Source organism: Aquarana catesbeiana, linkage group LG13, assembly GCF_042186555.1.
Source record: "Aquarana catesbeiana isolate 2022-GZ linkage group LG13, ASM4218655v1, whole genome shotgun sequence".
NCBI lineage: Eukaryota > Metazoa > Chordata > Amphibia > Anura > Ranidae > Aquarana > Aquarana catesbeiana.
This window is the reverse complement of record NC_133336.1, coordinates 88,247,698-88,319,786: the sequence shown is the minus strand read 5'-3', so window position 1 is coordinate 88,319,786 and position 72,089 is coordinate 88,247,698. Positions and strand designations below refer to the sequence as shown.

General features: G+C 44.5%; 1 protein-coding gene across 2 annotated transcripts; it reads right to left on the bottom strand.

Annotated features, from left to right (window-relative positions):
- Nucleotides 1-35,635: 35,635 nt before the first annotated feature.
- LOC141117592 (carbohydrate sulfotransferase 9-like) lies at nt 35,636-57,547 on the bottom strand. Of its 2 annotated transcripts, XM_073610515.1 has the most exons (3): nt 57,427-57,540; nt 43,259-43,394; nt 35,636-36,467 (listed from the first exon to the last, which is right to left on the bottom strand). In XM_073610515.1, exons 2-3 carry the CDS (start codon nt 43,377-43,379, stop codon nt 35,665-35,667), a joined length of 924 nt encoding a protein of 307 aa, XP_073466616.1. In that variant the 5' UTR covers nt 43,380-43,394; nt 57,427-57,540; the 3' UTR covers nt 35,636-35,664. The 2 variants fall into 2 exon arrangements, with proteins under 2 accessions (XP_073466616.1, XP_073466617.1); XM_073610516.1 differs by lacking the exon at nt 43,259-43,394 and having other exon boundaries at nt 57,427-57,547.
- Nucleotides 57,548-72,089: the final 14,542 nt, after the last annotated feature.

Genomic DNA, 72,089 nt, shown 5'->3' with positions numbered 1-72,089 from the left:
AGACAAATAGGCATTTTAACCCGGTTAACTTTAAAAAGAAACTGACAACAATAGGTAAAACTATTACATCAACTGATAATGCTATTTAGGTGTAGCACTTAACCCCGAAGAAGCCACTGATGTATGAGTCCCCTGAATTCACATGACAATGATCCTTCCAACAATGTCACGCCCTCTACCATACCATGGCTGGAAAAGGAGGATTTATTTGGACTACACACCAAACAAGGGAACAATAAGGAAACAGCAACAGCGGTACACGAATCTGTACAATGCAACAAATATTGAGAAGCATATCAGAGCCCTAAATTTTGGAGGGAGTCCTAACTCACTGTGGTACCAGAAGTTAAAAGTTCCTTGTGTCTTTCCAGAACCACCGTCACTGGCCAGTGTGGTATTAAACATTGGGGCCCAGAGTCCCAGCTGCCTCTCACCACCATGCAGTCTTAAAGCGGAGTTCCACCCAAAAATTGAACTTCTGCTTTAAGTGATGGTGACCCCCTGATATGCCACATTTGGCATGTCATTTTTTTTGGGGGGGGGGGCGGATATCCAGTTTTTATGGGCACCCAGCTCCCACTTCCTTCCTGGGCTCCGCAGCGCTGGAAGGAAGTTCACCTCTCCCCCCTCCCTCCCTGCAATCTTTTGGAACACGTCACAGGTCACAAAAGATTGCCCGACCATTCACAGTGTGCAGTGCAGTTCGGTTCACAGCCGGGTGCCCACAGTTAGAATGTCAGCGCCTTGCAGAGGAGGGGGAGAGGAGCGGGGCTTTGTGAGCCCGCATCACTGGGCCGTGGGACAGGTGAGTGTCTGATGTAGAGGCTGACTTTTAAATGGGTGGAACCCTGCTTTAAGAAGCTTCCTCCTGTCCTGCTTTCTGATGACCTCTTGGCCATTGGCGGCAATTCTGGATTCTGTAGCAGTGATCCCTCATGAAACCAGTGACATCCCTCTTCTTCACCTTACTAGATCTCTCTGACAAGTGTGGCCTCTGTGCTAATGTAGCAACATTCCCGCTCTGATACCACAGCATGCTTTGGCAACAGCTGTGTCTCTGACTCAGGGGCACCCTCCAACAGTCACCCCTCACACCCAACATTAGAGTACCACAAGCCCTAGTTTCTCCTTTCTTTTCCTGCTCTCTGCAGCACACCGTCCTCCTGGAACTTGTATTCCCATACAATTCTCCACTTAAAGTGGTTCTGAAGGTGAAAGTTTTTTTTACCTTAATGCATTCTATCCATAAAGCTATCAAACCTTCTGTGTGCAGCTCCCCCCCCCCCCCAGCCCTGCTTTATACTTACCTGAGCCCGATCTTGATCTAGCACTGTGCACGAGAGCACGACTTTCTCCGCTCTCTCTCTCCTCACAGGGCAGTTTGATAGCAGTGGGAGCCATTATCTGTCAATCAAATTCTGTAATGAGGGAGTGGGGGACGGGCCCGAGCTTCACTGTCTGTGTCAATAGACGCAGACAGCATGGCTCGGGGTCAAGCCCACAGGTGGCACACTAAAAAGATGAGGAGCGCCGGCAGGGGACCCGAGAAAAGGAGAATCGGAGCTGCTCTGTGCAAAACCATTGCACAAAGCAGGTAAGTATAACATGTTTGTTAAAAAAGTAAATAAAAGGTAGGTTTAAAATCTTTTTAATAGAGGCTGTCTCCTGGGGACTACATCCCCCACAGTTCCAAGAGGCTCTCAGCAGTCTTTTACAGTTCTCAGACTGCCCTGCAGCCAATCACAACTTCCTCTGTATACTGGGGAGTGGGCGGTGGATATGACTGCAATTGCAGCTCTATCACAGTGCCTGTGTTCTCTGGCCATATCTCTCTTGTTTTTCTCTCTGTCACTCTCACATCTTTTTCATTTTAATAACTCATGCATGAAGATATCCTTGTGCAGCTGCCAGGCTTAAGTCTACCTCTCCCCTCTCTCCTCTCCCCAAATGGCCGATTCCCTCTTCGCTTGCAGCTGGGTAGAGTTGACAGCTGCAGTGTGAAGTGTAACAGCCCGGTCCAGGTGGCTGTGGTTGGAGAATGCTGTGGATCAGGGCTCCATGTTCCCCCCAGCAAAAGTCTTTGGTCCTCAAAGCAGCAAAAGGACACAGCAAATATGACATAACATTAATTTAAATATAAAGTTATACAATCCTTTAGCAACCAACTAAACTGGCCTACCTGGAAATGAACTTATGACACATTTTCTCTAAAACATTTCAGCCAAAGGAACCTCTCACCAAGGTGTGTCAGAAGGCAGACCATAGTCTCTGTCCACAATAGCCATAGTAGACAGTACTGGAATCCCTGTAGACCTTTGGGCTGTAGACACAGGCTCTTCCTACATCTCCTCTCTCCCCTCTCCCAGAATGACTGCTCCTTCCTTCATTTGCAGCCAGGAGAGGTGACAGATGAGCTTATCAGGGCATACACACAATGCAGATGACAATATTTACTGCACAGACTAGTGTATGTGTGAGGTTTGGCAGGGGGCAGCACAATAGGTGTGATTTACTAAAACTGGTGCACTCAGAATCTGGTGCAGCTGGGCGTGGTAGTCAATTAGCTTCTAACTTCAGCTTGTTCAACTAAGCTTTGCCAATAAATCCAGTAAGCTATATTTGGAAGGCTAGGGTCTACTCCTATTATCCCTCCGCAAGGGAGAGAATGGACTATCTCGGTACCCAGGAAGCAACAAAAAATGTTATAAAAGAATTTACATTTTATGTATACAAATTTTGTTAAAAATGGACATGAAAAAAACAATAATTGCAAAGACATATATTTTTGAAGTTGGTGTTGCTGGTAATATAATATCCTCAGGTAATACCGAGGGCACAAGATTAATTCATTCTCAATGTTGGCAAGTTGTCAGATGTTTATACTGAAATATTAAAACAGTATTATATTTATGGAATTATGCAAAAATCTGTGGTTTAGGGAATTTTCACAATTTTCCACAAATCAAACAATTCAAGGTCGTTTATCGAGGCTAGTTTGAAGACAAGAGTAAATATAGCGATGGGCTAAAATATATATATTTATTAACTAAAAATTCAGTGTAAAATAATATCAATTATAATTGGTGATATACAAAAAGATATAAATTCAAATACCAAATATATGGGTGATACAGATGATGAAAAATTTTACCACAAGCTCTTGTTACAAATTACAGACTTTGTCAACAAACTAGGTGTTGACTTTAACACATTTGACTTTTTTCTCAAAACAAAAACCTTCAAACTTAAACTTCTTTTACAGTATATGGACAATTTTGTTAACCAAATACAAACTTGGTAATTTAACCAAGACTCATTTTTAAATAAAAATAAATTTAGAATTAATTTATTTTTAAATACATATCACGACAAAACCATTGTACAGACTTAGCTTTGTAGAGACAGACAAAAATGTGCATTTCTCTTAATATTTGGAATATAATTATATCATGCTGCAGGTAGAAATAACACTACTCCAAATTGCTATGCCATAATATTAAATGGTTTTGTTTTGTATATGTTAAAACAATTCAATTACCAAAAGGTAAAAATAAAAGATGAATAATAAATAAATAATAAATAAATGAAAAAATAAATAAATGAAAAATAAATTTAGAATTAATTTATTTTTAAATACATATCACGACAAAACCATTGTACAGACTTAGCTTTGTAGAGACAGACAAAAATGTGCATTTCTCTTAATATTTGGAATATAATTATATCATGCTGCAGGTAGAAATAACACTACTCCAAATTGCTATGCCATAATATTAAATGGTTTTGTTTTGTATATGTTAAAACAATTCAATTACCAAAAGGTAAAAATAAAAGATGAATAATTTACCAGGGATTAAAAATTATTTTGTTTTGAGAAGTATCAACTGGGTGTCCAAAGGACTTCTCCCCCCACTCCTACATTCTTCCGTACTCTTTTTCTCCTCTTTCAACCTCCGTCTCAAGATCTCAAGATCTTCTCCCCTTTACAAGATTCTTTAAGCCCCCCACTGTCATGTGTAACTCTCTATATCCCCTTAGAATGTGGGTGTAGAAATGCCTTTCACATCATGAATGACATTAAACACATGTCATTCCCTGCCCAAAACTTATAGGGAAATTGTAGTTTCCTTTATTCACAGTGGCCAAAGGGGCGGCATTGTATAGAAAATTGACTTTATTTAATTCCTGAATAACCTTTTGATTTAGGCTTAAAGAAAAACTATGAATTAGACTGAAATGTCACTTATGTGTCAAATCACCCCAGACCTATCGGCGACTCATGAGATCTAATAATTTAACCACTTCAGCCCCGGAAGATTTTACCCCCTTCCTGACCAGAGAACTTTTTACAATTTGGCACTGCGTCGCTTTAACTGACAATTGCACGGTCATGCGACGCTGTACCCAAACAAAATTTGCATCCTTTTTTTCCTACAAATAGAGCTTTCTTTTGGTGGTATTTGATCACCTCTGCAGTTTTTATTTTTTGCGACAATTTTGAAAAAAAACAATATTTTTTACTTTTTGCTATAATAAATACCCCCAAATTTAAAAAAAACAACAACAGTCAGTTTAGGCCGATATGTATTCTTCCACATATTTTTGGACTGAAGTTGAAGACCTAATGCACACTGGACGTTTTTACAGCTGCTGTTTTTAGCTTCAGGCGTGTTATTCTGCAGCCAGAAAAACTCACTGTTGCTCTACAGTTATGGATATCAAAAATACTGAAAGAAAAAAGAAAGGATAAATAAATAAACAGTCCAGAAAAATGGACCTCAAATGGACCATAATGGTCAAATGGCAAACTCCATTATTCAACTGTGGATAAGGTTATCCAATCCCTTCACCAAGTGAACACGCCACCACCATAATAGGTTGGGCTCCTACCAGAGAGCCTGGACCCTTTATTAAAAAGGCTTGATGAATATGTCCCGGTAGGGGTCATCAGCAGGGGATGTACAAAGGAACCACGTCAGGAACAGCTCCAGAGCCTCCAGGAGACTCCACCCAAACGACGATTGTGTAGTCAGATCCAAATAAAACATAAAATGCTGGATAGTGTGAAACCTCTTAAGCAGGGGTCTCAAACTGGTGGCCCTCCAGCTGTTGCGAAACTTCAAGTCCCGTCATGCCTCTGCCTGTGGGAGTCATGCTTGTAACTGTCAGCCTTGCAATGCCTTTTTTCAGACTTGTAGTTTCGCAACAGCTGGAGGGCTGCTAGATTGAGACTCCTGCTCTTAAGGGTTGTATTTAATAATAAGTATTGTACTTACACGTATCCATAGTAAAAACAGCATTGCATGGTAAAAAAGGAAGATGGCCGCCACAGAACACCCAAACATGTAAATTGCGCAATAACAGGAACATACAGCTCAGCCCGACCGGTTTTGTCAACAAAAGGACTTCTTCCGGGGCATCAATGTTATCCTATGTGTTGATGCACATAGGCTGTCATCAGCTTTTTTTGACAGGGGTGTTTTCTGGCTCGAAAACCCCCCCCAGAACTAGAGGGTTTTAAGAGGAGAGTGTAAAAAATGCTCTAACTCTGATAAAAGCTTAAAAATGCAGAACAACGCAGCTACATGCGTTTATCAGGTTTTTTTAGCCATAAATTTTTGTGGGAGTATAGTTTTGCTAAAAAAAAAAAAACGCAACAGCTAAAAAACGCTGAAAAATGCTGCTACAAAAGAAACGCTGCAAAACTCATTCTAGTCTACAACTTTCTACAGCTACTGGCATTTTTATAACGTGAGGCCTAACAATTAAAAATTGCAAACTGGCAGGTCTTTATTGCAGAAGAGACGTGCAATGTCTCTTCTGCTATAAAATTCACTTATCTGTCTGTTTGCAAACTTCTGTAGAATATACACTGAGCTGCACAGATGCAGCTCAGTTTGCATCCAAGCACACTGTGTTTGACTACACTCCTGTGTATGTATAAAAGTGACGTCATTCTACACCGGCCAATCAAGATGGCCTAAGACCAATACCCAAAAAGCATTTGGGGACAAGATGTCAGCGCTGGCAAGGGACCATATTTTTACCTTTAGTTCCGCATTAATTTGAGTCTTGTGACATCCATTCCAGGAATAGTCAGTTGACGTCTCCAAAGTGCTAGGTTGCATGGAGCCAAGCAACCAGTGTGACATAAGTTCTAATGGCAGCGTACAAAGCGCAGTAACCAGTAACGAGTAAACAGAAATCCTTGGGTCTCCGTTCTGACTATAGCAAAGTAAAAAAACCTAGGTGGTTACTATAGTTACTATGTTTTATGCAGCAACAATGCTCTTTGCCCTGCCTAACTGAGGGCTTTATAATTCACAAAGCCTATCTGAAGGGTAATTCACAATGTTATGAAATTATAATATCTGAAATTCTAACTTTTCTTACATGCACATATTTTAAGCTGTCATATTAATTAAAACTGCAATTAATAAAACGTCAAGCTTTACAAGACTTCAAAGAAATTCACACTGTAAAGCGCATACTTTGTAGTTGGTTGATAGATAGGTTGTGTTGTATTGTTCAGCCTAACTATAACCAGCACTTCTAGTTATTACATCATGGGGAACAAATACAGAACTGAGAATACCGAACCATGAATGAATAAGATAAAATGAATAGTTATTTATTATTGAATTTAATCTTTGCCGCATATGCTTGACAAATATTTAAACACACATCAAATAATACTGTATATTTGTAAGTAAAAATGTATGTAAAGAAGAAAGGGATGTGCTGATATGGGCAGTAATATGAGATTGGTGGGATAGGATATTAAACTACCAACTTCGATTGCCAATACATGAGCTAGTTATCAACGCAAATGCTGCATAGAGAGATGATGACCCAAAAGGTTAATTTACACCAGATACAGTGGGACTGCATTGGGTGGATATTCCAGCGTTGTCCCACTGCATGACGAGGCAAAATGCCTTGTCATCTGTGTGCATGAATTCCTCCACTGTGTTGCGGTGGTGTGCAGGCAGTGTGCGCTAAAAGAAAGTACTGCATGCAGTACTTTTTTCAGTGCAATGCAGTGCAAGGCAATCCATGGCCAACTGAACTTAATTAAACGTCTGTGTGACATTTCAATAAAGTTCCTAAAAAAAAAAAGGAGCAGTTCAATGCGCCAAGATCAGCGCATTGGCACTGGAGCAATCCTGCCAGACAGTGCCGCCTATTAGTGCACATTAGTGCCGCCCACCAGTGCCCATCAGTACCGCTTATCAGTGTCCATCAGTGACCATCATTGCATCTATCAGTGCCGTATATTAGCGCAGCTTCATCAGTGCCGCCTCATCCTCTGCTTTGCTGACCCCATCCTATGTCCCGCTAACCCCATCCACTGCACTTGGATGAATCATGTCTCAGGGTCTGATGAGGAAGCCGCAGCTGTTCACTATGAATGGCTGCGGCTTCCTCATCAGAGCCTGAGACATGAATGGTATACTGCAGATGGTTTGGAACAAATTTAGATGGGGGAGCCATGATTTTAGTCTTGCCTAGGGAAGCAAAAAACAAAATACACCACTGTGTCTACCACTGGGAACTAGAATGTCAGTTTTGTGACCTCAGAAGATGGGATACAGTCCAGTGTCAACAGGACAAAAAGTGATGGAAAAATCCCAAATTAATTGTTTAAGAGGTGAAGGGAAATGGGACACCTGTTCCATTGACAAATCACTAATGCCGTGACACACGAGCGGACTTTCGACAGACGGAACTCCGAAGGACTTTTTGACGGACTTTCGACGGACTTGCCTACACACGATCACACCAAATTCCGACTGATTCGAATGTGATGACGTACGACTGGACTAGAATAAGGAAGTTCATAGCCAGTAGCCAATAGCTGCCCTTGCGTCCCTTTTTGTCCATCGGACTAGCATACAGACGAACGGATTTTTCGACCGGACTCGAGTCCGACGAAAAGATTTGAAACATCTTCTATTTCTAAAGTCCGTCTGATTTTTCGACAGCAAAGGTCCAATGAAGCCCACACATGATCGAATATTCCGGCGGATTCGTTCCATTGGACCTTTGCTGTCGAAAAGTCCGCTCATGTGTACACGGCATAAGAGTGAATTTCTCCTTTATATGGTGAGATTTCTTATTGTTACATCTGTAGGAGAAGACGTAAAGGGAAATTTCCCTAATTGGACACAGTCAGTAAAAAATACAGACGCTCACAGGCCACAAAAGGTGATCAAGCAGGCTCTGTGTCTACAGTCCACAGTGCTGGTCATGGACATGGTGCATCTTCAGCAGGTGGCCGTGGGGCAGGCTTGTCCTTTTTTTCTGCTGCTGGGACAGGGGCAGAAAAACTGGGCCTTTGGTGGTGGTGGTGCCACAACACTGTAACCCCTCACAGATACTCTTGTTGGGCGCAGGAATGGGCCCCGCTATGAAATATTAGATCAGAAATTGTAATTACATGCCCCTGTTAAACAGGGACAGACAAATTGGGCCTTAGGCAGTGGTGGTGGTGCCCTAAACCAAAAATATTGTTGGAAGCTAGCATCATCAAGATTGAGGAGAAATAGGATAGTCACTCAGCATAGGCAGTCTTCAAGGGATCCCACATCCATAGAAAAATTAATCAGTTACATCAGCATCAGGTGTTTGATAGCTGCTGCTGATCCAAGACTGCTTCATTTTTATGAATGTGAGCCTATCAAGGGAGTCTGTGGACAGGCACACTCTATGATCCATTACAAACCCTCCAGCAGCACTGAATGTGCGTTGAGAAAGAATGCTGGATGCAGGACAGGCCAGTAGATCAATTGCATATTGAGTTAGTTCTGGCCAGTGGTCCATCCTCAAGACCCAGTAACCCAGTGGATGCTCTGTTGGAAAGGTCTCCAAGTCTGCTCTTGCCTCTAGATATTCCTGCACCATGTGATGCAGACGCCGGCGATGGTTGCTTGAACCGATCAGACCTTGGTGCTGAGGACTGAAAAATTGTCTAAAGGTATCGGTCAGCCGGCCATTTTCCCCTTTGCTTTTCCTCTGACTGAATGAAGCTGTCATGGTTATACAGTAATCTTTGTCTGTCAGCTTACCCTCTCCTCCATGTGTTCACCTTAAGAGGCCAGCCACTCTGACAGGCTACTTAAATAATCTCTCCTCAAAGCATGGCTCCACCCCAGCCCCTATCAGGGAACTCTATATTAACCTGTGCACTGCAAGCCTGCCTTGCTGATCAACTCTTGTGTGTTTAGCTTCTGTGTGCATCTTGCTGTGTCTTCTACGTCTGATTCCAGTTACCGATCTTGGCTTGTTCTCGACTATCCCTGCCTCCTTGTGACCCTGACCTTTGGCGTGTTCTATGTTTATCCGTGTCTGCTAGTCTCCCTGACCTTTGGCTTATTCCCTTACTATCTCTGTCCTCCTGTAGCCTACTGTGGGCGTGAGCTGGGAGACCCTGGGGGTCACGATCTGGAGCCAGTTGCAGCCCAGTCTATCCTCACCGCTAGAGGCTCTGGTGAACACCTGCTGGCTCTTAGACTCCACGCCCTGGGGAATCTTACGCTCTAGCCCCTGTGGGATCCGTGTTGGTGTTCCAGCGGACCTGCCTTCCTTAACCACCTAGACTCCCATCCGCAGCAGTCAGCCGTAGGGTCCACTACCTTTGCAGTGACCCCAACGGTGTGCATCTGTCACCTGGCCTCAGGTGTCCTGACAGAAGCAAGCAAGCAACACGTTGTCCAGCACCAGGAAATTTTAACCTCACAGGGTCTGCAAATGCATTGCACAAACCTTTCTTCAAGGGCTCCTGAAGATGTTTCATCCTCTGCTCCCTCTGCAAAGGAAGGATGAGTTCTGCAACCTTACCCTTGTAACATGGATCAAGAAAGGCTGTCAGCCAGTAATGATGCCTTCTCTTTGATACCACGAATCCTAGGGTCCTTACACTGCATGGCCTTCCTGATTCTGCAAAGCCTGCGAAAGTTTGCAGAGGCATTAATATCTGAGTCCTCTGGGTCACTAAGGATCACATGATCTGTAACAACCTTCTCCCAGCCACGTACAACTCATTGGGTTTCTGGGGACTGAAAACCATACCTTGAAGACTGCTGCTGAGTGTTATCCTCCACGTCCATGCTGATACAATCCTCCTCCTCCTCCTCTTCTTCCTGTGTGTTTGGCAGGCCTGCAGGAATAATATCTGGATAAAGGGGGCCTCAAGCGCCCTGTCCATTATTCCATGAAGCGTGTGCTCCAATAGGAAGACAAGAGGGACAGTATCACTGATGCATGTATTGTCGCTGCTCACCATCCTCGTGGCCTCATTAAATGGTGACAGGACAGTGCATGCATCCTTGATCAGTAGCCACTGGTGTGGCGAAAAGAAGCCAAGTTCCCCTGACCCTGTCCTGGTGCCATACTCACACAGGTACTCATTGATGGCCCTCTGTTGCATGTACAGCCACTGCAGCATTGCCAATGTTGACTTCCACTTGGTGGACATGTCACAAATGAGGTGGTTGTAAACCTGGGTACCTGCTCAAGAACCGCTGCACCACCAAATTCAGGATGTGTGCCAAACATGGAACATGGGTCAAGTGTCCCTTGAGAGAAGGTTGGTGCCATTGTCACATACAACCATTCCTGGCTGAAGCTGGCGTGGCATCAACCACCTCTGAGCCTGCCCCTGCAGAGCTGACAGAATCTCTGCCCCAGTGTGGCTCCTGTCCCCTAAGCAGTGGTTTAACCTTAAACTACATAGATGGTTCTTTACTGTAAGAGTGGCAAGGATGTGGAATTCCCTTCCACAGGCGGTGGTCTCAGCGGAGGGCATCGATAGTTTCAAGAAACTATTAGATAAGCACCTGAACGACCGCAACATATATACAATGTAATACTGACATATAATCACACACATAGGTTGGACTTGATGGACTTGTGTCTTTTTCAACCTCACCTACTATGTAACTATGTAACTCATGCACCGCATGGCATCTTTTTGCCTGAGTGCTTGCGTAGCCCCTTGAATGCTTACGGAGCACCGCTTGTTCAGAGAACAAATCTCCAGAAGAGGCCATAGAGGAAGAAGAAGAGGAGGGGGTGGAGGAGAGAGCTGTGGCAGAATCACCGCTAGCTTTTTGGAGGCGTGGTGGCGGAACAAGCTCCAACAATACTGAATCCTGTCCTGCATCCTTCCCAGCTGCCAGCAGAGTTACTCAGTGCACCATGAAGGAAAGGTAACATCCCTGCCCATGCCTTCTACACCATGAGTCTGCGGTAATATACACCTTACTGCTGACGCCCTGTCCAACAAGACAAAACATTGCCTTACACATGCCGGTAGAGAGCTGGAATGGCCTTCCATGAAAAGAAATGTCGTTTTGTACCTGCAACTGAGGTACAGCACATTCCACAAATTCACGAAAGGCGGCAGAGTCTCCCAGCTGAAAAGGCAGTAGTTGCAGTGCTAGCAATTTGGCCAAGCTAGCATTTAGACTGTGAGCATGTGGATGGCTGGGACCGAATTTCTTTTTACGGTTTAGCAACTGGGGTAGGGAAATTTGCCTGCTAAAATCAGATGGTGGTGTACTGCTAGCAGATTGGCTGCAAGTACTTGGGACACCTATTCCTATACCTTCATTCCTCTCAGTGCAGGTTTTCGAGATGACTGGAGTAGGGTTGGAGATCACAGATGAGGAGCAAGGAGAAGTCCGCCTTTTTCTTTGATGTGGGTCTTTCAAGTGCTGTTGCCAACGGATATTGTAATTATGAATATATTTAATTTATATTTAATTTATTTATATTTCATGAATATATTTAATTTAGCTTTTAGCTATGTAGGGCGGAACATATTATCTTCACAGAAATCTCTGGTAGACCAGACAAGTTGGTGCCTAGGCTTGTGTATACAAACAATGGGATCCAAACCTCATTGTTTTACACATACTCACTTTAAAGAATCCCATGCTGGGTTATGCAATGAAAGGAGGCCAACCCGTAATCAATACTTAACTTTTCCCGGGAAAATTCAAGTTAAGCTCCTGCTCTAAATAGTCAGAAGGATTTGCATTAAAGGGGGCTGACTTATGCAAAGTATAGGGATTGGAGATGTAGCCACTCCTTAACCAGGAATAGGGAAGCTCACCAATCAGAGCCACGCTATACCAACCAATGAGGCATCAGCATGTAATGATATACACAGACTACATGGGAGGGAAACACACACTTTTATGGGAGAGAAACCATCAGAATGGAACCTTAGTGCAAAGGGAAATTATGGGAAAGGTCTGCATTTTACTTGTAACTAAATATGTTTGCAGATTAATGTTTTCAGGAATATACTCTGTATTCCTTCATGTAATTCTCTTATTTTGACCTAATATTTTCTTCCTTGGTGTAGACTATAGATAGATGGTTGTGTATTAGATAGACTTTCAACTACTCACCAAGAAATGTTGTTATTGTGTTAAAGCTTTCACTCATGGTCAAAGAACTCTAATTTAACTAAAATCATATCTTAGAGATATTAAATCTCAAATATAGTATATGGGAAAAAGACTGCATGGGAGGTCGTCATATGTCTGGTCAAGCATGTGGTGCCCAAGCGGCTGCTGTTGTGGCCACGCTTGATCCGCTTCAGACATAGGTTGCAAACAGCAACGGTGCGATCTGCTGTACACGTGTCCAAAAAGGCCCACACCAAGGAACTTTTCAAAATCAGTGGGGAGTCTGCAGCACCCTGCACCTGCAGAGCTCTGTAGTGTGATGCAGTAGGGTGGCTGCCCTTAAGATGCCCCCTAGAGGACATCCTGCCTCGTTGGAGTTGTGCCTCCTCCTCCTCTTCTCTTCTATCAGGCACCCAAGTAGTGTCAGTGACCTCATCATCCCCTCCCTCCTCATCACTAGAGCAAACTTGGCACTATGCTGCAGCTGGGGGAACATGACTGCCAGTTTCTTGTCCTTCTTGGGCACCCCCTCTCTCTATTCTCACATTACTCCCTTCCTCCACCTGGGAACCAATATCGGAGCCTTCAAATCGCTGCGCATCCTCCAGCAGCATGTCACTGTGGTCGAATAGATCGGGGGACTCCTCCGTGCATGATGGTTGGGCTACGGAAGGAGTGACTGTGGACAAGGAGCCGGTGGAATAGGCCACTTTGGCAGCTGCATAGGAAGGAAAACTACTCTGAGCCTGGGTGACAGAGGATGAGGAGGATGAGGATGGCTTTGTTATCCACTCCACCAACTCTTCTGCATGTTCTGGCTCAATAACACGGCCAGCAGCAGAAAAAAGGACAAGTGTGCCCCACGGCCACCAGCAGAGGATACACCATGTCCATGACCAGCACTGTTGACTGTAGACACAGAGCCTGCTTGCCCTCTTTTAGAGAAAAAAGCAGACAAGTAGTAGCAACTGCACTACGGCTGCACTGTACTGTAATTACAATTTTTGATCTAATATTTCACAGCTGGGCCCGTTTCTGCGCTCAACAAGAGTATCTGTGAGGGCTTACAGTGTTCTGGTACCGCCAACACCTATGGCCCAATTTTCCGCAGAATGTATAGGGCAGACCATATAGTATATACAGGTGGTCCCCTATTTTCAAACATCCGACTTACAAATGACTCCTACTTACAAACTGAGGGAGACAACAGGAAGTGAGAGGAAATCTACCCCTAGGAAGGGAAATTCTCTCCTGTAAGAGTTAATATGGGAAAAAGGTGTCTCCACTGATGCTTTATCACCAATCCTTGTTTCCCTAATAACCCAAAATTTTCAAAATCCAATTGTCATTGGGACAGAAAGTGAGCTGAAATCTTCTGAACAGGGACACAGACAGCAAAAAAAAAAATCTTACAGTGGTGATATATTATCCAAAAAGCTTAAAAATAGATTTTTGGGCTGGAGCTACACTTAAAAAATGTACCTGTTCCAAATTACAAACAGATTCAACTTAACAACAAACCTACAGTCCCGATCTTGTTTGTAACCCGGGGACCGCCTGTATACTGCTGTTCAGAGTATATAGGGCCTGGGGGCCCCACGCCTTTTTTTTTATTTGGGTGCGGGGTTCCCCTTAATATCCATACCAGATCCAAAGGGCCCGGTAATGGGCTGGGGGGGGGCAACATTACATTACAGCCGCAAGCAATTTTAAATGACTTTTTTCTTTGGAAATGTCATTTTGTGCAGGGACTGTTGTAAACATGGGAAAAATGCACCACTTTACAGGCATACTGTAGACACCCCCCAGGCACGATATTTAAAGGAATATTTCACTTTTACGGTTTCACTTTAAGCATTATTAAAATCACTGCTCCCGAAAAAACTTCCGTTTTTAAAACTTTTTTTTGCATTGATACATGTCCCTTGAGGCAGGACTCGGGTCCCAAAACACTTTTTACGACAATAACTTGCATATTAGCTTTTAAAATTAGCACTTTTGATTTTTCACGTTCGAGTCCCATAGACTTTCACACTAATTTTTGGTCTGTCCGCATGTTCTGCCGCAAACTGAACCGGGGGGTGTTCGGCTCATGCCTAGCTGTCATCTGACTTCTGGTAGATGGTGGCTGACTATGTTTGTTCTTATGGTCCCAAGGTAGGTAGGAACGTAGCCACCCTCTACTGCTTTTCCTGATGTGCACATGATTGCAACTAACATGTACTACTCGTTCCAAATTAATGAAAATGAGGGAGAATGGAGGAGAGGTTTGGGAGCTCAGAGAGGACATTACAAGGAGGCAGAATAACAAAGTACGATAGAATTTCATGAAAAATAGATTACAGGGCCAATAAAGTTGGTGTAAACCCGATTCTTCAAATTTGAGCTGGGCACATATATCTGCAGTGTTTTCTTATCTCTCTCCAAAGCCCCAAGTCCCTTGGCTTTCTCCTGCTCAGTTCTTCTGTTATCAGCATGATAACTTCTGACAATTTCTCTGACACATGTTATAAAACCAGCCTGAAATTTGTGTCAGGGCGGATGTTATAAATAGATTAGCAGAGATCTGGTCAATTCACAGCACAGCTCTGCAAGTCTCTGCCTATGTGGAGGGGGGTGGAGGGGGGTGTATGCCTTTCCTCCAATCAGCTGTCTCACAGGGCATGGCAAGACTCCCCTTCCCCTGCTGGAACAGGAAGAGAAAATTCTAACAGAACGTGCACTTTCTAAACAGTATATAAAGATGAAGACAGCAGATATACATGTAAAACTTATGTAGGGAGATTTGTTTAATCTCTGCGTATCATCTGAGGCTGTTCACTTTGCTGGGTATATGTGAGGGTTTACATCCACTTTAAGTAATAAATGTGTATGGATTGTATTTGGGAATAAGCATGTCATTTTAAACTCACTGATACTACTGATAGGGTCAATTTAGGATCACTTGTAGTTGACCATAAGTTTGCAAATCAAATGTAGAATCTGGAAAAGAAAAAATGAATAAGGAAAAACATTAACAGTAAGGTCTCTCTACAAACAGCTCATTGTAGAATGAGCTGATTGTAGAAGAAATTTGGGAGATCAAAGGGATGAACTTCGGTCTGTAAATGAGGAGGAGCTTTTGCACGTAAATGGAACCATGACTGGTCCAACTTTAATACACTGCACCTGAGAATTCGAGGAGATGGACGGCCTTGGATGGTGAATATACAGTCTGAAACCTATTTTTCACTTCAGTGGGATGATTTATATCATTATTTCCTCTACACACGTGGAGGTCCATACTGGCAGGATGTTAAGATTCCTTTGTCAAAGTTCTTCATGAGCAGCCGTGGCAGAGTTCAGGATGGCCAGTATCCTCTATGGCCAGACAAGGAGCCTTAATCCTTGGTGAATCCCCCGGAGTGGTGCTGGTAGCAGTGTCTGATTAAGAGAATTTTTTCTCTTGGAGGCTTATTTGCTTTTCAGCTCTGGTGAGTGGAAACCCCTTAAGGGGAGTGTGTTGTCACAGGGTGGAATTCAACTGACCGGTGGAAGGTGCACATTGAGATTCTGCTTGATTATCACTTATGAACACTCTCTGAAACATTTTTTCTACTCCGCACTACTCTCAAAGGACTTTTGTGTGAAGTTAGCCACATGATTTTATATCTCTTGCTCAACATTAGCGCTGTTTGTAGTGTGTTTTTACAATATATTGTTTTATATATACTGCTTTTTTAAATTTTGATTTTTTAAACGGCTGCTTTTTTAATTAGATTTGAGTTTTCAGCCATTTTGGGTGTACAAATTGGGTGATACCTGTGTATTTATCTAGCTTTGAACCTGCTCTCGAACAGTAATTATTCCTTTGGCGCTGAGTGGTGTACTGCAGGCCTGAGTGAACACCTCTATTGTCCTATATATATATATGTTACATATCTCAGTGCGGATCTCCCTTACATCAGACTCCGCAGAGAGCCCCTTCCTTACATCAGGGTCTACAGAGAGCCCCTTCCTTACACCAGGGTCCCCAGAGAGCCTCCCCTTTAAATCAGGGTCCCAAGAGGGCTTCCCCCTTACATCAGGGTCCCCAGAGAGCCCCTTCCTTACATCAGGGTCCCCAGAAAGCCTCCCCATACATCAGGGTCCCCAGAGAGCCTCCCCATACATCAGGGTCCCTAGAGAGCCTACCCATTACATCAGGGTCCCCAGAGAGCCTTCCCCTTACATCAGGGTCCCCAGAGAGCCTCCCCCTTACATTAGGGTCCCCAGAGAGCCTCCCCCTTACATCATGGTCCCCAGAGAGCCTCCCCCTTACATCAGGGCCCCCCCAGAGATCCTCCCCTTTCATCAGGGTCCCCAAAGAGCCTCCCCCTTACATCAGGGTCCCCAGAGAGCCTCCCCATACATCAGGGTCCCCAGAGAGCCTCCCCCTTACATCTGGGTCTCCAGAGAGCCTCCCTATACATCAGGGTCCCCAGAGAGCCTCCCCCTTACATCAAGGTCCCCAGAGAGCCTCCCCATACATCAGGGTCCCCAGAGAGCCTCCCCCTTACATCAGGGTCCCCAGAGAGCCCCCCTTACAACAGGGTGAGACAGAGAGGGGGGTGGATGAAAAGGGGTGAAAGAGAGAGATGGGGTGGCTGAGAGGGGGATGGGTGAGGGTGAGAGAGAAGGGGTGGATAAGAGGGGGGTGAGGGAGGGTGAGAGAGAGGGGGGTGGATGAGAGACCCCCTAGCTCTGCCTGCAGTCCCTACTGTCCCAGCCCCTGTCTGTGTGGGTAGGTATGTGTGATCCACCTCGGTCAGCCTGTTTTCTTCCTGTTGCAGTCACAGCCAGCTGGGAGAGGAGGTTGGAGAAGGAATGCAGGCTCTGGGAGGCGCCGGGGATGCTGCTCAGAGTGGCGGTGAGGCCTCATCTTCTCTCTCTCACTCCCTCCTGGACTCTTCCCGGCTGCCCAGGCCTCCTCCTCCCTGTTTGATGCCACTGCTCTGCACCCCACGCTGCCACCGGATCAGCAGTGGGACACTCCATTCCAGGAGTCCCAGGACCATGACTCTTTAGGCCCCACGAGCACTAGCGCAGAGAAGGAGGAAGTGGAATCCTCCTCTGCTTTGAATGCTGGGCAGAAAGCGAGTTGCGGCCGTGATGTCACTGGTTGCTAGATGCTAGGTGGCTCTAGCAACCAGTGACCATGAGTAGAGTCAGGTGGAGGCGGGGGTGGAGCTGGAGCCAGCACTACCATGGACACTACCTGTCCCCTGCATTCTGGACTGGGACATACTGCATCCACATGGTAAGAGACTCTGGGCTATGGACCCCAGACTCAGGGCTATAGCCCCAATAGCCACCCCCTAGTGACGCCGATAAGTACGGGTGGTGACTTGGCCCTAAACTGCATCACCTGTTAAAGTAAGATCAAGAAAATGAATGGCCAATGATACAAAAGTGACACAGACCATTAGAGAGCTGTCCCATACTTTAAGCAGGTCGTCTATAAAGCGACTCTAGCTTATAATGGAACCTGCACATGGGTTGTGTTGGGAGAACAGAAAACTCTCCTCCCACCAACCCATGTACAGGTTCACTAGGGATGGTGAAAAATGGGCCCCCTTCGAGGCCCCCCTGCATTGCAAATAAAAAACTCGATCAAGCATAAAATAGTTACGACTAAGAAGAAATTCAACTGCCAAAACTATAAACTATCTAAGACTTTTGTCATAAGTACTATAACATGTAAGATGATGTACGAGGGCTTTTATTGCAGAGTCTTGTGGAATACAAGAATACAGTGACTTCACATCCATGGTGAGCGACTGATATTCCTCCTTCCACACCACTTCTTGTATGGATGTTAGTACTGAGGTGGTATCTATGTATGGTTGCCACCTCATCTCTTTAAACCCGAACACATAATAATTACACAGGTTCTGAGGCTGATTAAGGTGGTACTTAAACTCCCTTGGTGCCTTATCTGCATTTAATTAGCCTCAGAACCTGTGTAATTCAAAGTGGTTTGGGTTTAAAGGGACGAGGTGGCAACTCTATATCTATGATATAGCCAGGTAACCTTACAACCAATGGTTGGAGATACTGGTCGATCCACTGACCCAGCTTTTTAAAAAGGGAACCGATACCTGTCACTATCAGTCTACCTTGAACTGGAATAATGTTTTTGTGAAGTTTGGTCATGTGGTCAAAGATGGGGACTATAGGTGAATTAACCATAAGATGCTCTGCTATTTTTCTATCAAAAACCCCCATCTCCACCCCTGTGTTACCAGAAGATCAATCATCTGTTGTCTGAAAATGGGAGTGGGATGCCTATCTAGAATCCGATATGTAGAAATATCCTGCAACTGACGCAAAGCCTCTTTCTTATAATCATTTGCATTCTTCTTCACGTTATTGGAACTGTGAGTGTTCCCAGCTGGGTAGCTGTCACACCAGGTTTGCTGTGAACTGTTGCTGTATTACTTCAATACAAGTTTTCCATTGCATCAGACTGTGTGAATTATTGCTGGCACACCCCAATTACAGGCGAGTGAGCCACCACGGTTTTACTGCCCCCTGACTGCCCACCCAAGGTCCACAATACAGTCAGAGACAGCTGTTCACATGCCCCAATTGTGGAAAATTTAAAGTAGCATATTGAGTTGACAGTCGGCACTGCCTGTCAAACTCAGCTATTCGAGCAAATGGGGCTGTGCTGTAACCCCTGGCTAGCAGTTACTGCACATTAGTCCTATTGCAAATTGCTGTTTGGCATAGAAGAAAACTGGAAAGCTCTGGAAATCTAAAATGCTTTCTTTCTCGTACCTCATGGGACACAGAGCAGCTATATACATTACTACCTGGGTTATGCGCCACCTATGGGTGAATGGACACTGGTAGAATAACCAAAAACAGGAAGTGATCCCCTATATAACCCCTCACATACAGGGAGTACTCCAGTTTTTTCGTCAGTGTCTAAAAAAGGTGGATGGTCATTTTTTCAGCTTTTTGTGAGCTTCCATGCTGTAATCCCACACAGGTTCTTAAGAATCAAGGGACAGCATTTCTAGATTGGATCCATTTCAAAAAGCTACTATGCTAAGATAAATGGTACCCAAGCCTTGTAAAGAAGATTAAAGGATCAACAACAAGGTTTTGCATGTAATGCAACCTTTGGGTGCTGGACCCTGTGTAGTGGAATCCTGGACACCACAGCGCTAAGACATTCCTGCAGGGTACTGTCCAAGGGAGTGGACCCTCATTCTAAAAGGGTACCCAGCCTTTAAAGGTCTGTGTGACAGAACCCGCTGTGATGGGTGAAGGCTGGACCTCTGGCTTAGGCTACTGTCCTGCGGCGGGAGTGGTAAGTGGCCCTGTGAAAAACCAGGGTCCAATTATTATATATTCCCTTGAAAAAATGTATGTCTAGGCTGACATGTTTTGAACATTTCAAAAACCTGTGAAAAACCAGGGTCCAATTATTATATATTCCCTTGAAAAAATGTATGTCTAGGCTGACATGTTTTGAAAAAAATGATTTGCTTGCAATGCTGCTCTGTGTGTTCTCCTCCACGGGGGCAAGTATGGGCTCGTGCACGTGGTGCTGTCGGCCGAGGGAAGCTTTTTTAAAGTCTAAAAGCACAGTTGGTTGCTGGCCGGCGGAAAGGACATAGAGCAGTCTGTCCTGGGTGACACGTGATTCTTATGGGTGATGACAGACAAAGCCTAATTATGTTGCAGTAGCTGGAAGAACAGTTCATTGTATAAGATTCTTCCAAGGGGGAATTGTGGCACTGAGGAACTTGTACCTCATATCTGAGTTACCAATGCTTCAGCAAGCCATGTCTTCCAAGAAGTGTTCTGGGGGAGCACTGCAGCAAAGGGCGCATGTGTTCCATCAGTGGCCCCTGTAGAGGCCAAACGGAACTCTCCTGAAAGACCGGATGTCACCGGGCAATCTGAGCCACTGCGTCTATCCGGCATTGTGGCTACTACCAGTACTGCTACTTCAGAGTTTATTACTAAAGAGTACCTGGCATCCGCTTTGGCTGGTTTAGAGGGCAAGATTGCTGGAATGATCGCTACTTTCACACAAGGTGGCAGGCCCCCCTCCCCTATTCCACCTATAATGGAGCAAGACTGGGTTGACGAGGTAGAAGAGGTAATGGCCGGTCAGGCAATTGATATCCAGACAGACGAATCTCCCTCAAGTGATTCAGAGCCTGCGGAGGCTCAGGTTATATCAGCCTCTCAATCAGAAAAGCTTCTTATCCATTCTCTTATACAGATGGCCCATACAGCTTTTAAGTAACCTCCAGTGGAGGTCCCTGGGTTCTTTGAAGCCACAGCAGGGTACACAGGTGTTTCCCTTTCACCCACTCTTGAAGCAGGTGGTATATTCCGACTGGGAGCACCCAGACAGGATATTTATGCCTCCAAGGAGGTTTTGTCTGTTATATCTTATGAAGGAAAGCTTTACCAAGAAGTGGAGCATACCGGTTGTGGATGCAGCGGTTTCCTCCCTGAGAAAGACCTTAACTTGTCCATTGGATAATGCATAGGTCTTTAGGGATCCTGCGGATAAGAAGCTGGAAGCCTTGTTAAAGGCATCCTTCTCCCTGGCAGGTTCCGCTATTCAGTCCACAGTGGCAGCAATTGGGGTCTGTCAAGCCTTGAAGGATCAGGCTAGACGGCCCAATAGACCGGAAGATTCTGTCAGGATAGAGCAGATCTGCCTCAGGCTCTTTGCTTTGCTATAGATGCCCTTAAAGACTCCATGCAGCAGATCTACCGCATGGCTCTTTTTTATGTGCACATGCACAGAATTTTATGGCTAAAAAAATGATCAGCAGAGCTCCCTTGTAAGAGGATGCTAGTAGGGATGGACCAAACCCCTGTTTGGTTCGCACCAGAGCTTTCGAACACTGCGAAAGTTCAGACCCGAATAACGAACCCCATTAAAGTCAATGGGACCTGAACATCAAAAATCAAAAGTGCCCATTTTGAAGGCTTATATGCAAGTAATTGGGCATACAATGGTTATAGGGGCCTGGGTCCTGCCCTGGGGGACATGTATCAATAAAAAAAAAAAGTTTGTGAAAAACATCATTTTTAAATGAGCAGTGATTTTCTGATTTTTAAAGTGACAGCCAAAAAAGGAAAAAATCCTTCCAATATAGTGCCTGGGGGGTCCCCTTAGTCTACCTGTAAAGTGGCAGATCTGTACCATGTCTAGAATCTACTGCAACAATAATTAAATTTAAAAAGCCCCCAAAAAAATGACATTTTCCCTGCAAGCTGCCTTTATTTTGCTCAGCAACAGCTGGGGAGCCAGTGTGTATGATGAGGCCACAATGTAGTGCACTGGGAACAAGATTAGAGATTTTTTGGATACATTCTGGTGTCACTTTGACTTTGTATAGAAGTAATGGGTGCAGAAAAATTGGTCTTTGGGTGTCGGTGGCGCCTTCCCACCGTAACCCTATAGAGGTACTCTTGATGAAAGCAAGAATTGGCCTTGCTGTAAAAAATTGCAATGATATGCACCTGTCAAACAGGTGCAGAAAAATTACTCTTTGGGTGTCGGGGGCACCTTCCCACCGTAACCCTATAAAGGTGCTCTTGATGAAGGCAAAAAGAATTGCAATGATATGCATATGGTTGGTGTTTTTGCCACGTTTGATGTGCCTGAGACACAGTTTGCAGATAGCAACAGTGCGATCTGCTTCAGATGTGCTGAAAAAGGCCCAGACAGCTGAGCTTTGGGGAGTGGGCCGGGACAGCTGCAGAATGTGATGGAATAGGGTGGTTGCTCTCTACTTTTCTTGATGTCGGCCTCCTTGGGGTTGTGCCACCTCACCTTCAGTTTCCTCCTCTGCTCTATCTGGCACCCAAGTTACATCAGTGACCTCATCATCATCATCATCATCATCTCCATCTCCTCCATCTTCATCATTACCACCGGAGACAACTTGACAATACGTTGCGGCTTGGGGAACATGAATGCCAATTTGTCTACCAGTGTTCCTCCCTCTCTCTAGGCTCATGTTCCTGTCATCCTCAATCTCAGAACCAACATCGGAATCCAGTAATGGCTGGGCATCATCAAGGAGCAAGTGGCTGACGCTGTGGTCAAATAACTCAGCTGACTCCTCAATGGCTGATGTTGGGGCTATGGTAGGAATAGATGTGGACAAGGAGGCAGGTTTATCCACTCTGGCAACTGCAGGGGACTGCACACTTGTCCCTGCTTGCGTGACAGAGGATGAGGAGGATGAGGAAGGTTTAGTAAGCCAGTCCACCACCTCCTCTGCATGCTGTGACTGGATAGCATGGGCAAACTCACTAAACACAGGAAATGATGCCCTGCCTGAGGACTGACCAGCACATCCACCTTTGCCTGTGGACACATTTGTTGCTGGCCCCCTTACAGTGCCAAGGGAACATCTGCCTCTCCGTGTTGTCCTCCCTGTCAGGGCTGGGCCAAGCCCTTCCTTCTCTGAGCTGGCCGCTCAGCTGTCGGCTAATTGCCAGCTCCCATCTCTCTCCACAGTTACCCAGCTGTTGTTGATTCTGCTCATCAGTCCTGCCTATTTAAAGCTGTCCAGCTCACTTGATCTCTGCCTTTGCCTTTGTCAATGTCACAGAGACTTTCTCCTGCGTTCCTGTTGAAGACTGCTCGGCTGACGTTACTTCTGGCTCCTGATCCTGCTTGCTGTACTACTCTGTTCATCTCTGGCTCTCTGACATACCCGATCCGGTTACTGAACTCTGGCTTGTTTTGACCACACTTATGCTGTTTACCTTTTTATTATTATTATTAAACAAGTGTGATTTACCTATACTTCTGTCTCGGTCTGATTCATGGTTCCTGATACTCCCAGATGTTATTGGGAGGAGGGGGCGGTGCTTATAAGCAAATGTAGATGAAGTTGAAATCTGTACGTAGATGCACTTTAATCAATGTAAAGAGGTAATTGGTGCACTTTAATTTGAATACTCACACTGCACAGACACACTCCACGGATACGCTATAATATGCTGCAATATATTGTGCCAAACGTACAGTGATGCACAGAACTAGATGGCGTTAAACTGGCACTAACGCACAAAAAAGTATATGGCGTTATACTGGCAGTAACGCACAAAACTATATGGCGTTAAATTGGCAGTAATACACACAGAACTATATGGCGTTAAACTGGGAGTAACGGACACAGAACTATAGGGCATTAAACTGGCAGTAACGCACACAGAAGTAAATTACATTAAACTGGCAGTAACGCAAAAATTATATGGCGTTAAATTGGCAGTAACGCACACAGACCTATATGACGTTAAACTGGCAGTAACGCACACAAAACTATGAGGCATTAAACTGGCGGTAACGCACACAGAAGTAAATGGCGTTAAACTGGCAGTAAAGCAATTCTACCATCACTACACTGACACTATCTGAACTGTCCCTACTTTAGCTATACGCTACTGTAAACATTTCTGACACGGTCTCACTACACTACACTGAAACTATCTGAGCTGTCCCTACTCTAGCTGCACACTATGCAAAGCTGAATAATGGTCCTCCTCACTACACTCACACTATCCCTAGACTGACACTAAACTAATATTCTACACTAACAATTGAAGCAAAATAGCACAGTATAGCGCGCTAACTAACTAATAGCACTGAACAGAGCCCTGTTCTATCTCTCTCCACGCCAAAATCACACTGAAAATGGCTGCCATTGAAAGAATACTTTTATACTGTGGGGCGGGAATGAGCCATGATTGGATAAAGTCATGATGACAGTGTCCAGTCATGACTCTGACAGTGCTCTGTGCCCTGATTGGCTGAAGCTTTCACTGCTTCAGCTAATCAGGGCTTGCAATGCACTGTTCAGTGCCACAATGCATTGTGGTCAGTTCGGGGACCTAACAAATGGTCGAACGACCTGTTTGTTCAGCTACTCGACAAACGTCCGAACAGCGAAAGTTGGGCCTGAACTTATGCTCAGGACAAACCGCTCACCCGTCCCTAGGTGCTAGCTGATTTTCCTTTTCATGGAGAACATTTGTTTGGGGATGATCTTGATAAGTACATCCAAAAGATATCTGGAGGAAAGAGTTCCCTCCTTCCTGTAAAAAAGGTAGCTACGCGGCCCTCTTTTAAGGTGTCACATGCTAATTCCTCAGGTTTTTCAGGCCCTGGGCAGTTCCGACAGCACCAGGGATCTGTTGCCTAAGGTAAACAGCAGGGCCAGGCCCAAAAGAGGCCGTGGGTTCAAAAGTCCGCTAACACTGGTACCAAATATTCCTTGTGAAGGGGTGCCCCCACTCCTGCGGATGGGGGGAAGGTTGCTGCAGTTTGCGGGATTGTGGGGAATGCTAATTCAGGACAGGTGGGTCATCTCCACAGTGTCTCAGTGGTACAGGCTGGAATTACATTCATACCCGCCTCAAAGATTTGTGAGGTCCAGCGTTCCCACTGACCTTTCAAGAAAGGGCTTATTACTAGAAGTACTAGACCATTTAAGGCGGCAGGGGGATGATCATGGAGGTCCTAGTTCCCGAAAGTGGGAACAGGGTTTTATTCTAATCTGTTCATGGTTCCAAAGCCAAATGGTGACATAAAACCAATTCTGGATCTAAGAGCACTGAACCATTATCTCTCAGTGCGGACATGTCGAATGGAATCAGTCCACTCTGTCGTGACCTCTCTCCAAGAAGGAGATTTGCTGGCATCCATAGATATCGGGGATGCATACCTTCACGTACCAATTTTTCAACCTCATCAAAGGCTTTTGCGCTTTGTCATAGAGGAACAAAATTTTCCGTTTGTGGCTCTGCCCTTTGGGCTCGCAATCGCCCCCCGGGTCTTCACAAAGATCCTAGCACCCATACTGGGTCTTCTAAGATCTCGAGGGATCTTGATTGTAGGCTACTTAGATGATCTCCTACTCAGGGATCAATCACTGCAGGTTTTGATAAGGAATGTGACTTTTACAGTCCAATTCCTGGAACATCTCGGATGGATCATAAATTCTGAGAAATTGGCCCTAAAACTGATTCAAAGTCTGGAATACTTAGGCCTTGTTATGGACACAGTCCAGGCAAGAATGTTCTTGCCTCCAAGAAGGGTGGAGGCCCTAAAGGATCAGGTTCAGCAGGTAAGCTAATAGAGACGCCCGTCTGTCCGACTCTGTATGAGTCTTCTGGGAAGGATGGTTTCCTCATATGAGGCAATTCCGCATGCCCAGTTCCATTCCAGGGCATTGCAGCAGAACATTCTGTTTGAATGGAGCAGGAAGATGCAGGCTTTGGATTCCTGCATGATCATAACCCCCAAGCCTCGAGGAAGTCTCACCTGGTGGTTAGTAGACCAGAATCTGGTACAGGGAAGGTCTTTTCTTCCACTGTCGTGGAAGGTAGTAACCACACATGCCAGTCTTTCCGGCTGGGGCGCAGTCATGGAAAGTTCCACAGTCCAGGGGAAATGGACTCTGAAGGAACAGGGATTGTCCATCAATGTGCTAGAACTGCGGGCAATATGCCTCGCACTGAATTTTTGGACATCAAAGTTACAGGGTTACCCGGTAAGGGTGCAAATCGACAATGCCATGGCTGTGGCCTATGTCAATCATCAGGGTGGCACCAAGAGTTGTCTGACCCACATGGAGGTCAGTCATATCCTGGGCAGAAAAGCATGTGCCAGTGCTGTCTGCCATCCACATTCCGGAGATAGAGAACTGGAAGGCAGACTATCTCAGCCGCCAACAGATACATCCAGGAGAATGGTCTCTCTACCCACAGATGTTTATGCAGATTGCCAGTGGTGGGGTACACAGGATGTAGACCTGCTGACATCCAGGTTCAACTGCAAGATTCATCAGTTTGTATCCAGAGCAAGAGATCCACTTGTGTTTGAGATAGATGCTCTGGTAGTTCCCTGGATTCAGTTCTCTTTGACCTATGCATTCCCCCAATTCCTCTTCTGCCACATCTTTTGCGCAGGATCCGAGAGGAGTTGACATCAGTCATTCTGGTAGCTCTGGCCTGGACCAAGAGGGCCTGGTTCCTGGAGGTAGTGAGATTAGCAGTAGACAAGCCTTGGACGCTTCCGTTCTGTCTCGATCTACTGTCACAGGATCCTATATTCCACCCGAAATTATGCTTGTTGAATTTGACAGCGTGGCTATTGAAGCCAGGGTGCTAGGAGATCATGGTATCTCAGGACCAGTGGTAACTACATTGGTGAATGCCAAAAATGCGGTCACCAGGAAGGTTTATCACAGGGTTTGGAAGGCTTACATTGTGTGCTGTGAGGCCAGAAGTTGGCATCCTCACAGATATTTGGTAGAGAGAATTCTCTCTTTTCGTTAGTCAAGCTTAGATAAAAGATTAGCCTTGACAACAATTAAAGGCCAGGTTTCAGCTTTATCAGTGTACTTCCAGAAGCCGTTGGCTTCACATTCCCTGGTCCGGACCTTTCTTCAGGGAGTAACTCACTTATTGCCTCTGGTTAAATCACCTGTTTGCCCTTGGGATTTGAATTTGGTTTTGTTGGTGCTACAGGAGCAGCCTTTTGAACCAATCAGCGAAGTTCTGTTCTTTTGACACGGAAGTTGGCTTTACTTTTTGCAAATACTTCGGCTAGAAGGGTCTCCGAATAGGCAGCCCTTTCCTGTAAGGAGCCGTATTTGATTTTGCTCCATGATAAAGTGGTGCTACGTCCTGTTCCGTCCTTTTTGCCTAAGGTAGTTTCTGAATTTCATTTAAATCAGGACATTGTTCTACCTCCTTTTTTCTCTCAGCCTGGCTCACCAGAAGAGAAGCAGTAGTTGCACCTTTTGGATGTGGTGCGGGCAGTCAGAGTCTACCTGGAAAGGTCTGCAAGCATCAGAAGTTCTGATGCATTTTTTGTTTTGCCGGAAGGCCCCAAGAAGGGTCAGGCGTCCATTTCACTTTGGATTTGCCAGTTAAACACTCAGGCCTATGGCCTGAAAGGTAAAGTTGCTCCCTTTGGGGTTAGAGTTCATTCTACCAGGGGTGTTGCAACCTCCTGGGCTTTTCGCCATCAGGCGTCAGTGGCGCAGATTTGCAAGGCCGCCACTTGGTCTTCGGTACATACGTTCACAAGATTTTATCAGGTGGATGTTAAGGCAGCAGGGGACTTGGATTTTGGCCATAGTGTCTTGCGGGCTGCTGTATAAATCTTATGGTGTTTTCATACAGTGTATCTCCCTCCCCTCAAGGCTATTGCTCTGGGACGTCCCAGGTAGTAATGTATATGGCTGCTCTGTGTCTCGTGATGTAGGAGAAAGAAAATCGGATTTTTTCTTCATACTTACCTGTAAAATCCATTTCTTTGAGTACATCATGGGACACAGAAGTCCCTCCCCTCTCTTTTTGGGAGTTCATTGCTTGCTACAAAAAGAGAGTACATCCTGCATGTGAGGGGTTATACAGGGGATCACTTCCTGTTTTTGGTTTTTCGACCAGTGTCCATTCACCTATAGGTGGCACATAACCCAGACAGTAATGTATATGGCTGCTTTGTGTCCCATGATGTACTAAAAAGAATGGAATTTTCAGGTAAGTATGAAGAAAAAAATCAAATTTTCTCCAACAATGGGACTGTGAATTAAAAATCAGGTATTTTCTGTTGTGTGTGAGCTGTGTTTCATGCAGCTGTAACTGATTAATATTTATTGAATTATTCTTATCAAGTCGACCTAATGTTCTTTGCCAACATTTTGTTAAAGAAAGCTGCCAACAATAAGTTTAAAGGCAAATAGGAAATGCAAAGTATATACTAACCACAATGACACTTAATTACAGACACTGTGAGAAGAGAGTATACTCTGTGCTGAAACATGTGAGGATTACCTATCCCATGCAGCTGAAGTATATAGTAGTTCTTTATCTGAAATATCATGTAATTACTATTAGGACTCATGTTGACAGGTGTTGTTTTAATGCATTTGATGCGTGATTTGAATATATCTCAAACACAGGCCAGCAAAATCTAATGAAACTGTGCAAATGGCATTTCAGAGACATTTGTTGAGCTCCCCCAGACCTTCAACCTCCCTATCAACATTTCTACCTTCTTCCCCCTCCCCTCACAGAATTGGGGGTGGGGTGGGGGGGGGGATTACCTTTCTTGAGGCTTCTTCCCTGTTCCTCCTGTTTCTCGCCTAGTTAAGAATGGCATTTTCAGTGTGCACTGTCTCCTGGTATAGCTGTGTCATGGGGGCAGTGCTGGCTGGCACTTTATCATTTTTGGCACTGGGCTGGATGTCTTGTGGCAGATCGTCATGTGAGTATGTGCACAACCCAACTATAGAGGTAAGAGTGGGGAGGAAAAAATGGGAGGGAAGGGAAGGAATGACGTTACACTTAAAATATTTTTTAATGAGAAGAACAGAAAAAGTGTAAGAAAATAGTTACAGAAAAATGTTACAAAACAGACAGAAGCCGTGCAAAATAAATGAGATTAAAGGATAAAAATACCGAAGTAGAGTTCACCTGGTCTTTGGTTGCTTGCAGAGTAAGTCAAATCTGATGTATAAGAATCACTCAATCTGGAGATTTGTGTATTGAGTAAGCTGAATCAGCCTTTGGTGTTAACCTTGTCCTAGCTTTAAGGGGGACATGCTCTGAATGACCTTTTGATTCAAAGGTCTATTTAAGAAGGTGAGAGTGTACCCACTGGGCAAGGTGAATGTCACAATCGTTTTGGCATACTGTATATTTATTACTTGCTTGCAACATATCGAGTTTCATTTTTGTATTTTCTATGTTCGCATTTGATGATTTGTTATTGTGTTTTGATTTTTATATTAATGTGATACACAAATTGTTTTTCATTTTTTTGAATGCAATGTAGCTACCCTGCCCTAAAGCAGGGGCATCTAAATAAATAAATAAATTCAATGGTGCTGCTAAGCTGCAGTTAGTTTGGCTGAATTGATAATTCTGCCCTTAAGTTTCTCCTGGCCCTGGTTACTGCATGTGTCCTTCTGTTGCCACTAAGTGGCACTGCTGCCTCTGGTATTTCTTCCTTGGCCAACCAGTAGGAGTTCCCTTGCCACTGGTACATGCTGGGAGTGGGTATAAATGTTCGGGAGTGACCCTGGAAAGGGAGTTTGTTCTCCCCTGGGCTTCCTGCCTGGGGGAGGGGTGTGTTGTACTGCTGAAACCTCTTAGGCCTGCTGCCTGAGAGGGTGACCCCGTGGCTGGTAAGAAACCCATAGTTGCCAACTGTCCCGGATTTCCTGGGACATTCCTGGGATTTAGACTCCATTCCCGAATTTGTGGTGTCCTGGTAAATGTCCCGAGAAATCCGGTTCTTCACGGATTAATTTTGGCCGCCGCCACTAGAGGTCCGCGGCCGGCGGAGACATTGTCTCCGCCGGCCGCCATTTTAAAGAAGATCAGGAAGACGGCTGGGAGGGCTAGACAGAGCTCCTGTGTCGCCACCCACCCTCCGCCCCGCTCCACCTCGCCCCGCCTACCCCACGCCCCGCTGCCAGTCTGTTATGGAAAGGGGCGGGGGTTATAGCCATGCGGCCAGCGGACACTGTCTACTACACTAGGACACCTCTGAGGTAGGGGGGGTGCACCGCTCTGGGAATCTGATGTAAGGGGGGCTCAACTGGGGACACCTGATGTGAGGGGGGCTCGACTGGGGACACCTGATGTGAGGGGGGCTGGACTGGGGACACCTGATGCGAGGGGGGCTTGACTGGGGACACCTGATGTGAGGGGGGGCTCCACTGGGGACACCTGATGTGAGGGGGGCTCTGCCGGGGACACCTGATGTGAGGGGGAGCTCCGCTGGGGACACCTGATGTGAGGGGGGCTCCGCTGGGGACTCCTGATGTGAAGGGGGCTCCACTGGGGACACCTGATGTAAGGGGGCTCCACTGGGGACACCTGATGTGAGGGGGGCTCCACCGGGGACACCTGATGTGAGGGGGGCTCCACCGGGGACACCTGATGTGAGGGGGGCTCCACCGGGGACACCTGATGTGAGGGGGGCTCCGCCGGGGACTCCTGATTAGAGGGGGGGCTCCGCCGGGGACACCTGATGTGAGGGGGGCTCCGCCGGGGACTTCTGATGTGGGGGGGCTCCGCCGGGGACTTCTGATGTGGGGGGGGCTCCGCCGGGGACACCTGATGTGAGGGGGGTTCCGCCGGGGACACCTGATGTGAGGGGGGGCTCCGACGGGGACACCTGATGTGAGGGGGGGCTCCGACGGGGACTCCTGGTGTGAGGGGGGGCTCCGCCGGGGACTCCTGATGTGAGGGGGGGCTCCGCCGGGGACTCCTGATGTGAGGGGGGGCTCCGCTGGGGACTCCTGGTGTGAGGGGGGCTCCGCTGGGGACATCTGATGTAAGGGGGGCTCCGCTAGGGACATCTGATGTAAGGGGGGCTCCGCTGGGGGCACCTGATGCAAGGACGGACTCTGCTGGGACACCTGATGCAAGGACGGACTCTGCTGGGACACCTGATGCAAGGACGGGCTCTGCTGGGACACCTGATGCAAGGACGGGCTCTGCTGGGACATCTGACGCAAGGATGGATGGCTGGTGGCAGGCGACGTGGCTAGTGACACGCTCAGGGATCCCACTGATTCTGCATTATGGTGAGTTGAATGCTTTCATTTTATATTACAATGTAATAATAGAAATAATGCACTTCAATCATCCTGACACCATAACAACCATGGTGCCGGGATGATTGAAGTGCTAACACCAGGTGCTTGGAGTATCTTTATCTGCTGATTGTTAAACTTTCTAGAATACACATATTTTTATTGTGTAGGATCTGGGGCTGCTGTCCCGTCATTTCCCTCTCCCCCTTTCCCCCTTTCCCCCTCTCCCCCTTTCCCCCTCTCCCCTTTCCCCCTCTCCCCCTTTCCCTCCTCATCCCTCATTCATCTCAGACTCTAACCACACCCTCTTGAGCCACGCCCATTTAGGCCATGCCCACTATTTCGCGTAAACCACGCCCATTTTCCGCCGCGCGTGTATATTTTCCCTAAACCACGCCTACAAATGAATGCCCCGCCCCCTAATTATTGTACAGCACCGCCTACAGCCACAAAAGTGTCACACTTTTTTTTTTTACAATGTTGGCAACTATGGAAACCTGAATTTAGGGGCTGACCTGTGGAGCCTGGGAATTGAGGAGTCTTGGAGGACCTCCAGATGTCTTGAGAGGCCAGAAGAAGCTTGAATGTGAAGCTTGGACCTCAGTGGAGGCCTTCTCAGTCTTCTACCCAGGGTACTGGCACCTGATCTCACAAGTACTTTACAGTCAGGAGCTACAATCACATTCCATTTGGTAATCCTAATAATGAGCAACCTGTCTTAGTTTTAGCATTTTTGCTAAACCTCAATCGCTAACCCATTTCACATTCACAATCACATTCCATTTGGTAATCATAATAATGAGCAACCTGTCTTAGTTTTAGCACTTTTGTTAACCTCATTCGCTAACCCATTTCTACTGAGTCATGTCTACTTTGGATAAGCCATGCCTCTCCTTTTACCAAAGTGTGATACAACCTCTACCACCCCCTGTTCTGTTTTTCATTGATCCAAAGACGGCAACCCTATTGTACATTATGCATATAGAAAAATCTCAGAGGCCTGTACAGTGCCGACAATATTTTTAAAGCGGGGGTCCACCTATCTATTGTTTTTTTTTTTTTTTTAGTTCATTCACAAACTTTTCTTCTCAGCATTACATACTCACATATTGTGTGTAATATGTCCGCCTGTGTCAGATTTCATCGGAAAGAATAACTTATGTTATTCACTGCAGGCGGTTTCCATCTTCATTGTGGGCATTTGAAGCCCACAAGCATTTATTTCCTGGATGTGGTGAATGCTGTGCTCCCAGCATTCACCGCTCATTCCCGCACATGCTCAGTGGCATCCTGGGAAGCCTGAGACTAGCTCCCAGGAGTCTGGGAGAGGCTAGAAACACGCCTACTCCCATGGGAGGAGAACCAGGAAGTGCAAAGAAGAATAGAAAAATAAAAGGTAATTACGGCGATTTAAATTTTTTTAAACGGCATGCCAGCATCTAGGCAAGGAAGAGAATACATACAGATATTGTTCAAAATTTTGGTGGAACCCCGCTTTAATGACATGAGTAAACATAAAAAGGGCATGGAATGATCTAGATTTTTCTGTTCTGAACATGTTATATTTAGAAGAACACCAGGCTACTGAAACAGTTATTTTCACATAAATGGGAATATCATTGGCAATTTAGGTGTGAAGCTGCCTAATTTCCAATGACAATTTGCTTGCTTAAATTAAATTCACTGCAGACTCTATAACTAATTAATTATCCGCTGCTGAAAACACATTTTATACACTTTTAGCAAAAATAAATAACGAATGCAAGGAGCAGTGCCAATCTATGGTACAGTAGCTAAGTGTCCAATATATTACTATTGGAAAGTGCCTTGTGAATAAACAGTGCCCTCTTCTGCCTGAACAAGTGTATGACCTGCAACATACAGTATGTAGTGCTTTTGCTGTAAAGTGCCTTATTTCTGTGGTCATTAAATTTCTATGATCTAAACAAAATTCAAGTATCCATGTGTGTTTACTCAATTCTCATGTACACTGGTTAGGCCCCGCCTACAAGAGCAGTAATAAGGAAATTCAGATTAGTCCATCTGGGTTATTGCACTTGCACAAGGAGGTTTATTTATGAAGAATCTGGAAGTTGCATCAGATTTGAAAGGTATTGGTTTGCTGATGATCTGAGTGAGTCCAGAAAAGCTGAACTGTAAAATGCAGTACCCATCAGATTTTTGTTTACTGAAGTCAGATGATTGAAAGAAGAATGCTGAGTGGTTGGCATAGGCTATACTCTTCACCTTTATGAATATAGAATTGATTGTTTTACACCCCTTTCACACTGGAGCACCTGTGCCGTTAGCGCTAAAGCGCCGCTCGTTTTTGCAGTGCTGTTTTACTGGAGCTTTCGGACGGTTTTGTACCTTAAAAACAAGGTAAAAAGTCCAGTTTTGTGGCACTTTCAAATTGCTTTTAAGTCGCTTCGGAAGCGCTGCTCATTCATTGCAATGGGAAGGGGCATTTTGGGAGTGCAAATTTACAGCGCTCCCAACTCGCCCCAAAGATGCTGCTTGAAGGACTTTTCGGAACGTCCCACGAGCGCACCGCCCCAGTGTGAAAAGACCCACTGCAATGAATAGGAGGCACTTTTCAGAGGCTATTTCTACAGTTAAAGCACCTAAAAACCACCTCAGTGAGAAAGGGTCTTACTGTATCTTGAGAAAAGCTTTTTTTTAAAATGCTAGTAAGTAACAGAAGAAATATGTTTGTGTTACACCGTGTATGGCTGGGAAATAAGCGTTCACATATAAAGAAAGGAATTTAGGACATTAGACCTACTACATGATGATGAGTGATGTGAGGAATATATATTTTGATCAATCTCTTGATTGTCGCCATATCCATTTTTTCTTTGATTATAAGTAAAAGTATGGTTTGAACTCCCCCTAATGGTGCTTCAGAGAAAATACATGTTATATTAGAAAGGTATTGAGCTTCTAATTTGTTTTATTGAGTAGACTTGCGGTTTTATATAGTCAAATGGCTTTTGATGTGGTTTTATATTGGTGGCTGTACTAGCTGGGAATAACTAACTAACATATTTCTTGGATGGTTTAAAGGTGCATTTCATGTCATCAAAAAGTTAATTTATTTCAGTAATTCAATTCAAAAAGTGAAACCTATATATTTTATATAGATATAGATGTGTTGTCGGACTTTCTGCCAACAAATGCTGGCTAGCAGGTTCTCAAATTTTCCGCCAACAAATGTTTGTTGTCGGATTTTCCGATCGTGTGTACACAAGTCCGTCGGACAAATGTCCACGCATGCTCGGAATCAAGTACGAGCCGGAGATATAATTATCGTTCCTAATGTTGATAACATGTACGTCTTGTACGTCACTATGTTCGTAATTGTTGCCCAACATTTGTGTGATCGTGTGTATGCAAGACAAGTTGGAGCCAACATCCTTCAAACAAAAATCCACGGTTTTGTTGTGGGAAAGTCTGATCGTGTGTACGGGGCATAAGACTTTAAAGTGGTTGTAAAGCCTTATGGGTTTTCACCTTAATGCATTCTATGCATTAAGGTGAAAAACCTTCTGTGCCGTTGGCTCCCGCTGCTGTCAAATCCTGTGACACGGGAGTGGGAGGCAGGGCGAGTCCCGCTATCTGTGTCAAATTCGGGAGCAAGCCTGAGCGGGTGCCCCTATGGAAAGCGGATTGGGGCTGCTCTGTGCAAAAGCATTGCACAGAGCAGGTAAGTACAGACATGTTTGTTATTTTCATAACAACCACTTTAAAGGCAAAGTTTCCCATTTTTTTCCTAAATTCTACCTTCGGTATGTACCGATATACCATTCATGTACCTCTGTTACAGATAAGAAAAAGCTTTCTCTGCCTTTTAGGACAGGCCTTACCTCAGCCTCCAGTCTCCTGTAAAGAAAAAAAAACTCCTCCATTAGATTGCTCCCAGCCGCATCTGTACTCACATACAATCAATGAACACCATTCCCACTGAATACATAGTCAGAGGGTCTTTCTCCTCTAGCACTACCCCTAAAGTGGCTGCTGGTAACTGGCTCCTCTATTCCTGCACAGCCACCTGAAAAGGTGAACTTAGCTTTTAAAGACACAGTGGGGTTAATTTACTAAAAACTGCAAAGTGCAGCCCTGCATAAAAACAAATCACTTTCCCTTTTTTTGTCAGAGCTTAATTGAATAAATGAATGAGCTGAAGTAAGAAGCTGATTGGCTACCATGCACAGCTGCACCAATTTCTGCACTCTCCAGTTTAGTAAATCAACCTCAGCGTCTTTGTAAAGAGTCCCCTGATCCCTTGATACTCATCTTGCTAGCACTCCCTTGAAGCTCCTACCTCCATCATAGCAGACAATACCCAGTATTTTTGTGACAATGCTCAGGGTAGCAGCAAATCACTAGTTCTAAGCGCTGTCACATGACCAAGGAAGTGATGTCACCTCTCCTTTTAGCATAAAGCACAAGCGCACACTAGATAATTTAGTGCCAGCTGCAACAGAGGCAGAATCGGTGGGAAGTGTTGGCAATGTGAGTGTATCAGGGGTTTCAGAAGACCCTTCATTGTGTCCAAGAAATAATCAATGTGACAGTGTCTCTTCAACAAATATTTTTTTTGCAGCTATTTATGAATATCCAAATAGAATAAAATCCAGTTTATATAGTTCCAAGAGTTGTTGTAATAAGTTTAGAGGTAGCTGTGAAAAATATTCAGCACTTAATTTGGCATCTGTCCTTGATTCAATGTACTTCTTAATTTCTGGGTATCTGAGGTTGGATGGGGCACCAACAATTTGCAGAACATGGTCTGAGTCCTGTTTGAGTGTTTCAAATTTGCCCAGTACATTGTAGTCTATATTACATGGATCACACAAATAGTGCATAGGTCTCCAGTGTTTATCAAGGCCTTCAGGTTTCTGTTCAACAATGAAATTAACAAACTCTTGAAAGGATACAGATTCTGTTGAATTGGTGTGACCTCTGAACTTTGACTTGATTATATTAGCAATTTTGGTTCCATAATAAAAACCAGTATAATGAAGAAATTTGTCTCTGTACGCTGAGACAATTCTTTGCAGTGGATCTCGAGTAAACATCACTTTGGTGTATGTATTGAGAATTGTTCTTTGCTGGTCAGGAGGATAGTCTGAAAGCTTCTTAAAAAAGGTGTCTTTGTGAACAGCCTCATGTTCAATGTATTCCGCATTGATGGTCAGGTTCAGTTTTAGCAGGAACAGTATCCTCTTCCAGTTGGAACAGCCCACTTTGGGCACCTCACAATAAATTAACTTATGATTTTCTTCAATGAAGAGCTGTTTAGCAACAATGAGGTCTGCTGTGGTGGATGGATGGGTCAGATTATTCTGAAGACATACAGATTTTAAAGTGATTTTTCGGTTCCTTTGAGTGATCCACATTTCAGTGTTATCTGAAGATGAAAAAGAAAAGACAATGGGGCTAATTTACTAAATGCAAATAGACTGTTTACTTTACAAGGGGATTTTCCCCAAAGCTAAGTGAATAAGATGAAACTCTGCTGACTTCCATGATCCAATCATGTTCACAGAAAAAACGCTGTTTTTTATTTTCCTTGATAAAAATAGTTTTGATATCCACTAAATGTGATTGGCATGTATAGTACAAACCCATTCTTGGATGTTTTCACATAGCTCTAGATGAGTAATGGTTTCAACATGTTTCACAATCAGCTTCATTAGGAAGACACACCATCCAAGCAAACACTTCCACCTGCAGTGGGATCTTGGAAACCTCACCAGGTCCCCACAAGGGGGGAATCCCCTAACCACCCAAATCCACCCCAGGAGGGGTAAAATGTGGACTGCAGGAGGAGAAAGAAAAAGGTGTAATGATACAAGAATTTCCTGCATGAACCCCAACTGCGCTTCTGCCTGTGTTTTCGTACTTGATCTGATTGCAAGTTGCTGACCTGGCTTGGATGACTTTGCACCAGTCCTAAGTTTCTGTGCCATGGTCTTCTCCAGCCTGCAGTCAAGACAGTCAGACAACACTCCTGCCTACGCATCTGCGCTAGGTTACAGCCTATGTGACAGTCTACAAACTGTAGGACCGCCATCAGGGGGGTACAGCAGTCACAACTGTAAGGAGCCCTGGGGCCCGCCCGGGCCAGAAGAAGGCAGGATGAATGAAGGGGAGCCCATGGGCATCTGCAAATAGGGGCAAGGGGGGGAAATTGCCCCCCCCCCCGGAATCATCAGGTGTTGGCTTGCAGTTGCACTGTGTCTGTGTGTTGTGTTGAACTATCCGCCGCGGCCGCCGCAGACGTTTTTTTTCTAGGTCTGCAGCTGCTTCTACGTTGCTCTCTGCTCTGTCCTGACACTGTCCTGTGTCCTCCGCTTGGCAGCTCGGCCTTTCCGCGCTCCTCCTCACTGATTGTCTGCCTGTGTAGTGTGTAGGTGTGTTGTTGTAGATGGATCCGCCCACTCAAGTGCGAGCCGCCAAGCCGAGTCATATGCTGGCAGTCTGCCACTATGTAGAGCCGGGCTGACACGGCCACCGCCCACTCAAGTGTGAGCCTCCCAGTGATATGCTACCTGTGCCTAGGCAACATAAGAACCACGAGGAACCACAGGTAACAGCAGTTAGTAGCCGCCAGGACTCCCAGGAGGAAGAGCATTTTGATTTATTTATTGCTAATTTGCTGGAAAGATATGTCTCTTTAGTGTATTATGTTGTTATTATCATGACTAAAATACAGAGACAATTCATGTTTTCATCACTTTGTATTAGAAGTTACTACTCAGGCCAGGCGTACCAGACCAGTCCATGCCCATATAATTTATATAGCCTAGAGAATGCAATGTACATCTTTTTGTATTGCAATACATCTGTTGTGGCCATATTTAAAATTGGTGAAAACAGCTATACAGACTGTATATTTTCATCAAGATCAAAATATGGCCAAGAACACAATGGCGGCCCGTGCATTAAGGGCGCCCGGGCGCTGCCCCCTCTCTCCTGCCATCACTCTATCACCTATAGATAGATTCATGCATTGCATGAATCTATTTAAGGCCGCCGCTGCCACCCCCTATTCAAGCGCCCGGACCCTTTTTGGGCGCAGGGTGCCTGAATTACAGCGGCGGGGTGTGTTTTTGAAGCACCCTTCATATCACCCCCACCTGCCCCCCCCCGAAAAAAGTTCTGTGGACGCCCATGGGGGAGCCATGTTGTGCATTACAGAAATGATTTCACAGCTTCTGCTGTTCTCGTGTCACTGATTTCAGATATCGAGCTCTTTACTGCCATCTCTGGCTACTATGTGTATGTGCACCCCTCGTGTGATTTGTATTGTGCTTCTCAGCAACATGTCAGCTTTGTGAAAATGGACTGGGACTGGGTAGGAAGACCTTCTTTACAAGTAGGGGCTGTGAGGGAAAGGGAGGGGGGCTGTTTGTGTACAAGGAGGGGCCAGAGCCTTGTGTGTTTACAGGTTTGTGTATGTGAGGGGCTGCCATATATACAGGTTTGTGTATGTGAGGGGCTGCCATATATACAGGTTTGTGTATGTGAGGGGATGGCAGATATACAGGTGTGTGGGGGGGCTGGCATATATATACAGGTGTGTGGGGGGGCGCTGACATATATACAGGTGTGTGGGGGGGCTGGCATATATACGGATGTGGGGGGTGCTGACATATATATGCAGGTGTGTGGGGGGGGCTGACATATATGCAAGCGTGTGGGGGGGGCTGACATATATACAGGTGTGTGGGGGCTGACATATATACAGGTGTGTGGGAGGGGGGCGTTGACATATAAACAGGTGTGTGGGGGGGTGGGACGCTGACATGTATACAGGTGCGTGGGGGGGCTGACATATATACAGGTGTGTGGGGGCATGGGAGCGCTGACATATATACAGGTGTGAGGGGGGCTGACATATATACAGGATTGCAGGGGGGGCTGAGTGCGTACAGGTGAGGTGGCCAGTGTGTGTATTCAGTAGGATGGCCGTGGGCAAGCCCTGGGGAATGTTGGTGGTAAGGCTCGGGGGGGGGGGCAGGCCTAAAGCTGTGTAAGGGGCCCAAAAATTTCTGATGGCTTCCCTGTGTGAGGGGCTGCCATAAATACAGGTTTGTGTATGTGAGGGGCTGGCATATATACAGGTGTTTGGGGGGGGGCACTGACATATATACAGGTGTGTGGGGGCTGGCATATATACAGGTGTTTGGGGGGGGCACTGACATATATACAGGTGTGTGGGGGCTGGCATATATACAGGTGTGTGGGGGGGCGCTGACATATATACAGGTATGAGGGGAGCTGACATATATACAGGTGTGTGGGGGGCTGACATATATACAGGTGTGTGGGGGGGTGCTGACATATATACAGATGTGTGGGGGGCTGACATATATACAGGTGTGTGGGGGGCTGACATATATACAGGTGTGTGGGGGGCTGACATATATACAGGTGTGAGGGGGGCTGACATTTATACAGGATTGCGCAGGGGGCTGAGTGCGTAAAGGTGAGGTGGACGGTGTGCGAATTCAGTAGGATGGCCCGTGGGCAAGCCCTGGGGAATGTTGGTGGTAAGGCTGGGGGGGGGGGTCTTTGGCCAGGCCTAAAGCTGTGTAAGGGGCCCAAACATTTCTGATGGCTGCCCTGACAACCTGTCTTCTGTTCCTGTAGTTGTTATTCAGTGCTGCAGAATTACTGGCTGGTATCACTGTGTCCAGTCTCCTGTCCAGCATCTCAAGTGGGTAAACTACTCAGCATTGACCATTTTAGATACACCTGCCTATCTGTACCTCCTGCTAGCAAGAACTACGAGGCACTCCAGCCACTCCATGCCCTAGCACTACCTGTTCGCTTTACCAGGGGCTCCGAGCTGCAGGAGTAAGAGAGGCCATCTTCTTCTCTTCAGACTCCTCTACCAGGTTTCTGACAGTTGGCTTCACACTCCTGTGTTGTGGTAACACATTGATATGAAGTGTTGTGTGTGTTGGGTGGGTATGCATGTGATAAAATGACACAGGCATATATTTTATCTCAACGCAGTGCATTATAATTTGCAGAAAGGTGTCACAGAATAAATCAAACACTGAGGTGCATCGTAACAAGGCACCAGAGCACATGTGATCGTGATGCTATTCACAGAGTCGTGGGCAAAGAAACAGGGGGCAGAATGCATTAAGTTGTTCCTTCAGAGCTAAGCACTACATGCATTTACAAAATAATCAGACCAAAAATGCTCATGTACTGTATGTCTCCATATATGAGATAAGCAAATGCTGCATAAAACTGCATGAAATCGCTAAACATGTGAACAACACCAATTATTGAAGCAAAGCTATTAGACATTTTTAACCACTTGCCTACCGAGCACTTACACCCCCTTCCTGCCCAGGCCATTTTTCAGCTTTCAGCGCTGTCGCACTTTAAATGACAATTGCGCGGTTGTGCTACACTCTACCCCAAAATTTTTTTTATCATTTTCTTCACACAAATAGAGTTTTTTTTGGTGGTATTTAATCACTGCTGGATTTTTTATTTTTTACAAAGACCAAAAATTTTGAAAAAAAAAAAGTTTTTCACCTTTTTCTGTCAGTAAATTTTGTAACGAAGTAATTTTTCGTCTTCACTGATGTAGGCTGATGAGGTGGCACTGATAGGCTGAACTGATGGGCATTGATGAGGGGGCACTTATGGGCAATGATGAGGCGGCACTTATGGGCACTGATTAGGTGGCACTGATGAGGAGGCACTAATATGCCGCACTGATAGGTGGCACTGTTATGTGGCACTGATGAAGACTATTAAGCGGCACTGATGGGCACTGTTAGGCGGCACTGATAGGCACTGGTGGGCACTGATAGGCAGCATGTGTGGGCACTGATAGGCGGCACTGATGGGCATTGATGGGTGGCACTGATGGGTGACACTGATGGGCATTGATTGACAGCATTGATGGGCAGCACTGATAGGCGGCACTGATTGCCAGCACTGACTGGCATCGCTAATGGGCACTGATTGGTGGCACTTGGGGGCAGTGGTGGGTACTGATTGCTGCCACTGGTGGGCACTGATAGCTGGCATTGGTGGGCAATAGTGGGCACTGATTTGTGACACTGTTTTTCAATATTGTAATCAGGGCACTGATGATCAGTGCCCTGATTACATTCCTAAATGTCCACCTGCGTGGAGATGCCGCTGATCGGCTCTCCTCGCCACACACTCTGTCAGTGTGAGGCGAGGAGCGCCGATTACCGGCACTTTCTTATTTACATGTGACCGGCTGTGATTGGACACAGCCGATCACATGGATAAAGACCTGCGGACGCGGCTCTTTCCACAGATCGGGGTCGCACCATGTCCTAGCAACACAGCGCGGCCACCGCGCTGCGCACCCCGCAGGCGCGAGAGCGGCTGTTCTGGGACACCGTCATATGACATCGTCCCAGAATGAGAACCACACAACCCCGCCGTCATTTGACCGTGGGCAGGTGGCAACCAGTTAAAGTGGGCCTAAGCTCAAAATGATTTAATATGCTATAGGGGACCTCTAGAAATGTTAATTGCACCTCAGCAGTACCCTGACAAATCTCCCTTTTGTCTTGAATTTCTCCTTGAAATAGCAGTGCACTTCCTGTACATACAGCCTCTTATCTGTATACATGCAGTGCCTCAAAGGTGCTGCTGCCTCTGACTGGCTCAGGAGGTTTGAAGGGATATTTGGACACATGCATGGTAAATTAATCTTGGGGAAAAAAAATCAGCTCCACCAATACCACAGGCAATATTGGTGACTAGTCATTTACCCTCTGCCTGCTATTTTTAAGTGCACAACCTCCACAAATTAGGTCATCTGTCATAACTATTTTATTTTTTGGATATGATAAGGAAAATATAAAATTTCTGTAATATATTTTTTCCATTTGGGGTCCCACATTGGGAACATTTTCCTGTACTTTCTTTGACACCAATTCAAAATATAGGGTGCTTTTTTTACTGGGACGGGAAGGCATGGACACGCTATAAAAACATTGTTATGCTGCGTACACACGATCGCACATTCCGACAACAAATTCCATGTTTTTTTTCCGACGGATGTTGGCTCAAACTTGTCTTGCATACACACGGTCACACAAATCTTGTCGGAAATTCCGAACGTCAAGAACGTGGTGACGTACAACACGTATGATGAGCCGAGAAAAATGAAGTTCAATAGCCAGTACGGCTCTTCTGCTTGATTCCGAGCATGCGCGGAACTTTGTGCATCAGAATTGTGTACACACAATCGGAATTTACGACAATGGATTTTGTTGTCGGAAAATTTGAGATCCAGATCTCAAATTTTGTGTCACGGACATGACATCACACCCGTGCTTGTGCAGGAGTGCAGTTATCCCGGCACACAGACAGTGCCCTGGAATGTAAACTGAGCTGTGCATGCAATCCGTGTATGGCCATTTTTAGTGTTGCTCAATTCCCACTTCTAAGGCAGCCAATAGATTAGTCCATTTTTTTCATTCAACCATTTGAGGTGGATGGGGAAATCCTCTTCACTGTGTCATTGTATTCTGGTTGTAGAGAAGTCTTTTGGTAAATCGACTTCTGCACAACCACAGTGCCCATACATGGATTGAAATTCTTCTGGTCCCTGTTGAACTGGCTGAGTTTCGATCCATGATGGTCAGCTTAATAAAAACAAACTTTTTAGCCCTGAGGCACACTCATCAAATAGGTGGCAGGTAGCAGGACTTAAGCTGGCCATAGACCAATCGAAATTTGGCCGGTCAGCAGGAACTGGACAAATTTTTATTGGTCTATGGGCAAGCTGGTTGTACTGAAATTGATTTATCGATCGACTTCAGTACAACCAGTCTGTTGGGCTGGGCATAATGTATGGCCTGCTTTAGCCGTAAAGTCATTGTATTCTGATGACTGAGAAATCTTCTGCTGTCAGAATACAGCAGTGCAGAAGAAGGGATTTCCCCATCAACACTGACTGTGCTGATCGGGAAATCGAGCAATCTTCTTTCCTTCAATTCGTGGTTGAAGGAAAAAAAAAAGCATAATGTATGGCCTGCCGTAGCTGTAAAGTTAGAGAAGTTAGGCAGGAATTTCATGCTTTCAGTTAGTGACAGGAAAGCATTTACATGCCCTGCCTACGGTGCCCTTCAGCCCATACTCTGCAAAGCTTTGGTGGAACTTTATTTATATAGTACTTACATTGGTGTCCTGAAACAGTTAGCAAGGAAGTGAATGTCATCAAATAAGTGATAAATAGTCCCAAAAGCAAAATAGAAAACAATGCAATGAACCAAAGCATTTTTGATGTTCTTCGCAACATCTTATGTTACAGGATCTAAAAGGAAGAAAATAAATAAATGTTTAAGATTTTGAAATATTTATTTAAGGGAAGTTATCATTTCTTTTAGTGTGTAACCCAGGGGTGTCAAACTTAATTTCATTGTGGGCCGCATCAGCATTATGGTCGCCCTCAAAGGGCTGATTGTATCCTATCTGTAAGGCTAGACGTCCACAGCACCCCACCCCTCCTTACATCAGATGTCAACCCCCCATCAGTAGTCAAGAGTCACCCACCCTCCCTTATATTATAGTCCACTCCCTTACCTTGTGCTGCTGCCAGAAAGAATCTGGGGGTGGAACTGGGAAGCAGAAAGTGCAGGGTCTGGAGGAGGACCAAAGGAGGGTTGGAGTCTGCTGAGTGGTGAGACCAGGGGAGGCAGAGAAGACGGGGTACTGCGGCTGCACTAGGAGGCACAGGATCTGTAGGAGGAGTTCTGTCCTCCTCTTTGCTGTTGATTGCTAAGACGGGGAGGGGGTGGCAGAGAATAGCCTCTCTGCGGCTAAACGGAGAAGCGCAGGATCAGGTGGAGGAGTTCTGTCCTCCTCTCTGCTGCCGACTGCTGAGACAAGGTGGGGGCAGAAACAAGGGGGTTGCTGCATGTGTGAGGGCCACATGAAATTGCCTGGATGGCCAGATTCGGCCCACGGGCCTTGTGTTTGACACATGTGCTGTACCCCATTTATGTTAAAATTATTCAGCTTTGATGATAATATTTTCTCCTGTTTACACTTAGCCTCCTTGCCGCTGAGATAAAAGCATTTGTAAGATAAGCCAGTAAGACACTTCATTTGTTTTAATCCATCTCAACAGATTGAAAGAGTTGGGCTGACTTTTTGAAAACTTATTGGAGATTCAATGAGTGAAAGAATTTTTTTTATCAAAATGATCATAAGTGAACAAACTTTAATTTTACATTTCAGCCTGACTGGTTGCTGTTTCAGACTATTAGAAAGCATGTTGATGATTATATCTAGTAATTGATCATTTTCTACCTGGAATTATCTTATAATTTACTGAACATTTCTTAAACGTTCATTGAACCTTTGGCGGATTTTTGAAAAGTGATCCTGTCTATTGTCCATCATGCTTGGTAATAAAAAAGAACAATTATACAACATAGCAGACCTCATCATGAAAATGCTATTTGCCTGTATGGCTCTAGCTGTAACCTTTTTGCTCAACACAGACAATTTTTTTCAAAAATCGTTCACATGAAGCAAAATCATGCCGCTGTGTGGGATCGCTTCAGGACAGAGAAAGGGGAAAGGGGCTGGTAATTATGTCATTTACCAGCCCTCTCCTTTTCTAAATGAACACAGGCAGTGATAGGTACTGATCACTCCTTGTATTCATTCATAATTAAAGCATAGTAAACTGTGTTCACTATGCTTCACTTTATGAATGAACAGGAAGACTGTGCAGAGCGTTTTCTGTTCATTCATTCTGTGCAGCTGAGATTGGAGTCCTCCCAGGAGTCCATGGGAAGTGTGGCCTGCTGCTTTCCCCTACTGCACTTGCCTATCCGGGTTCTTGTTTGATTGACAGGTTGCCATAACAACGGGGCGAGAACTTCCACCAATGCCGCCATTGCTATGATAACCTGTAATCAAACTGCACCACGCAGTGTCATTACTGGGCAGGCGTGAGATTGGGAGGTGCATGTTGGGTTGCCAGCTGCGGGCTTCAGATACCCACATCCAAGATGGCCCCTGCCTGCTTCCAAGATCATGTAAGATATTACTAATATAAAAGTAACTAGCATGAAGACAGTTAGGACAGTATACAAATAGTCATGTGTAAGTAATGACAATCACGGGGAGTTTTTAAAAAAAAATTGATTAGGGTGAATAAAGCTCCAATTTATGGACTGTGTCCTAAATCACTTTCTGACCCCTGATATTTCACCAAAGCCCCCCAACAGAGCTGTTAAATAAAATTGTAAAAAATGATAAAAAAAAAAAAAAAATTACAATAATAAAAATAAAAACGACTAAAACTGTCCACTGTCCTATTGACACCAACTTCTGCCTTACTGACACCATCCACTGCTGTACTGACACCGTCCACTGCCCTACTGACCCCAACCTCAGCCCTACTGACACTGTCCACTGCCCTACTGAAACCGTCCACTGCCCTACTGAAACCGTCCACTGCCCTACTGACACTGTCTTCTGCCCTACTGACACTGTCTTCTGCCCTACTGACACTGTCCACACACCAGCCACTGTCCTACTGGCAATGTCCACTGCTCTACTGACTCCACTTTTAACCACTTCAGATCCGGGCCATTGCCAAATGACGGCAACAGCGCGGATCTACATTGCCGGGACTACGTCTATGGACCTCATCCCGTGCACGAGCGGCCTGCGCGCCCCCTGCAGGTCGCGTGCGGCACGCTCGGTGATCAGCGAGTCTATGGAACTCGCCTGATCACAGATCAGAGTAAGGGGTCGATCCCGACCTCTTACCACATGATCAGCTGTCAGCCAATGACAGCTGATCATGTGACATCAACAGAGCCGGTAATCGGCTATTTTTCCTCCTCGCACTGACAGCGTGAGGAGGAAAAAAAAAAAGCGATCACCGGTGGCCGTGATCGGGACATTAGTCCCGATCACGGCGATCATCTGCCCCTGCCAGTGACACAGCAATAGGCAGCAGTGCTGCCTACCAGTGCCCACCAGCGTCACCCATCAGTGCCCACAGTGCCACCCATCAGTGCCCACAGTGCCACCCATTAGTGCCCACAGTGCCACCCATCAGTGCCACCCATCAGAGCCCACATCAGTGCAACAACAGTGCTGCACATCAGTGCCACCTATCAGTGCCCATCAGTGTCACCTACCAGTGCCCATAAGTGCCCATCAGTGCCGCCCATCACTGCCCATCAGTGCCACCCATCAGTGCCGCCCATCAGTGCCCCCATTAGTGGTACCTATCAGTGCACATCAGTGCCACCCATCCGTGCCACCCATCCGTGCCACCCATCAGTGGCCATCAGTGCCGCCTTATCTGTGCCCATCAGTACCGCCTTATCTGTCCCCATCAGTGCTGCCTTAACTGTGCCTATCAGTGCCGCCATAACTGTGCCTATCAGTGCTGCCATAACTGTGCCCATTAGTGCCGCCTTATCTGTGCCTATCCATGCCCATCAGTGCAGCCTATCAGTGTCCACCAGTGCCGCCTCATCAGCGCATATCAATGAAGGAGAAAAATTACCTGTTTGCAAAATTTTATAACAAACTATTAAACATGATTTTTTTTTTTCAAAAATTTCCATCTTTTTTTGTTTAGCAAAAAATAAAAACCCCAGCTGTGATTAAATACCACCAAAAGAAAGCTCTATTTGTGGGAAAAAATGATAAATATTTCATTTGGGTACAGTGTTGCATGACCGCGCAATTCTCATTCAAAGTGCGTCAGTGCTGAAAGCTGAAAATTGGTCTGGGCAGGAGGGGGGTTTAGGTGCCCAGTAAGCAAATGGTTAAGGTAGGCTTTGTTTATATTACAGTGACATTTGTTTTATAACAAATGACTATTATTTGTTATTATATTTTCTAAGTAGTTCTTACTATTTAGGCCTTGCTAATAAATTTTCTATTTTTTTTTTTTTTTAAAGGGCACCGAACCCCAGTGATCTTTGATCTCTTTCATGATGTTCAGGTAGATCTCCACCTCTCAAAGGTTGCCTACCCCTGCCCTTTTGTTTCATTCAGGGGTGGCCTGCTTACTAAACCTATTTCCTATTTATTTATTATATTTTATTTAAAAGAAAAATTCACTTAAAGTGGTTCTAAAGGTACAAGGTTTTTTAACTACTAAGGTATAAAACCTTTTGCATTTGGGTCCCCTCCCCAGTACCCCCTAAGTACTAATCTGAGCCTGATCTTGATCCAGCGATGTACATGAGAGCATCTGCTCTCTTGACTCTTTCTCTCCTCATTGGAAAGAGAGGAAGCAGGGGGAGCCATTGGCTCCTGCTGCTTTTAATCATAGCCAGTAAGGTAAGAATGGGGGCGGGGCCGAGCTTCTCTCTATGTGTCAATGGGTACACAAAGCTGGCTCAGCTATGGGGGCACTCGGCAAGTGGCTTGCTATGGGGGCACTTGGCGAGGGGGTGAGCCTAGAAGGCTTGCAGGGGATCCCAGAGGAGGAGGAGGATCAGGTCTTGTGCAAAACAATTGCAAAGAGCAGATAAGTATGTCTGTTGTTTTTTTAATTGGGGTCTCTTGTGGCTTTTCTATTTCGACTAAACTGATCGAGTGAAAACTATCCTAGATCTGCTGTTTTCCTGGCCACACAAGAAGTGCTGAGTGCTTCAAGGTTTGTGCCTCACAGGTGAAATTGAGAAATGTAAGTCTCTTGTTACCCTGGCATTCTCTATCCTGTAGCTGGATTTAAATGCCCCTGGCTCCCATAGGACACACATACCCACTTCTAATAAAGAGCCCAATGCTCAGTTTATGCTCATTTCATGTGCGGCAAGAGACACCTAATGTCTGTAGAGAACCTGCCACCAAAAAATGACTATCACATAAAGTGTATATAATGCTACTGGGTTGATAGACCCTCACAGAACATAACTGTTAGTAAATCTTATCTGAAAGAGGATCCTGCGACTTACCTGACTGACATGATTAACATTAAGAACATAAAAACATACAGTGGGGATGGAAAGTACTCAGACCCCCTTAAATTTTTCACTCTTTGTTATATTGCAGCCATTTGCTAAAATCATTTAAGTTCATTTTTTTCCTCATTAATGTACACAGCACCCCATATTGACAGAAAAACACAGAATTGTTGACATTTTTGCAGATATATTTAAAAAGAAAAACTGAAATATCAAATAGTCCTAAGTATTCAGACCCTTTGCTCAGTATTTAGTAGAAGCACCCTTTTGATCTAATACAGACATGAGTCTTTTTGGGAAAGATGCAACTAGTTTTTCACAAATGGATTTGGGGATCCTCTACCATTCCTCCTTGCAGATCCTCTCCAGTTCTGTCAGGTTGGATGGTAAACGTTGGTGGACAGCCATTTTTAGGTCTCTCCATAGATGCTCAATTGGGTTTAAGTCAGGGCTCTGGCTGGGCCATTCAAGAACAGTCACGGAGTTGTTGTGAAGCCACTCCTTCATTATTTTAGCTGTGTACTTAGGGTCATTGTCTTGTTGGAAGGGAAACCTTCGGCCCAACCTGAGGTCCTGAGCACTCTGGAGAAGGTTTTGTCCAGGATACCACTGTACTTGGCTGCATTCATCTTTCCCTCGATTGCAACCAGTCGTCCTGTCCCTGCAGCTGAAAAACACCCCCACAGCATGATGCTGCCACCACCATGCTTCACTGTTGGGACTGTATTGGACAGGTGATGAGCAGTGCCTGGTTTCTCCACACATATCGCTTAGAATTAAGGCCAAAAAGTTCTATCTTGGTCTCATCAGACCAGAGAATCTTATTTCTCACCATCTTGGAGTCCTTCGGGTGTTTTTTAGCAAACTCCATGCAGGCCTTCATGTGTCTTGCATTGAGGAGAGGCTTCCGTCCGGCCACTCTGCCATAAAGTCCCGACTGGTGGAGGGCTGCAGTAATGGTTGATTTTCTACAACTTTCTCCCATCTCCCGACTGCATCTCTGGAGCTCAGCCACAGTGATCTTTGGGTTCTTCTTTACCTCTCTCACCAAGGCTCTTCTCTCCCGATAGCTCAGTTTGGCCTGACGGCCAGCTCTAGGAAGGGTTCTGGTTGTCCCAAACGTCTTCCATTTAAGGATTATGGAGGCCACTGTGCTCTTAGGAATCTTAAGTGCAGCAGAATTTTTTTGTAATCTTGGCCAGATCTGTGCCTTGCCACAGTTCTGTCTCTGAGCTCTTCAGGCAGTTCCTTTGACCTCATAATTCTCATTTGCTCTGACATGCACTGTGAGCTGTAAGGTCTTATATAGACAGGTGTGTGGCTTTCCTAATCAAGTCCAATCAGTATAATCAAACACAGCTGGACTCAAATGAAGGTGTAGAACCATCTAATATGGCTAATATATATATCCCCCCTCCCTTTAACTTGGACACACTGTTTAAATTACATAAATTTCTGTTGGATAAAAAGGAATGCCCGATAGTAGTCGTCGGGGACTTTAATGAGGTCCTAGATAGAAAACTGGATAGATTCCCGATACGACAACTCTCAGAGGAATCAGGGAAGACCCGATTAAGCCTATTTCTGGAAGAAGCAGGGTTAGTAGATTTATGGAGGGTGCGAAATCCAGGTGCGCTGCAATACACCTGCTGCTCTATGTCACACTCCACGCTTTCAAGGATAGACCTAGCCCTGGGAAATGCCAGGGCACTACAGCTGCTAGAAAAAATTGCATATTGGCCAAGAGGTATCTCAGACCATTCTCTTATGGCAGTTACACTAAATGTAGGAGAGTCTAAGTCTAGGAAGTGCTGGAGCGTGAGCCCACACTGGTTCGAAGTAATTAAGAAATCGGATGGGATTCTCCCTGCCTTAAGGGAATTTGTGGAGTTTAATCAGGGCTCGGCGGCCCCCCCTGTGCTATGGGACACCCTCAAGGCATTTCTTAGAGGGGTTCTAATACAGCAGATGGCTAAATTTAATAAAGAGGTCAGGAGTGAGGAAGAGGGTACTCTGAGGGAAGCTCTCGAGGCCGAAAATAACTTCATTAGAAACCCAACCCCGGAGCTGGAAAACACCTGGCAAGAGAAACAACAAAAGTATAAATTAGTGGTCATGCAGAAGGCGGAGACTAGGCGCCTTCTCCAGAGACAGGAATTTATGGTGGAGGGGGAAAGAGTTGGAAGAACACTGGCTATGCTTGTAAAATCAAATGCGGCTCCATCCACGGTCCTCGCTATTAGATCACAGAGTGGAGACATAACTTCAAGTACCCCAGAAATCGTACAGGCCTTCAGGGGGTATTATAAAAAACTGTACTCCTCGCAGAAAAGGGGAAAGGAGGCGCTTATGGAGGACTTTTTGGAGGGGCTAACGACTCCTACCATATCACAGGAAGAAAGCGCCATATTAGACTCCCCAATAACGGTAGCAGAACTGCAACAAGCAGTAGCGGGCATGGCAAGTCTTAAGTCACCCGGGCCCGATGGCCTTCCAAGCGAGACATATAAGCAGTATGGTGAAGTGCTGATCCCGGAATTACTAAAAACTTTGGAGGGATCACTTGAGGGGGGCCAGTTGCCTGCTTCAATGTTGGAAGCAACAATCACTGTACTACAAAAGGAAGGGAAAGACCCACTGGATGTAGCTGCTTACAGGCCAATTTCTCTACTGTGTACTGACGTAAAAATTCTTGCCAAGGTGCTAGCAGTAAGATTGAACGGAGTTATTCATAAACTGGTACACGAAGACCAGGCGGGCTTTATAGCCAATAGATCTACGAGCCTGAACATTAGAAGAGCATTTCTGAATTTACAGTCACCATCGGAAAATGTAGGCTCGAGAGCGTTAATGACCCTCGATGTATCTAAGGCTTTTGATAGTGTGGAGTGGGGCTATATATGGCGCGTATTAGAGAAATTCGGTTTTGGCACGGCTTTTATAAGGTGGATTAGAATGTTATATTCCCGCCCTAAGGCTAGACTAAAAATTAACAACGAATTTTCAGATTGGTTTGAGCTGGAGAGGGGGACTAGGCAGGGGTGTCCCCTCTCTCCTTTGCTGTTCGCATTGGCGATGGAACCCCTGGCCATTGCTATAAGGGAAAGCAGAGCGGTAACTGGCCTTCTGCGAAAATCGGGAGAAGAAAAAATCGCGCTATATGCGGATGACATCTTGTTATTTCTGGGGGACTCGAGAAACTCTCTACTGAGTGCGATGAGGATAGTGAAGGACTTCGGTAGCTTCTCTGGCTTAGAGATAAACTGGGAGAAGTCCGAATTTATGCCGATTGATCCCAACAGCGAGTCAACAACATGCAATATACCCCAGATGGTAAGGGTAGATGCCTTGAAGTACCTGGGAATAGTTCTCACGAAGGACCCAACCCAATATATCAGTACAAATCTTGTCCCTCTTTTAACAAAATTGAAACAAAAAATAGGAATTTGGAGGCGTCTCCCCCTGTCCACCGCAGGAAGATGTAGCTTAATAAAAATGGTCTGGATGCCACAATTGCTATATATCCTGCACAACTCGCCAGTCTGGATAGGCAAGAAGTGGTTTAAAAGAATTGACGCCCTCTTTAGGGAGCTGATTTGGAAGGGGAAGCAAGCCAGGATTCGACTTCGAGTGCTTCAGCTACCCACACGAGAGGGGGGTTTTGCCCTCCCACACCCCGAGCGCTACTTCTTAGCAACTCAGCTACAACAGCTGCTAGGATGTGGGATATCGAAAGGTGGCACCCCCAATGGCAAACTGCTACTGCTTAGCACTCCACACAATACCCTAGTTGAAACCCTAGAGGCGGATATGTTCCATGATAACTATCCAACTATCAAGCTGCTAACTAAACTCTGGAAAACGGTCAAGAAAATGATGGGATATGACGACCCAACAGTATACTCTCCTATTTGGAATAACCGTAACTTACAGGAAGTTCTTAAAATAGGTACTTTTGGGGAATGGGTGAATCTTGGCATCAGAAGGCTAATTCAGCTTTATAACGACACCAAGCTAAAGAGTTTCCCGGAACTAGTAGGGGAATTCAAGCTACCTCAGAGCTCTTTTTTCCTATACCTCCAGCTAGAACACGCTCTTAAAGCACAATTTAAAGCCCAGACTTTGCGCTGGGAAGAAATGCCTCTACTTCAATGCATAATGCAGGTAAACCCTACTAGAGGTCTAATTTCAAGAATTTACGACCAATTAAGTAAACCAGACAACAGCGGGGGGTTACTCCTTGGATTAAAAGCCAAATGGGAAGAGGACATAGGGGGAATGACCCAGGAACAATGGGCGAAAACCCTGGAACTGGGTGTACAGGTCTCGGTGTCCCCTTCACAGCGGCTCTCTCATCTACTTTTGTTGAATAGATCCTACTATACACCTAAAAGACTTTTTAAATTTGGGGGAAGGCCTAATGACAACTGCCCCAGATGTCAGAGGTCGGGAGACCTCATCCACATGTTGTGGAGGTGTCCCAAGCTATTTAGATACTGGGAAGAAGTGACCGGAAACCTGGGAAGTACTTTTGGCACTTTAGTAGTAAAAGAGGCCATAACCTGCATCCTGGGGTATAGAAGAGTCCTGGGGGAGAGACTGAGCACTACACTGGCCATCACGCGGGCCTTGTTTCAGGCTAGGAAGATGATAATGCTAAGATGGCAATCAAAAGATCCCCCTTCCGTGAAAGACTGGATCTCCACTATAAACGAAACTCTGAGTAGAGAAAGGGTGGAGTATATAAAGAGAGGCAACCTCCAGGAATTTGAAACCATGTGGAAGCCATGGCTAGAGAAGGTAGGTGTTCCCTAGCAAGCAAGGCGTAGGACCAGTCAAGAGAGGGGCCTTTGGGGACTACATAGGTAACTGAGATCTTTGAGATCAAGGAGTGCTATAGTAAAGTGATTTTGATACGCATATTCTCTTTCCGCTTTTTCTTTTTTTTATTGTGGTTCTCTATTCTGATTAAATAAATAATCTTGATGGTTTGCGGGTTAAATTTTGAGGGGGGGGGGAGGGGGGGGGGTTGACTTGGGAATAAGTTAACTTTTTGTGTAATTTTGGGCAGCTCAGCAAAGAACAGGCATGGGGAGCCAATAAGTCTTCTATCATATACCCCTTTCCTGTTTTTTCCTTCAGCTTTTCTACTCGAAAAAGGAATTAGATGTAATGCAATATCCACAATGATGTAAACCGGAGAAGGCGACCAGTCAATGAACATCGAGCTGATTTAGCCCTCTGCTTGTTGGTTTCTGAAGTGGAAAAAAAAAAAAAAAAAAAAGAACCATCTCAAGGATGATCAGAAGAAATGGACAGCACCTGAGTTAAATATAAGAGTGTCACAGCAAAGGGTCTAAATACTTAGGACCATGTGATATTTCAGATTTTTGTTTTTAATAAATCTGCAAACATGTCAACAATTCTATGTTTTTCTGTCAATATGGGGTGCTGTGTGTACATTAATGAGGAAAAAAAATAACTTAAATGATTTTAGCAAATGGCTGCAATATAACAAAGAGTGAAAAATTTAAAGGGGGTCTGAATACTTTCCGTCCCTACTGTAGAAGCATGAAGGAAGTTAGAATATGGCCATCTGCCTTATTTTCTTGTCTTCTTATTTAAAAGCCCAGATTACCCGAGTACCTGTCTCCAGCCCATCAGAGTACCCGAGTACCTGTCTCCAACTCATCAGAGTACCCGAGTACCTGTCTCCAGCTCATTAGAGTACCCAAGTACTTGTCTCCAGCCCAGACTACCCAAGTACTTATATGCAGAGCATCAGAATACCCGAGTACCTGTCTTCAGCCCAGAGTATCCGAGTACCTGTCTCCAGCTCATTAGAGTACCCGAGTACCTGTCTCCAGCCCATTAGAGTACCCGAGTACCTATCTGCAGCCCATCAAAGTACTCGAGTACCTGTCTCCCCTGATTTTCAGGGGAAAAAAGTGCGTGTTATATGCCGATAAATACGGTATATGTACAATTTATGCTCCTAGAACGCCTGACGGTGCTCCTTGCATGTTGGGCCTCTGTATGTGGCCAGGCTGTGAAAAAGTCTCACACATGTGGTATCACCATACTCAGGAGGAGTAGCAGAATGTGTTTTGGGGTGTAATTGGAATGTATGCATATGATGTGTGTGAGAAAAAAACTTGTTATTATGACAATTTTGTGTAAAAAATAAATAAATAATAATTTCTTAATTTTCCCATGAATTGTGGGAAAAAAATTACAACTTCAAAAAACTCTTACTAAATACATTGTACTGTCTACTTTTCAAAAATGGGTCATTTGGGGGTATTTGTACTGTCCTGACATTTCAGGGCCTCAAGAAATTAGATAAGCCATCAGTGCATCAGGTGTGATCAATTTTCAATGATTGGCACCATAGTTTGTAGACTCTATAACTTTCACACAGACTAAATAATACCCACTAATTTGGGTTTTTTTTTTACCAAAGATATGTTTAAATGTTTAAATGTTGGGCCAAATGTATGAACAAAAATTACTCATTTGCAAAATGTTATAATAGAAACTAAAAAAAATGTTTTTTCTTTCAAAATGTTCCCACTTTTTTCACTTATATCGCAAAAAATGAAAAAACCAGTGGTGATAAATACAACCAAAAGAAAGCTCTATTTGTGTGAAACAAATGATAACATGATGACAGCTGACATTCTCCTTCCCTCCTTGAATGCGATTGGGCATTTGGCGCAAATCCTGCATTGTACTCAATGACTATGATAGGGGTCAGCCTCATGGCCAGCCAAGAGGAATGGCTTTGTAAGACTAGTTTTACACTAGTGCTGCTCTATGATGATGTGTTTTCAGTGAATTTTTGTAGTGCAACATTGCATGTTTTTGGTGCATTTTTGACAAGTTTTTCATGCTTCATGCATTTTTTTGTAGAAGAAAGAGACTGGAATTTATACACAAAACTCTGCCAAAAATGCACTAAAATCACATGTACATGCATTTTACGCATGTTTTTGGTGCATTCACCTTGAAGTTTATGGGGCAGAAATGCGCTACCTTGCACCAAAAGAAGCACCTGCACCTTTTCAAAAACTGTGCTGCACTGATGTGAATGGGCACCATAGGGAATAATGTCATTACCATTGTCATGCAGTGCAGCAGTGGAAAAATGCACTAGTGTGAACGGGGGCTTATTCTGATCATCTGTCAGAGAGGAAGCTTGGGGAACAAAATAAATATTCCTCTGCATTACGTCCTCTTTGGTCTAATTAAGCATTTAAACTCTTACTATCGGGAAAGGGTGCATAGTTGCCAACATTGCAAAAAAAATATGTGGGACACTTTTTTGGCTGTAGGCGGAGCCGTACAATAATTAGGGGGCGGGGCATTCGTTTGTAGGCACGGCTTAGCAAAAATTATAAGTGCGGCGTTCGAAGCGCGGCGAAAAATGGGCGTGGCTTACGTGAACAGTGGGCGTGACCTATGTGAAAAGTGGGTGTGGCTTAAATGGGCATGGCCCAAGAGGGTGTGGTTAGAGTCTGAGATGAATAAGGGATGGAGAGGGAAAGGGGGAGAAGGAAAGGGGGAGAGGGAAATGACGGGACAGCAGCCCCAGATCCTACACAATAGAAATATGTGTATTCTAGAAAGTTTAACAATCAGCAGATAAAGATACTCCAAACGCCTGGTGTTAACGCTTCAGTCATCGCGGCACCATGGTTGTTATGGTGTCAGGATGATTGAAGCGCATTATTTCTATTATTACATTGTAATATAAAATTAAATCATTCAACTCACCATAATGCAGAATCAGTGGGATCCCTGAGCATGTCACTAGCCTGCCACCAGCAGAGTCTGTCCTTGCATCAGGTGCCCCCGGCAGAGTCCGTCCTTGCATCAGGTGCCCCCGGCAGAGTCCGTCCTTGCATCAGGTGCCCCCGGCAGAGTCCGTCCTTGCATCAGGTGCCCCCGGCAGAGTCCGTCCTTGCATCAGGTGCCCCCGGCAGAGTCCGTCCTTGCATCAGGTGCCACCAGCAGAGTCTGTCCTTGCATCAGGTGCCCCCGGCAGAGTCTGTCTTTGGATCAGGTGCCCCCGGCAGAGTCTGACCTGCACCAGGTGCCCCCGGCAGAGTCTGTCCTTGCATCAGGTGCCCCCACCAGAGTCTGTATAGACCCCCTCAGTGCAGACCCCCTCCATCAGTGCAGACCCCCCTCTATTAGTGCAGCCTCCCCTCAGTGCAGCCCCCCCTCTATTAGTGCAAACCCCCCCTCAGTGCAGCCCCCCCTCTATTAGTGCAGCCCCCCCTCTATTAGTACAGACCCCCCCTATTAGTGCAGACCCCCCTCATTGCAGCCCCCCCTCCAATAGTGCAGACCCCCCTCCTCAGTGCAGACCCCCTCAATGCAGCCCCCGCTCAGTGCAGGAGCGGCCGGTGTTCTGCCGAGAAAGTTCCCCTCGGCAATGAAGGACCCCCTGTACTGCGCAGGCGCAACGCTTGCGCAGTATGGGGCTGGGGAACTTTCGGCAAGACACGGCGACGGCACCGTGTCTTCTGCTTGCTTCAGTGGAGAGGGGAGGGGCCGTGCAGCTAAAGAAGCCGCTTCATTGGCTGCACGGATCGAGCCCCCTTCCTCTCTCCACTCAACACTAGGGGGAAGATAGAGCGGCGGCGCCGGCCGCCATTTTGCTGGAGCCCGCTGCTCCAAAAACAAAAAAACAACATTCCCGATTTTCCTTATGGAAAATCCCGATTCGGGACAGCCTCCAATCGGGACGAGGGTCCCAAAATCGGGATTGTCCTGGGAAAATGGGGACTGTTGGCAACTATGAGGGTGGGAGGGGGAGCACAATACTTATTTTAAAAGGCTGACTGGAGTTCAAATTTAAGCTCTGGAATGCCTTTCCTCGTGAAGTGATAATTACAAAATCAACAATGGAATCTCAAAAAAGGGCTTGATGATTTTCTTACAATTAGTGATATGCACAGTTATCATTGTAAAATGTAACTATGGAAATGTTTTGATCCTGGGAGCTGATTAGACCCCCTCCCTGGTATGATCATTACATTTTTGTTTTCCTCCCTATGTGTCTACTGGTAACAGCTGCACACAATGTGACGGAGCTATGAGAGGTTATGCTTGGTGGACGGAACACATCTTTTTTTTTTTTCAACAAAACAAATAACCGTGTACCTATATTTTTCCGTGTGAAATCAATGCATTTCTGGAATGCAAAAATGACCGACATAATCAAAATTTAGAACAAGATTCATGTCAGATATTGATTATTTGTTTAAAATACAAATTTGTAGAGTTACAAACAGCTACGATGTATTGGACCTTAACACATTATTTATCCCCACTTACTGTACATCTGGAGGTTTCAGTATTTAATCTCAATATATACCGATTTACCTAATTCCTTTGCTTGATTGTTAATATTCTTCTTCATTTGTCTGGTCTTGTTTTTCCCAGGTACTCATGGCAGAAACAGGTATTGGTGTTTAGACAAGTAAAAGGCATCTGCTGTGAATTTGAACTTTGTTATGTCATCAAGCTAAAGTCCACTTCACATTAACTCACTACTAACCTCACAAATGGTCATTTGTGTGCAGATTTACCTTGAACATATTCTTACCTAATGTGTACTCTAATAGAAATGATGCATTTTTCATGTCATAACCCATTTTCACTATGCATGGCTTTTTTTGTATATACATTCTTTCTCTGTATAGTATGGATTAGGGCCATAAAAACTTTTTTTTTCAGCTTTGCTGAAATAAACCCACTGTTTACAGACATGAGTCATGGCAGCAATGTCCCATCCCTTATCAGTTGGTCTAGTATGAGGTAAGAAACTGAAACGCAAACTGACCTGCTGTGCTGTCTTTTTAGCTAAACTATAGTATGCTGGGAATGATTTGTTATGTATTTATTGTACATTTATAAAAAATAAAAAAAGATGATATATAAAGTAGTAAAAAAAAAAGCTATAAAATAATAAATAAATTAATATTGACCCAAACCATAATAGCTATATAATAAAATGTAACAAATATTTTTTTTGCTGTGTAAATAATGCTGCAGCGCAACTCATACTGAGTCTGCTAAATGAGCAGGAATACCATTTATATGGGATGAAGAGGATGTGTAAAGGAACAGGTACAGGAATCACAAAGCGTCACTAGGAGCCAGAAGCCATTTGCTGTACAGCCCAAAAAGGTGCAAAAGTGCTTGTCACCTTGATTTCAGATTGAGGTCTATTCCTGGGAGGTGGGCAAATATAATTCACAGGGGTGTCATGCATGCCACATATGGGTGATTTGTTGTGTGAAGAATCAGAAGTTTGGATTCCACCAGCAGTTGGAGACAAATATTGTATGGAAATTTTTTTTATTTTAGTTTGTTATAGTTCAGTGTGCACTGGAATTGATATATTATAGTTATATTCGCACTGCATCATTATTTACTCAGGATAGATACAATTTAAAAAATCAGTGAATCCTCACCACTCTGACAAGTTTAATTATATTTAAGCACTAACCGGTTCGTCATTCAGACGGGATACCTCCTCAAGTACCAACAGTCAACTGTATAAACAGAAATGTGGGACAAAGAGATGTCATCAGAAAGGTAAATAAGAGGAGGGTCAACTACGGTATAATTTAGCAAAAATATATATAACAGGCAATATGTCTAACAGGGGTGGCACAATGACCGCCCCCGGTAAACCATGCTCCCACAATGTATCAATTTATTAAATAAAAACTAAATCACTGTAGAAAATTGACAATATTGTCATTAAAAAACACGGCTCAAGGTAACCCCCCCGTAAACTCTATTCCTGAAATCCTAACTCCAGATCGGGATCAATAGAATGGTGCTAAAAAATAGTCCCGCATGTAGCCACAGTCTTCCCTTAATTTATTCCGAGCAAACTGTTGGTATCTGGTGTCCTTTTAGGGCAGTCTCTCAATATTTACCAACAATAGCATATATTTGTTAGAGAAAAGGGTTGTGGATAATCATGTAAATTGCTTCACTCCATTTACTTTCTTCCGCTAATAGGTTAATCCTGTAATTCAAGGCTAGCATTCAAATAGCAGCATATTTCAAGCTGTGTATGGTGCAAAGTCTCTCAAACAGCAAAAAATATTGTGATTGCCAATTCCGTTTTCCTGCTTCCACTGAGACTTTTGAATTTAAGGTTCAAAACAGACAGTCTGATTAATAGCAGGTTACAAATGCATGCGGATAAAGAGTAAATTCAGGGGCTCTCAATCACCCTATGATATTCCTCTGCACAGTTCTATTCATTTGTGCAGTGAACAAGGGGAAACCCATGAAAATTTAGGCAGTCAGCACAGAATTCAACAGTGTCCATAGATTATCGCTAGTAATATAGAGTTCACCCTGAACGGGCGCTTACCCCTGCTTTTGCCATAAGATTCTGGCCGCGATACTATCTCAATGGAAGTCTTTCTCTAGCCGTAGAACACGGGAGATCTCTGTGTTTACTGTTTTACTTAAATCCAACCATAGATTTTTAATGCAAATGTCCATCTGTTTGATCCGGAAGAGAGGATAATTTCCTCCAAGTTGCGCTTTCCACCGCGTCCGTGGTATAGCGTTGTAGTGGCCCAGAAAGGCTTACAGATGGTTACATTTATCCCACATGAATGGAGAATTTCTGCTGTACACCACTTTCTTGAGCAGCAATTTCCAAGAATGGATGCTCAAAATGAGTCATCATTGAGCTTCTGGAGATTGCACTTAAGAATAACTTTTTCCAATTCACAGGATCTAACTTTCAACAGCTTCGAGGTACTTCCATGGGAGCACTGTGGGCACCCGCTTATGCCTTGGCCACGCTAGGTCCTGGCTAAGGTACATCAACGACGTTTTGATGGTCTGGGCGGGTTCAAGATTGGAACTGACAAATTTCATAGATGAGTTAGCCAACAATACACGTAATATACGCTTGACGTTTGTGGCTGACTCGCATAAGATATCGTTCCTTGATTTGTCTATCAAACTTTTAGATGGACGTTTAACTATTAAAACCTTCAGAAAAGACACAGCAGCCAATACCCTGCTCCAGGCTGATAGCCATCATCCTAGTTCTTTGATAAAGGGAATCCCGGTGGGACAGTTCCTCAGAATTCGGAGAAACTGTTTCACCGAGGATGATTACAGATGCGAGTCTATCCAACTCTACCACAGATTTAGAGAGAGGGGTTATTCCCACCGAACACTCAGAAGGGCTAAAAAAATCGCAGGACAAAGATCAAGAACTGACCTGCTCCAGCCCCGTATTAAAACCCAAACACAAACTGATCCACCAGTGAGAATAATTACCCCCTTCGCTACACATTGGCATCAGGTCAATTCCATACTCCTGAGCCACTGGCATATTCTGACCCGCTCTGAATGCCTGAGGGAGATTGTTGGTGATAGACCCTCGATGGTGGCAAAACGGGCTAGGAACTTGGACGATACACTCATCCAATCCGAATTCAAATGCCCATAGAACAGAAATTGTCTCACGGACATGCCCAAAATCAAAGGCATGTTCCCGTGTGGCCAATGCGGCATATGTAAATATGTAGACCGATCCAAGGTATTTAGAGACTGTGGTTCAAAACATGAATATGAAATTAAGTGATTTGTCAACTGTGCTACTACCAGGGTCCTATATGCCTTGGAATGTCCCTGCAAGAAATTATACATTGGAAAAACAAAACAAAAGCTTCGAGTTAGGTTTAATGAGCACCTGAAAAGTATAAGACTCAATGAAGACACCCCGGTGGCTCTTCATTTCTCGCAATATCACCAGGGGAAAACACAAGGGCTAAAAGTGAAAGGCTTTTACTCTTTAGACCTCAGTGATTGGAGAGGAGACTTTGATACAGTACTCCTTTACAAGGAAAAATCCTGGATCTTCAGGCTCAATACGCTCCAGCCGATGGGCTTGAACGAGTTGAGCCTGAAGATATTCCTTGAGCCTTAAACAAGCCATAGTTACCCCTACTATAGTTACAGTATTTACCTATTTTACCTTTCCCCTTCTCCCCCCCCTTTTCCTTCCTTGCCCCTCCCTCTCCCCCCCTCTTCCCCAACCCCCCCCGATTGCTTTCCCTTCCCTCTCCCCTCCTTTCCCCCCTCCCCTCCTCCTCCCCCTACCCCCACCAATTCCTTACCTCCTTATCCCCCCCCTCTCCACCCCCATTTCTCTTTCCCCCCCCCCTCATCTTTAGCGGGGGTGTGTGCTCTGTTGTCTATACTGAATTTATTTCTGTTACTAGATACCAGATGTAGCACTACTGAAGGTTTAGGTTCCATAATACTGCTAAGCTGTTTCCAGTCTGCTCCTAACTATATGCATTGAGGCTTGTACAATATATTTCTGTTACCAGATGCCAGATATAGCACTACTGAAAACAGAATTAGCAATCACAATATTGTTTGCTGTTTGAGAGACTTTGCACCATACACAGCTTAAAATATGCTGCTATTTGAATGCTAGCCTTGAATTACAGGATTAACCTATTAGCGGAAGAAAGTACCGGTAAATGGAGTGAAGCAATTTACATGATTATCCACAACCCTTTTCTCTAACAAATATATGCTATTGTTGGTAAATATTGAGAAACTGCCCTAAAAGGACACCAGATACCAACAATCTGCTCGGAATAAATTAAGGGAAGACTGTGGCTACATGTGGGACTATTTTTTTTTAACACAATTCTATTGATCCCAATCTGGAGTTAGGATCCCAGGAATGGAGTTTACGGGGGGTTGCCTGAGCCTAGTGTTTTTTAATGACAATAGTGTCAATTTTCTACGGTGATTTATTTTTTATTTAATAAATTTGTACATTGTGGGAGCATGGTTTACCGGGGACCATCATTGTGCCACCCCGGTAGACACATTGCCTGTTATTTTGTGTTTTATCAATAAAGCCTTATATATATTTTTGCTAAATTATACTGTAGTTGACCCTCCTCTTATTTACCTTTCTGTTTATATCATTATTTACTCAGCATTATCTGAGGGGTGTTGTGAAAACGTCTAACAGGGCTTGCAGGCAACTTGCAGTATATTGAATATTTAATTGCACTTTTGATGTTGGTTTGTGCACAGCGGGTTATGGATACACTGTAGGTACTGATAGGCTGTTATTTTTGGAGGTGACTGCGCTGATTGTCATCCACTTTATTTATTTTTGTTAAATACTTTTTTGGACTTTTTCTGTTATTGTTCCACTGGCAAATTAAAAAAAAAATCTTTTCTCTTAATTACCACACCATTCAGCCATAAAAGAAAGGCTATATGTTTATTTCTATAACAGAATTAAAATGAGCCTAAAACTTTGCCCATAGTCACAGCTAGGCACATACAATAAAACTGCGAATAAGAAAAAATTGCGCTACCCTTAAAAAATATAAAATATAATGTTGTGAAAATATATATAAACCCACGTGATAGTAATAACATTCAAGTGGTGAATTAAATTGAATAATATGATAAAAAACGTGAACCATAAACAACGTCCATTGATCAAAAAACATCAAATTAACAAACGATCAGTAATCAATGAACATTATAGTGTGGTGAACACCAATTAAAATGACATAAATCAGTGACAACAATAACAAATGTCCAGTGATCGGTACACGATAATGGTAACCGATCAGTGATCCATAAACAATATAGTGTAGTGAGCACCAGTGAAAATAAATAAAGTCCAACTCAATAATATAAATCTGTGAATCGGTTCCTGTTTCCCAATAATAAGTGAGATCCACCACCACAAGTCAGCGAGAATGCGCCCTTACCGGAATACCGTGATCCCCCATGACAGAGGATCAGGGCAGGCATGTGTTGTACTAGATCCCGCCTCCACGGGACGGCAAACAAACACCAAATGGCAGGAAGTCATCTTTTATCAAAGTCTTCGGCCTTGTGACTTGCACAACAAGGTCGTCTTTCTCTTCTGACCCTCCTCCAGCTCCATGCAGTCTCAAAACAACTAAGGAGAAAATATTATGCCCTTATACAAAATGAAAAGGCATGTGCACAAATGCTAGGAGCCTAGCTAATAAACTGGAAAAACTGGAGCTGCTGATACATGGAAGATTTCAACTTTGAAGGAATATCTGAAACTTGGTTTGACAGCTCGCATGACTAGCTTGCCACTCTCCAGGGGTACTCCTATCGGAGAGACAGATAGAGTAGAAGAGGGGGAGGCGTATGCCTGTATATCAAGAATCATTTGCTACAGAATTTGAGGGATGACATTGCTAATAGTGCAAGGGAGGAGGTGGAACCCTTGTGGCTGGAGCTCCAAAGGGAAGAAACAAATGGGAAATTAACAGTGGGAATGGCCAAAAATGTTGGCACCCCTGCATTTATGTCAGATAATGCACCACTTTACCCAGAAAATTGTTACAATTACAAATGTTTAGGCATTCTCATTTTTATTTCTTTTGTTTGTATTGGTATGACACAAAAAAATGGAGAAATAAAAAAACAAATCTGTCACATTCCACGCAAAACTCCAAAATGGACTGGACAAAATTATTGGCACCCTCAATTTAATATTTGGTAGCACACCCCTTGGAAAAAATAACTGAAATCAATTGCTTCCTGTAACCATCAATGAACTTCTTCCACCGCTCTACTCGAATTCTGGACCACTCTTCTTTCGCAAACTGCTCCAGGTATCTCAGATTGGAAGGGTTCCTTTTCCCAACTGCTGTTTTGAGATCTCTCCACAGGTGCTGTATGGGATTTAGATCTGGACTCATTGCTGTCTAGTTCACTACTCTCCAGCGCTTTGTCTTAAACTATTTCTGGGTGCTTTTTGGCTTATGAATTGGGTCATTGTCCTGCTGTAAGACCCATGACCTCTGATGGAGACCCAACTTTCTGACATTGGGCCCTACATTGCACCCCAGAATTCTTTGATCGACTTCAGATTCCATAATGCCATGCACCCGGTCAAGACATGCAGTGCCTGAAGCAGCAAAGCAACCCCAAAACATCAGTGAACCTCCACCATGTGTGACTGTATTCAATACAGTTCCCAATAAACACTTTACAAATTGAGATCTGTTGGCATGGACCTTATGGCATGTACCTGGATAGAAAACTGGTTACAGGGGCATGTTCAAGGGGGGGTGATAAATAGTGTGTACTCAGAATGGTCTGGGGTGGTAAGTGGAGTTTCCCAAGGCTATGTCCTGGGACCAATCCTGTTTAACCTATTCATAAATGATATAGAGGTTGGCATAAATAGCTCAATCACAGTGTTTGCTGACAATACAAAGCTAAGCAAGGCAATAACTTCACAGCAGGATATAGAAACTTTACAAGAAGATCTCAATAAAATAAAGGGGTGGGTAACTACATGGCAAATGAGGTTAATGTTGAAAAATGTAAAGTAGTTCACTTGGGGGCTAAAAATATAAATGCAAGTTACTTGCCAGGGGGAGAACCTTTGGGGAAACGCAGAATAGAACAAGATTAGGGGGTCCTAGTAGATCGCAGGCTCGGCTATGGAATACAATGTCAAGCTGCAGCAAGCAAAGCAAGTAGAATATATATAGTTTAACAAATGCACTTTATTTTGTTCAAAGTAAAAAAGGAAAACAATACAAAACAAAATCATGGTTGGTACAAGAAAATTACAGTTCAAGTTAGTACAACACTGATAGGGTATGTTATGTGTATGAGAGCAAACATCACATAGCAATACCGTAGACAGCTCTTGATTGATAATTCCAAAGGGAAAGCAGTTTAACTCCTCCAATACATAACCTAAGCTTAGGGTATTCATCCAATAAACGTCCCTTTCAAAGGAATATTAAGGAGGGATTACAGAAGGGACGAGTGTATAAGGAGAGAGAATAAAGAAGGGAGGAAGAGAAAGAAGGGGAGGGGGGGGTGGAAGAAGGAGAAGCAAAAAAAAAACAAACAAAACAGTGTATTATTATTATTATTATACAGCGCCAACAGTTTGCACAGCACTTTACAATATAAAGGGAGACAATAAAGCAACAATACAATTCAATACAAGAGGGTTAGGAGGGCCCTGCTCCTGTGAGCTCACAGTCTAATAGAGAGGGGCTGGTGAAACAAAAAGGTAGTAACTGCGAGGGATGAACTGATGAGGGAAGTTGAAGATTCAGTTGTTAGCTTAAGGTAGGATAGGCCTCCCTAAAAAGTTTTCATGGATCGCCTAAAAGTGGATAGAGTAGGAGATAAGCGGACAGATTGGGGTAGTGAGTTTCAGAGGATGGGAAAGGCTCTGGAGAAGTCCTGGAGATGAGCATAGGAGGAGGAGACAAGGGAGCTAGAGAGCAGGAGGTCTTGGGAGGAGCGGAGAGTTTGGGTGATACTTGGAGATAAGATTAGTGATGTAGCTCCGGGCAAAGCTGTAAATGGCTTTGTATGTTTTTGTTAGTGTTCTGAATTGTATCCGTTGGGCAATAGGAAGCCAGTGGAGGGATTGGCAGAGAGGGGTGGTGGACACTGAACGATTGGTAAGATGGATAAGTCTGGCAGCGACATTCATGAAAGACTGAAGAGGGGATAGCTTGCAGAGTGGTAGGCCAATAAGGTGGGAGTTATAATAGTCAAGGAGTGCAATAACAAGGGAGTGAATAAGTTGCTTAGTGGTTTCAACGGTTAGAAATGGGCATATTTTGGAGATGTTACGGAGGTGAAGTCTGCAAGATTTGGCATGAGGGGAGGGACTGATGGTTGTATTATTGATCTTGATGGAGAAGTCAGGAGAGGGGGCATGGGCCGGAGGAGTATCACGAAGATAGTCCTCTAGCCTCCACCCATGCATCCCAAATCTTATAGAATTTCTTCCGTCAATTGTGACCCATATATGTTAATATATATAGCAGAAGCACCTGGTTCAGGACTGCTCTCCGCTGCTGTACCGGGGGCACTGCAGATGATTTCAATTTAAAGTGGAGGGCCACCCTAAAAAAAAACATTTGATTACATTAATATTCTTAAAAAAATAAAAAAAAACATTTGAAAAAAAAAATGTTCTCACCAGAAACCCCTGTTGTTAGGCAGTCTTCCTAATCTGCCTCTTCCTATTCCACGGCGCTGTTTCTTCTGTTTCCTCCTCCTCGGCGAGCGGCCCCGTTGTCTTCTGGGACATGTGTGAGTCCCAGGAAACATCGGGGCCATTCACAAAGCGCCGCACGGCTCACGCATGCGCAGTAGGAAACGGGCAGTGAAGCCACAAGGCTCCACTGCCTGTTTCCCTTAATTAGGATGGCGGTGTCGGCAGCCGATCTGATCAAAGGATCGGCCTCAGGGGGGCCGACGTCACGGGCTTGCTTGGCAGGTAAGTGCCCTTATTAAAAGTCAGCAGCTACAGTGTTTGTAGCTGCTGACTTTTTAAAAAAAAAAAAAAAACGGCCGGAACACCCTTTTAAGTAGAATGAGCTTCTGTGCATAGAAGAGGAAGCATCATTGGTGGAAAGAAACTTCCAACTTAGTACCCACACCCAGCAGGAGAAAAGCTGGATCCCAAGGAACTCGCTGATTTAGGACTGCACCAAGCTCCTCTACCACCTCCTGCCAATAGGTTTGAAGGGCAGAACAAGACCAGACCATATGTATGAAGGTGCCTACCTCCGACCTACAGTGTTTGTCAACTGTAGGGTAAATAAGGGAGAGTCTCTGAGGGGTATAATATGCACGGTGTAAGAACTTCAATTGAATGAACCTATCTGTGGCCGAAATGATTATTGGGATAAATTGTAGTATGCCTCTCCCCAGTCTTCATCTGTAAGGCCTGCAATATAATTTTGCCAGATACGACACAATTGAGTGACCTTAGTTGTCTCTTTCAGACAGAGAGAGAGAGAGAGAGAGAGAGAGAGAGTATCCTGTCCGCATTTTTAGGAATTAAGAAGCGCTCAAATGAATGTGATTCTAGGGTAACAGCAGTGGGGAATTGTGCCCTAACCGCATGATGCAGTTGCAGGTATCAACTGAGTCAAAGGCCTTTTCTGCATCAATAAAGGTGACCACCCAGAACCAGAGCCCAAACAGGCGTTAGCAATGACAGTGTAGAGGCGACGAAGGTTTATGTCCATCCCTTTACCCAGCATAAATCCAGATAAATCCCCATGGACTAATTTAAGAATAATCAAATTCAACGATTGGCCAGCACCTTAGTCCTTATTTTAGAGTCTACATTCAGTAGAGAAATCATGTGGTAGGAGGAGCAGAGGGATGAGTCCTTGCCCAGCTTGGAAATCACCACTTTTACTGCCGCCGACATTTTCAGCGAGCGCCACTTTAAGAGTTTTATACAAATGAGGAAGGAGAAGGTTGGCATGGACATTATAAAATTCTGCAGAAAGGCCATCTACCCCCCGGGGTCTTTCCCACTGGCTGATAAGTCAATGCTCATTTAAGCTCTGTCAGGTCTGCCAGGAGACTCTAACCGTCCCTCCAGTTTCCTGACCGGTAGGCTTGTTATCCCAGTATCAGGTGGAAGGGTGGTTGAGATCCTGCAGCCAGAAATACGGGACCACAATGGGAAGTGCAAACAGACTAAATCAAGGAACACCAAACAAACAACTCACAGTTGGTAGAGAGTGAAGTCAGCGAAGACCGATCAGAGTAATCCAAAGGAGTAGTCCAAGAGGCAAGGTTGGGAACAGGCAGAGTCAGCAACAGTGATCAGCGAAGTCCAAAGGAAAAGTCCATGAAGCGTAGTCGGGAACAAGCACAAGTCAGCAGCAGAACTATAATCTGTTAAACACCAGGACCTATACTAGGGCAAAGACAGGAAGGGGAAGTGATGATTTATAGGGTCACTAGATCAGATGCCTGCCTACAGCTGGTCACAGGGTGGCTCAGGCAATAGGAAACCATCCAAAGAACCCCAGGTCCAAGGATCGCATCCCGGACACGTTGTGACAACCTCATCCTGGGATATGGGGACATCTAACTTCTGTTAGGCACTGTCACTAAGCACCAGAAAGTTGACACCATCAAGATACCGGTGCAGTTGTTCCAAGCAGTACTGGGCTCTAGAAGAGTATAGCTGTCTATAATAGGAGGCAAATTGGGCAAGAATTTGATCTGGGTCTTTTAGTAGTTGCCCATCATCACCCTGTATATGAGTAAATTACCCATCTTGTCCCCCTGGTTAAACACCCACTGAGACTGGCACAGAAGGATTTTGCGGGAGGCCTCAACCTGAAGCAAATACACCTCTCTATAAGCTAAGAACATGTCCTGATAAACAATCCGATCTGGAGAGGTGGAATATCGGGCTTCAAGTTCTTGAGCCTGGGATTCCGCATTGGTCAAAGCAGCCCAGGAGTCACTGCGGGCTTCACTAATATGATATGATAAGATATTGCCCTCTAATGAGGGCCTTAAGCACGTCCCACACCATATCAGGAGAGGCAGTCTCAGGATTAGCACTAACCATCTGGGGTTCAACCTTTTCTTTTCAATTATTTTTATTGAATTTACATAGTAACAACAAATGTTTCATAACATAAACATAATAGTTAATAAAGAATAACTATGAGTAGAAAGATATTATAGTTAAACAGTTATATATCATAGTGTATATATTTATTAAACTTTTCGAGTGATCGTTTGGGCCATGAGTTTCTTCTGGTCAGAGGTGCTACGTCTGCCTCCCCAGCACCCCCATTAGGAACTAACTGTGCTGTGGGAAACAGGCCAGCTCCCTCTCCTTTTTCACTAAAGCATGTTCCCCTGACTCTTTACAGAATTAGCTACATTACTACTAAAATATTGGTAATTCTTAGATGTAACTAAGCAATACCGCTGGTATAACATAACAGAAAATAAAAATAAAGAAGAAACCCTAATAACTTGTAGCATAATGTTATATGAGTGATCAGATTTTTGATGCTACATTTCTTTCAAGAATCTTTTAGTCAGTAACCAGGTAGCATACTACCCATGAGTTCCAGGAGAAAGTCAATTTAGGTAGGTTTTGTGGTTTCAAAGCGAAATATTTTTTATAAGTGTATTGTGATTGAACTCTTTGTATCACCTCAGAAATATTGGGAGCTTTTGTGGATTTCCATTTGGACCTGATAGATAGTTTTGCCTCAATAAGAATATGCATAATTAGGGGTCTGAACTGTGTGGGAGCAGAGTAAGTACCTATGTTAAGTAAAGCCATCTGTGGTGTCTGGGGAATGATAAGACCCGTGGCTTTCGTTATTAGGGAGAAAACTGCTTTTCAGAAGCTTCTTACTCCTTTGTACCTCCAAAGTATGTGCAAAATGCCACCTTTTTCCCCACATTCTCTCCAACAAGTGGGAGAAGATGCTGGGTAAATCAAGGCTAGCCTAACTGGTGCTAAGTAGGTTCTATACAGTATCTTCAACATCAGTTCCCAGTGGTTCACACAGTGGCAGTAGCGAAAGTGAGACTGAATCGCTGTTTGCCACTCTTTCTGCGTGTATGAGGACTCTAATTCATTTTCCGAGTTTTGCATATTGGAAGATTTTTGAAAGACTCCTTCATATTGGAGTAGATTGTAGAACCACGAAAGCTCTTTTGGTTTGTCATGGCTAGACAATAGGTATGTCCAAGTTTTGCTGTGTACCCTATAGTGTATATTTGGGTTGCACTTGTGTAGTTTACTCCATGCTTGTAATGTGGCATCTATAGAGGGAAAGGCCTTATAGTTTAATTTTGTATGTGTCAAATGTGAAAGTAACGGGGAGGGTAAATGTTTATTACCTACCATGTGTTTTTCAATTTGAAGCCATAGTTTATCTGAGAGTGGGTCGAACCATGCTTTGGTTTGGTCTAGGAGGGCCGCGTAGTGGTAATGTTTAAGATTGGGAAAATTTACTCCCCCCCCCTGAAAGTTTGTGTTTCAGTAGTAAGGGAAATTAAATTTTGGCTATCTTCCTTCCCCATATGAATTGTCTAAATAGTTTGTCAACCACTTTAAAAAATCTTTCAGGTATTAATATTGGTATGGTTCTGAAGTAATATATAATTTTTGGTAGTAGAGTCATTTTTATAGCTGCGATTCTCCCCAACCATGTCAATTCAAAGCTTGCTATATGCTGCAAGTCTTTCCTATTTGTATCAAGCAATTTAGAAAAGTTTGAATTGTACGTGGAAGTTGATGGGGATGTTAGAGTCACCCCTAAATATGGTAGGTTGCTAGTTACCCATTGAAATGGAAATTTTGCTTTAGGTTGGTCATTCAGTGTCCGTGTCAAGCCTATAGGCATGATAGATGATTTATTTGGGTTTAGTTTGTAGTAGGAAGCCAAACCACATTTATCTAAAGTCTTTGTACCTGTTCCAGTGTAGATTTCAGATTGGTTAATGTTAGAACCAAATCATCTACAAATAATCTAATTTTGTGGGAATATCCGCCTACCTCAATTCTGAAATAGAGTCGCATGATCTAATAGCCTCTGCCAGGAAAGAAATAAAGAGATAATAAAGAGAATATTAGAGACAGCCCTGGCGAGTGCCATTAGTAATGCGAAATTTATCTGATAGGACATTGGATGTACACTTTGGCTGAGGACTTAATGTAAAGGGCCATTATCGCTGTATAGATAAAGCCTTTAAGGCCACATTTTTTAAGAGTTGCACTCATGTACCCCCAGTGTACTCTAATGAACGCCTTTGCGTCAAGCGTCAGAACCACAGTGGGGGCTCTTTGAGTTTCTGCTACATGTATTCGATCATAAAGTATTTGAGTACCGTCAGGAGCTTGTCGGTCCCTTACAAAGCCCACCTGATCTGCTTTGACCAGTTGTGGCGTGATTACAGTCAGGCGATTAGCAATAATTTTTGCATAGTTTTTCAAATCTGTATTTAACAGAGAAATTGGTCTGAAATTTTAAGGACTATCCGGCTTCTTTCCTAGTTTGGGTAAAGCAATGATAGTGGCCTGCAGCAGTTCTTCAGGAAAAGAGGCAGTTGTGGGCGCGTGATTGAATACATTTTTTAGATAAGGTAAAAGGATTGTAATATTCGGCCATAAATCCATCGCTACCAGGTGATTTATGTGTTGGAAGGGTTTTAATACTGCCTAATATTTATTTATCCGATATCTAGGAGTTAGGGGAAATTAGTGCTTCTGCGTCTAGTGAGGGTAGGTTGACTGCATTTAAGAAAGAATTGATATTAAGTTTGTTCGGTTGTGGGGTATGTGGGTCGGTCTCCAAGTTATAGAGATCACTGTAGTATTTTTGGAATGCGTTGGCGATTTTGGATGGGTGATGTACTATTTTCCCTGTGTGAGGCGCCATAATAGAGTTTTGTTGTCTTTTACATATGTAGTTGGCCAAAACTTTGCCCGCTTTGTTACCGTGTGCATAATACGTTGCCTTGAAGCGTTATAAAGAGGTTGTATGTTCTGTCAATAGAGCTAGCCAGAGTTTATGTCTATGGTTAAGGAGTTCTGTTTGATTATTAGGGGTAGGATTTTGTTTATTTTGGCGTTCTAAAGTATTAAGTGTAAACACACAGATCCACGTCCTGTCAGAGGAGAGGAGACCGATCTGTGTTCTCAGTACAGAGCAACACCGATTGGTCTCCTCCCCTTGTGAGTCCCCTCCCCCTTCAGTTAGACACATTCCCTAGGAACACAGTTAACCCCTCGATCACCCCCTAGTGTTAACCCCTTCCCTGCCAGTCACATTTATACAGTAATCAGTGCATTTTTATAGCACGGATCGCTGTATAAATGTGAATGGTCCCAAAAATGTGTCAAAAGTGTCCGATGTGTCCGCCACAATATCGCAGTCACAATAAAAATCGCAGATCGCCGCCATGACTAGTAAAAAAATAAATAAATAAATAAAAATGCTATAAATCTATCCCCTATTTTGTAGCCGCTATAACTTTTGCGCAAACCAATCAATATATGCTTATTGCGATTTTTTTTTTTTTTTACCAAAAATATGTAGAAGAATAAGTATCGGCCTAAACTGAGGAAAAAATATAATAAATATTTCATTTGGGTACAGTGTTGTATGACCGCGCAATTGTCATTCAAAGTGTGA

What these genes read in the sequence shown, in the direction of transcription:
- LOC141117592 (XM_073610515.1), bottom strand. Translation starts at nt 43,379, where the DNA reads ATGTTGCGAAGAACATCAAAAATGCTTTGGTTCATTGCATTGTTTTCT. An exon ending in AACTGTTTCAGGACACCAAT is followed by an intron (nt 36,468 to 43,258) that starts GTAAGTACTATA and finishes TTTCATCTTCAG; the next exon opens with ATAACACTGAAATGTGGATC.